General features: G+C 38.3%; 3 protein-coding genes and 2 pseudogenes across 6 annotated transcripts; 2 read left to right on the forward strand and 3 right to left on the reverse strand.

Annotated features, from left to right (window-relative positions):
• Window positions 1-1,213: 1,213 nt before the first annotated feature.
• On the reverse strand, window positions 1,214-2,173 carry LOC114272471 (uncharacterized; annotated as a pseudogene).
• A 7,531-nt stretch (window positions 2,174-9,704) lies between these two features.
• LOC114272310 (ABC transporter C family member 10-like) lies at window positions 9,705-34,605 on the reverse strand (annotated as a pseudogene).
• LOC114319396 (putative aminotransferase TAT2) lies at window positions 26,767-28,933 on the forward strand. The gene is made up of 5 exons (XM_082884585.1): window positions 26,767-26,771; window positions 27,180-27,519; window positions 27,596-27,814; window positions 28,135-28,194; window positions 28,763-28,933. Exons 1-5 carry the CDS (start codon window positions 26,767-26,769, stop codon window positions 28,931-28,933), a joined length of 795 nt encoding a protein of 264 aa, XP_082740711.1.
• LOC145796840 (monosaccharide-sensing protein 2-like) lies at window positions 29,290-31,903 on the forward strand. Of its 4 annotated transcripts, none has more exons than XM_082882179.1 (4): window positions 29,291-29,795; window positions 29,982-30,041; window positions 30,305-30,473; window positions 31,026-31,903. In XM_082882179.1, the coding sequence occupies exons 3-4, from the start codon at window positions 30,395-30,397 to the stop codon at window positions 31,676-31,678; spliced, it is 732 nt and encodes a 243-aa protein (XP_082738305.1). In that variant the 5' UTR covers window positions 29,291-29,795; window positions 29,982-30,041; window positions 30,305-30,394; the 3' UTR covers window positions 31,679-31,903. The 4 variants fall into 4 exon arrangements, with proteins under 4 accessions (XP_082738306.1, XP_082738305.1, XP_082738304.1 ...); XM_082882178.1 differs by having other exon boundaries at window positions 29,291-29,721; XM_082882180.1 differs by lacking the exon at window positions 29,982-30,041 and having other exon boundaries at window positions 29,290-29,721.
• A 10,597-nt stretch (window positions 34,606-45,202) lies between the features above and the next one.
• LOC145797608 (uncharacterized) lies at window positions 45,203-58,811 on the reverse strand. Its single transcript, XM_082884986.1, has 8 exons — window positions 58,736-58,811; window positions 58,342-58,623; window positions 57,969-58,003; window positions 57,796-57,885; window positions 57,281-57,419; window positions 55,768-56,375; window positions 55,258-55,670; window positions 45,203-45,446 (listed from the first exon to the last, which is right to left on the reverse strand). The coding sequence occupies exons 1-8, from the start codon at window positions 58,809-58,811 to the stop codon at window positions 45,203-45,205; spliced, it is 1,887 nt and encodes a 628-aa protein (XP_082741112.1).
• Window positions 58,812-72,089: the final 13,278 nt, after the last annotated feature.

Below are 72,089 nucleotides of genomic sequence, written 5' to 3' on the forward strand. Positions count from 1 at the left end.
CTAGGCTTGACATGACCTAGGCTTGGCATAGCAAGGAAGGAACAAAGCATGCATACAACACTTAGGGAAAACATGATAGCATCAAGACAAGACAAGAACCTTTACCTAGGCAAAACAAGTCCAAGTCTACAAATGCAAGCTTAACAAGACAAAATCATGCAAATGTACATGAACATGACTAAGACATGAATGTGGGTTATTACAAGATTCCTCTGGTTATTTTCTTTCTAATCTCTTGGCTCGTGCTAGCCTTACCGATTGCAAGATTGTCACTACTCCAGTTGATCCTCAGACTCGTTTACACCTCTTGATGGCCCCCTATTGTCAGATGCCACTTTATATCGTCAGCTAGTTGATAGTCTTGTCTATCTCACAGTTACTCGTCCAGATGTTACTTATGCTGTTCACATTGTTAGTCAATTTATGATTGTTCCTCGCTCTCCACACTATGCTGCTCTGGTTCGCATTTTGCGCTATCTCAAAGGAACTTTATGTCAAGGTCTTCACTACTCCCCTTACTCTTCTCTACAGCTATATGCCTTTTCTGATGCCAATTGGGTAGGGGATTCTACTGATTGTCGTTCCACTACTAGGTTCTGCTTCTTCTTGGGCAACTCTCTCATTTCCTGGCGTAGCAAGAAGCAAACCCTTGTTGCTCATTCTAGTACCGAAGCTGAGTATCGTGCTCTTGCTGACACTACTCAGGAGCTTGTGTGGCTTCGTTGGCTTCTTTCTGACATGGGTGTTTCTCATTCCGCTGCCACCAATCTTTATTATGAGAATCAAAGTGCTATTCAGATTCCTATAACGATGTCTTCCATGATCGCACCAAGCATATTGAGATTGATTACCACTTCATACGACAGCATGTTACTAGTGGCCATGTTCGTCTTCTCTTTGTTACTTCTGCTGATTAGACTACCGACCTCTTTACCAAAGTTCATCTTCCAGGCCACTTCTCTAATCTCCTCTCCAAGCTCAAGTTGATATCTGACTTACCACCTTGAACTTGAGGGGGGGTGTTAGCTGTATATTATTATAGATGAATCTTATCTATTTGTATTGTATCTCTCTCTATCTCTATCTCCTTCTAGTCTTATCTCTATCCTTTTCTGTACCTATCTAGGTTTCCTTTCTGCTTATATATATAGACTTCTCCTATTGTATTATTCATTCAATCCAATATACAGTCTCTCTACTTTTCATAACATTTTTAACAATTTAAAATTTCTATTGAACTCTGCCAACCAATTGGAAAAAAAATAGAACAAACTTGCAGTACTTTCCACTTTAGTTTCAACTGGTACCACAAAGGAGGAATACCCAGAATCCCTCGCGCCAATCTTCAATCGAACACATCAAAATGTGCACGTCTCAAAGAATCCAAAAGAACCTAGGCACGCACAGCCGGCAAAAGTACTGGACGAGCTTCCTCAGGCACTGTTCCAGCTAATTCACGAGCTTTCTGGAGATGCGAATTAGCTACAGATGCCATCTCAAAAATAGCATCACACAAACGGTCGCGAGAGTCCACGCAAATCTCCATTTGGTCTCCCTGGTTAACCAACAACCCGTGTTTGGCTGCCACTTTAGCAAGTATGTAAGAAAACTGACGGTTGTGGCTGGCATGGTACGACAACGAATTAAGCAGCAAAAGAAGGCCACTAGCCTTGCCAATATGTGAAGCTGCATGATCTGCAGCAGTAGACTTGATACCACCTGCTTGAAGAATCATGTACAAGATAGTTGAAACAATGTCCTCAGCGTACTGCTCCAACTCTTTAATAGTTTCTGGGATTTCAATAACCTCTCTTTTTGCATCATTCATTCGAGCTTCAATGGATCACGTCAGCCAGCCCTTGTTGATTTTATGCTCATATATTACTGATGACAGGGCCTGAGCTGTTGGGTGCTCAATTAATTTGTTGGCAAATATCTTGTCTATAGCTTCTTGCCACCAGAGGAGGCACATAAGGCCGATTTTGGGATTGGAAGCAATATCCATGGCTCTTGCTGTTTCAACATTGAAAGCACGGAGAGCAAATGCAGCCTTCTGCATGTTTGGGAGAAGTTCAAGAAGGCAGAGATAATGATGGTAGTCATAATTTCGTATTTGCTATACATAGTAGGAGAAAGCCGTCCGTATGCCACCAGAGACTGATGCACCACTCATTAAATCCTAGCTACGGTTTCCCTCCTGCAACTGTATTACTTAAAAAGCAAGGAAACTGTTTATTAGAAGGGCATAAAGGAGGAAATAATATCTATTTAAAACAAAGGGTTACACAAGAAGGAAATCATGAACCTTGCCTAACAAAAATATGCTTTGAACCAAACTATGAAGTTCTGGGACTATCTTAGAGGTTTTGCGGCTGAGAATCAACACCCTTCGCTATGTTTGGGTGATCTCAATGAAGATGGCTTGGTGCAGGAAATGCAAGGACAGACTGAACATTTTCAAAAGCTCTTACTTGCATTGTGCTTTTATGGACTTGTTCAAGGGCCCTCATATACATGGTAAAATATAAAATAAAATAAAATAAAATAATGCGAAGGATAATATTCGGGAATAACTAGATCGTGCTTTTGCTATAGTTGGGTGGAGACAACTTTTTTCCCCATATGCTAGGTATATCATGAGGTATGTCGTGGCTCTAATGACTATCCCCTTCTATTGTTCTGTAGTATACCCCCATGTTACGTTACATGGACCCCTCAAAATAAATTAAATACCCATGTCAGACACTCGACACTTGGATAAAAATGTGGGATATGGTTATGATACTTCTCATTGGACACTCCTTATATATTTATAGATAACACTATTATATATATGTATATATATATGTGCGTGTCATAAAATTGTTATAAAATGAGTAAAATACCTTTTTGTCAATGTATATTACATATAATACTATTTTATTTTACATAATAGATAAAATATAAAAATATGAACTTTTTTTCCAGAGTCTAAGTACCTTTAAATTTGAGGTTTGATGGATTCGACCACTAAATATGTACACTCATACCCAACACCTCTACTTAAGTCTATTCAACATAAGTATTCCCCCTGAAAAAAGTCTCTTGACTAGACTATTTAAATTTGAAAGTATTTAGTCAACTAATTCTGAATGTAGGGATGTTGTTCAATCCAAGTGGCAAGCCATTCAAGCTAGTTTCCTTATATTTAAGCTTTCTCAAAAGCTCAAAAGGTGTCAGAGCAGCCGTAAATGTGGAGTTGAGATGACTTTTGGAAATAACAAGATTAAAGTTGCTAATATAAAATCTCAGTTCGTTGATATTCAGCTTTAACCCCCTATGGAATCTAACCTTCAAGCCCAAGAGATGCTGAAATTTGAAAGGAGACTCTTATGAAAAGGCAAGAAATGTTTTTTCATCAATGCTCTCGGCTCTGATGGCTCAAGTATGACCTTTCTTTCATGCAGTTGTGACCTAGAGATGCCAACAGAATCATTTAATCAGGGTGAATGATAGCAGTGGAGTTTGGTTCAATTTTAATGAAGACATCAATGTGCAAATTCAGGTTTCTTTTCCAATTGCTTCAAAGCTCTGGCCCCAGGAATAAAGAAGAAGCTCTGGTGCAATGGGTTACGTAGAGTGTCTCAACAGTTTCCTACTTGGTGTTTGCTAATTGAGAAAAGTAAGCTTCTTTTTACTTCCCTCCAGAGGTCTTCGTCAAGGAGACCCTTTGTCCCTATACTTTTTCTGCTTGTTGCCAATGTGCCTTCTAAATTGTTTTCAACAACACAATTTCTTGTTCAAAATTAAGAGATGTTGCCCACTCTTCTCCCACATTTTCGTTGCTGATGATGCTAATCTTTTTATTAAAGGAAATGTTCAGGAATGTCGGAATATAAACTACACCAGACTTACAATAACTAGTAATTTAATGCCACGTAATCGCTTCAATCAAACAAGTATAAACCGTTCCACACAATATCCAGTCTACCCAAGATTATCAAAACTATCAGTGGTTCCAACACTTCCCACTTGAAAGCCACCACTACCACCAACCTTTACGGTGACACTCTTACTAGCCCAGACAACCATCCCGAATTGATGGATGTGGAGAGAATTTTTTTGGGTGTATTTAGCACATCCTGAATTGAAAATGCAAGAATTTTTCTTGTTGATCTCATCAATTTTCACCCTTCCCTCTAACTGTGCACTCAGGGACAGAACTTGCACTTCATCTCTGCGAAACAAGACATGCATAATATTTTTTTTACCAATTGATATAAGCTATGAGATTCCAATTCAAGAATGGAAAATAAACTAATGCTAGTTTACTACATAAAAGATAAAACCATTATCTATTCACATTAACAACAAATTAATAAAAGAATTATCATACAACAATTTGCTCTTTGTAAATTTCAACTTAATCATCAATCAAAATGATGGAACTCAATGTTCCTTCCAATCCCAACAGTCTTTGATGATTTACCTTATTCTAAATTTTTCAATAAAATCCACTTCCATTTTGTTGCTAAACTTAGTTTTGACAATATTTATGCTAGGACAGTTTTGCAGTAGAGACTAGAAGAGTAAGTAAATAAAATAAATGTCATATATGTTATGCATTATATACATGTCTAATATTCTTCCAACTAAGAACCAATCAGTATTGCCTAGTAATAGGGTGAATTAGAAATATACCCCCCCAGGCTTACTTAAAATACAGATTGCCCCTTATAATTTGTAATTGGAAAATTACAGATACCCCGTTGTAAGAATTTTTTATTTAGCAGAATTAATTGACAAAATGAAAATTTTAATTGTTCTCATATACAATAATAAAATTAGCTGAATTATAAAATTGAAATATATTTCTGATATCATTAAAAACTGTTAATTGACTTGTTGATTTATTGATAAAAGAGGCCGTTTGTTATGAAATTATAAACTTCACAGGGCGGGATATAATTTCCAAAACTATAAGGGGCAATTCTTATTTCAAACAAATCTCAGGGCTATTCCAGTGAAACAGTTATTTTAGGATATACAAATACTAAGCAGTTTAAGCTAAAATCTATAGCTACACAGGCTATAAGTTTTTAATTATTCCCAAACTCACAAGCTTAAATATGATAACAAACTTGTCCATATTATTGTTGAATGATCAATCAAAACAAGTACAAATATATAATCTAATAGAGTTAAACCCTAATCAAACCCTAACAACCTAAAGGACTATACTATGCTTAATGAAGAATATAAACTACATAATTCACACCCCCTCTCAAACTGAGGATGCGAGCGCAAAAAGCATCGAAAGTTTGCCAAGAAGAAAACGAAAACGAGCAACAGTATGAGTCTTCATAAAAAATTCGGCCAACTGAAGAGATGAGGGAAGAAAAGGGAGAGTAATAGTGCCAGCCTGAAGATACTGTCTGACAAAGTGACAATCTATTTCAACATGCTTGGTTCGCTCATGGAAGACTAAATTATGGGCAATTTGGACAGCACTCTGATTATCACAATACAACAGAGTCGGATCAGAAAGAAAGACACCCATATCAGAAAGAAGCCACCAAAGCCAAACGATCTCGGAAGTAGCATGAGTCATGGCATGATACTCAGCCTCAGCTGTGGAACGAGTAACAACAGCCTGTTTCTTACTCTTCCAAGATATGAGAGAATCGCCAAGGAAAACACAAAGACTAGAAGTAGATTTGCGATTAGAGATGTCACCTGCCCAATCAGCATCAGCATAGGCATGAAGAGTCAAGTCCGAAGAGGCAAATAAAAGAAAACATTGTAGCAAAGTGCCACGAAGGTAGCGCAGAGTACGGAGTAAGGCAACCCAGTGTGTGGAACGAGGAGTAGAAACAAACTGACTGAGAATGTGCACATCATAGGAGATATCCAGACGAGTAACGGTGAGATAAACAAGGCACCCAACCAACTCGCGGTACAAAGTGGGATCCTCAAGAGGAACGCCATCAGAAGCAGAAAACTTAGCATGCAACTCAAGAGGAGTGTCGACAATTTTTTCATCAGCGAGATTGGCACGAGAAAGAATATCATGGGCATACTTAGTCTGAGAGAGAAGATACCCAGTAAGAGAAGTAGCAACCTCAATGCCAAGAAAATATCGAAAAGATCCTAAATCCTTCATCTCGAACTCCTGAAACAACTGATGCTTAACCTCCTCAATAGTACTATAATCAGAGCCAGTGATGATCATATTATCCACATATAAGAGAAGAAGAACAAGGCCAACAGAAGTGTGCCGAACAAAGAGAGCACAATCATGATGACTAGGGTGAAAACCAAGCTGAAGTGCAATAGAGTGAAATCGTGCATACCAAGCATCAGGAGACTGCTTGAGACCATATAGAGCACGACAAAGACGACAAACAACATTAGGAGGGTGAGAGAGACCCGGTGGAGGGCGCATATACACTTCTTCAACAAGATTGAATTATGTTGTTTATATTCTTCATTGAGGATAGTATAGTCCTTTAGGTTGTTAGGGTTTGATTAGGGTTTAACTCTATTAGATTGTATATTTGTACTTGTTTTGATTGATCATTCAACAATAATATAGACAAGTTTGTTATCATGGTATCAGAGCCACGACTCAGATGTTAGCATACCTTCGCAAGTCATCATCGACCATCGCAGCCCCTTTCTTTCTCTTTGCAAGGCCTTCGCTGAAGTTCTCTGTGGTCTCTATTCTCTTCGTTGCACTTGGCTTTTGTTGGTTACTGGTTTTGAGCCCTAGGTTACGTATTCATCCGATTGTGTCGGAGCCCTAGGTCATCATCGACCATCGCAGCCCCTCATTTGGTTCGATCGAAGCCCCTCATCGCAGCCCTCTGTAATTCCTCTGTGTGGCTTGGATTGGTGACCTTTCTCTCTCTCTCTCTTCCTCTAGTTCACACGATCAAATTAAGGTCTGAAATTAGCCTTTCTGTCTGTCTCTGAAATTGACTTCTGATTTTAGGATCGGTCTCACTCTCTCTACTCTGCCTTGGTTCTCTTGATTGATATTTGTGGTGATAAAGGTTATTATAAGTTTGACCCAATTGGTTGGGTAATTATAGCAGTAGCAGCTTTGATTAGTCACTGTGCTTCGGTTTTACTGTGTTGCTTAATTATAGTATTATGGATGATGATAAATTACAAGCTATCACCACTAAGTTAGATGGTACCAATTACTCTTATTGGTCTCATGTAATGAAAAATTTTATAATGGGTAAATGCATGTGGAACTACGTGATTGGTGTGACTATTAGACCTACAAAACCTCAAGAAATTGAGGCTGATGTTGCTAAATGGGATAAGGAAAATGCACAAATTCTTACTTGGTTTTATAATTCAATTCAAACTACCATTGGTATGAATTTTTCAAAGCATTCTACTTCTAAACAAGTTTGGGACTATTTGAAAAGTATGTACCTTGAGTCTAACTTTGCAAAACAGTATGAACTTGAGATGTCTATTCGCTGTGCTAATCAGAAAAACAAGTACAAATATATAATCTAATAGAGTTAAACCATAATCAAACCCTAACAACCTAAGGGACTATACTATCCTTAATGAAGAATATAAACTACATAATTCACAAAATACATGTATAAAAGTCTTGGATTAATACTATAAACCAACTTGAAACTTAAACCAACAATGCCAAACAAGGAAGTCTTCAATTAATATTATTTCAATAAACGATTTCTACAGCATGATTAACACTCTGATTAGCTCAAGTCGCACACATAAACAAACTACCTGTAATGAGATTTGGCAAATCCTTGGTGAATCTATCAACAACGAAGAGCTGCAACGAGATCTGCGGTTGAGTAGTGAGAAAGAGCATGCAAGTGAAAAATAATAGAAGTGCAATAGAGAGGTGAGTGAGAGAGAGACAGGGTCTGCAAGGTATAATTAAAATGAAAAATTAGTAAGAAATTGGTTAATAAGCTGAGGTGAGATGAAAGCACAGTAAGAATTATCACCACCAAGGATGCGATTGTTGCGAGCCCACTGCACGGAATAGGATTATTACGGCTAGACATAGCTAGAGGCTCATTGTCCAAGTTTGATGAAACCAAAAAGGAAACTCTCCAATCCGATAAGCATAAGTGGAAATAGAGTTCATTATCTCACCGGCCGAGTGCATCATTTTGGCAGCATTGGATAGTCTTAATTGCTTCTTATAAATGGCTGTTGTTAGCAATGACCTCACTTTAGATCGACAAGTCTGCTTCGGAAATACCATTGCCTTTGTGCTAAGGACTCAACGCTCTTTGAAAAGGAAAGTAAGATGGCCAACACATATCCCTCATTTTTAAAACTTTCTTTGCCCTCAGCAACCTCAATGAAGGTGTTGAGAATAAATGGACCAGTAGATAGAGTAACGACTGCTAACAGTGTGAACAATCCCGACATCAAAATCTCCTTCCAATTGCATGAAACTATTGTCCACAAAACCGATGGTTGGGATGATGGGTCGAGTTATTTTTTCACATTGAAATTCTCTGTGAATAGTGAGTAGCAAGCTTGTGCTTGATCTTCCTCGCGCAATTTGGGTATATCTTCATCCTCAAGTGTTTTCTCCCTCCCCATTTTCATCAGTGGGCCATTTTATTGAAAAACCTAGCTTTCACAAATGAAGTAATGGTGACAACAGACTCGGTTTTACTACTTCCATTGACCTCACTATTCAAGGAGGTACATAGATTTTCATCAATTTCTTCATATTTGTAACCCTTGTAAGTGCGTAGCAACAATAAACTTGCCCTAAAAAGGGGACAGTACATTCAAAGCTACCTTAATTGACACTTCTTTGATAAAAATGGCGGTGACAAGGGATAAACAAGAAGCAATTGCAGTAAACAAGAAGGCAAGAATTGTCAAAACCCACAATGATGCTTTTGGGAAATGTTTTCCTCTAAGGCTAATCATTAAGCCCATTGGCAACCATGTTAGTCCTTGAAACAAAACTAGCAACCAAAAATGCAGAGGTGAAACAAACTGGGACAACCTTAATTTATCGACTAACATCCAAATACCCAAAATCAAGTATACCAATCCCAAAACTCCATTGAAAATGATAGATATAATTTGCAAACGCATAGCGCCACGAAAGTGCTTTGATGGTTTCTTTAGAATGACATTGAATAAGAACATGACCACGAGCAATACATCAAAACAAATAACCGTGGCGTGGTTGATACACGAAGAAGGTCGTGTGACAAACATGAAATCAATGGTGCAAGGCTAAAGAACATTCGTGAACAAAATTTACAATGATTAAAGATTTTTTACAATACATGCTTTATAAATAATGTACAACCATTTCAAACATGTTAATAGATGCCCTTAGAATAGAGTTAAGAAAATTAAACCAGCAATAATGTTGTTTTGACACTTATTCACAATAACTTCTAATTAATTTTCAAAATCAACCCATAAATTTATATATAATTACACATGCATAGTGTGTGCACCTCATCCTTCTTAAATTTATAGTTGTAAAAGTTCTTGCTCTCAAGATATTTTAATAAAAGCACTCTCGATCATTATTGTCTTTTGAAAAATGGGCACGGGGCGACACATAGCATGGATTAGGTATTTCCAGTCTCTAATCTTCTCCATTTCTATGGGGTTGCTAAATCCCCATTATGAAACATATGACATTACCATAAGCTTCAATGTGACTCTGCAGACTGATATTAAGACCAGTATTCCTTCACAAGTTGCCCAAACAGTGAATTTTCTCGCTTCATCAGCTTCAATGGCTCGGCATACTCTACCAATTTTCCTGGAAAAAATTAATCAAAGCACTTTGCTCCAGAATTTGCAAGAACCACTATTGGGTGAGGAAGAAAGGAACAAAATTTACTAACTAACCATCGCTGATGGCCAGAACCATGGTGCTATCCATGACGATTGGTATTCTATGGGCTACTGTGATCACAGTGCAATCAGCAAATTCGATCCTAATGGTTCTCTGCAAAATTAAGTCTGTTGCGTTGTCAATTGAGGTAGTCACTTCATCAAGCACCAATATCTTGCTTCTCCTCAAAAGGGCACGGCCCAAACAAAACAATTGCCTTTGTCCCATGCTCGAATTTGAACCATCCTGCACAACTGAAATGAGAAAGGGGTATAGAAATGAGGTCATCATCCTACTTATTTGGCATATTAAAATATAAAAAAAAAATTAAATACTTATTTGGTGTATCCCTCACGTATCTTGCCATATCCTTATTGTATCCAAATTTTTTTTTTAAAAAAAAAATTTAAATCGGATACTTATTTGTCATATTCAATATGTATCCCACCGTATCAAACGCGTATCTGTATCCAATACGTATCTGATACTCGTACGACACCTTTTTTGAAGTATTTGTGCTTCATAGTTTACTAGGAAATGTATAACAAACTCAGCATAATGACATAATGCACTCAAACTAATAAAATCGATAGTCAGGACATGGGCAGAGCTGACCTGACCCTCCATGATCTGCTGGTGGGAAAAAAGTTTTGGGATTGGTCTGCCTATTCACCCCAAAAAAAAAAGGGATTGGTCCACCCAAGTGGGACCCATATAATTATTTATTTGGTGGTCGACCGTGGATAGAGTGGCCAAAGGTGGTGGGAGAGGGAGGAATGAGTGAATCGGTCCTAAAAACAAAAGAAAACACCCTCTTTTTTTTCTTTTTTTTTGTTTCCAAAAAATTTAAAAACAAAAGCGCAAAATGAGAAACAGAAAACAAGGCAATAATTCCTGGTAAATGGAGAGTAAAAATCTTTGGCTTCTTACCCATCGAGTCCAAGCCCGCTGCTTTCTCCTGAACAACCTCTCCAAGTTGGCATTTTCCAAGAACCTGTTAAAATAGTAAAAACAATCACATATTTAAGCAAATTGAAAAACTAATTTGAATAAACAAGAGGGATTGATGTATTACTCCCATATTTCCTGATCAGTATGCTGACCTAATGGATCCAAATTATATCTCACAGTCCCATTAAAAAGAGTAGGATCCTGAGGTATAATCCCAAATCGCGACCTCAAATCATGAAGTTCGAGGGTAGAAATATCAATCTCATCTATGACAATCTTGCCCCCTGCAGGCTCCACCAGACGAAACAAAGCACCGATCAGTGTAGACTTCTCACTGCCAGTCCTTCCAACAATACCAATTTTGTGCCCTCCTTCAAATGTGCAAGTTATTCCACAAAGAATGATTGGAGCATCAGGCCTATACCTGATCTGTTTCAATATTAGATTTTCTTAGTTGGGACGTTAAGAATTTGTCGGATTTAATGTTAATGTACACAAAAAAAATTACCTTCAAATCTTGAATCTCGACTTCACCAACTATTGGCCGGTTGGCCGGGGGGCGATTTGCTTCGATCATTTCAGGTGCTTCACTTGGAATGTGCATGTATTGGTTGAGCCTTTCTACAGAGATAATGAGGTTTGCTAGAGTACACTGGTTTTGAATGGAGAAAACAAGGGACATGTTTAATGAGAGACCATCGGACAATGCCATTCCAACAAATCCTGCAAATAAGATGAGGTAATGAGAAAATCCATATAAAAGGAATCATTAGTGGATTATAGTTCCATCACTTCCATCTTATGAAAAGAGCAGCACTGTAAATTTTGAAAAATTATTTACATTTTTTTGGGGGGAAGTGAAATCCGTTGTCAGACGTGTTTATTTAAGTTAACAGTTTTCATTTAGGTTAATAGTTTGCAAATTTTTTGAAAAATTAAAGTATAAAACAGTACCCTAATGTGTTGTTTGGCAACATTTATGCCAAGAGAAGGTTTTCACTAGTAGGAGGTGGTGGCGGTGGCTGGAGGTGGTGGCTAAAGGTGATTTTCATTAAGAGAAGGTGATCAAAGGTGGTTGTTGCCTGTGGGAAGTGGTTGGCAGAGGCTAGAGGTAGTTTCCAGCTGCAGGAGGTGGTGGTTGTCAAAGGGCCTCACTGGTGACGGTGGCTAGAGGTGGGGGTGGCCGGTGGGGGTGATGAGTGATGGGTGGTGGCCGGTGGCAATGAATGCAGAACGAACAAATGAATTTTTTATTTTTTCCTTCTGAACAAGTAAAATTAACTTCTTATTTTAAAACAAGAATTTAGTACATTTTGTGAAGTTTTGAAAACAAAAATAGATGCCAAACTAGTTTTTGTTTCCAATTTTCAATTTTTTTTTTTAAATGTTAAAAAGAAAACCATAAATATAAATGTAACCAAACATACCCTAAATAACTTTTTGTTTTCAAATGAACTCTAATTTGCTTGGGATATAGCAATAATAACTATATATAAAACAAAAATAAAAATAAAAAATTAGAAAAGTACCACCCACCAGAGCTGAAAGTTCCAGGAAGAAGCAAAACCATGCAGAGTGGTGATGAGGAGAGAACAACTGCACTAAGTACTCCAAGCCGTTCGATCAACCACTCATTTGCTGCAAAACAGTGGAAAAATGGGCTGGCATTTATATCAATGAGGTCAAGATTCTTTACGAAGAATCGTTCCTGCTCCCCAAAAGCTCTTATTGTCATCAATCCTGCTATGGATTCAGCAAGATGGTTTGCCACAGAAGACTTTGTTGTGCCATTGATTCGCATCAATTCTTTCGCGGCGCTAAAGTAGTATCTCTATTGTCAATAATCAATGCCAGTTTACCATTTTAATCATATTTAATGCAAACCATCTGATTTATATAAAATAAAAATAAAAAAAAGTTATATGCAACATTAATTTTATTTTTTTCCATGGATCCAACAGGATTCCCCAGAACCTTGTAGTCACAAAATAGTTGAAACTTACATAGTTCCAATTTGATGCATACTTACTTCAAGCAAATATAATGTCAAATATAATGTTAACATATGTATTGGTGAAAAATATCACTATGACAAGCTATGCTTTTACATATTTACCTTTTCTAAAACACATATGCAAGGACTTCCCACCTCAATTACTTACCTAATTTGATTTCACCTATTTCCAAACAATTCCAAAATCTTTGTTTGTCCACGTGTTTTTGCTAAATTTCACTTCATATCTAATTGTCATATATCTCCTAACTCCTAGGGGTAGCTCGGATCTAAAAAACACAAATACGGACACGTGATAGACATTGATATACCAACATGGAAGTTTTCGAAAAATGCAAGACATGACACTTAGGAGACACGTGCAAAATATATAATTTTATATATTTATTATATGTCAAAGATAAATAACTATTATAGGTCAAATATATGAATATTTAAGTCAAATATAATAAATTTAAAAATGAAAAACACATATAAATTTACACTGTTATTGTTTAATCTTTAGATTCCAATTCAAATTTATAATGTGTTTCATGTATATCTAAGTGTTCAGAAGTGTCTAACGAGTGTCGTGTCAGTATCCAATATTGTGTCAGACACGACACGTTACCTTCTTAGAAGTGTCCGTACTTTTTAGGCTTGGAAAATCAATCACCCAAGTTCACAGTCTTAGGTGTTGGCTTCTAGGAAGTCTGAGGTTCAATTTCCTGTCTCGTTTGCCTGGTTCATAGTCTTAGGGGCTAACTTCTAAATCTCGAGTTTACACACCCAGCGTCTATAGCGACCCCGGTCTTCTCCCATTTGATTATTGTATCCGGACTTAGGTTCCGTAGATTCTGTCATTGTATAATTGTTGTTGTTGTCCCTTATTTTCTCATTTGGACCTATAGGATGTGTTGGGCAGGTTTATTTCAGGTTGGTTGGGTTTAGAAACCAAGTGTTGCTGTCCAGAATTTTGGATCTTCACTCGAGCGAGGAGTTTGTCGCTCGAGCGAGCTGTTATTTTTGGTTCTTCGCTCGAGCTGGGGTTTGGTAGCTCGAGCGAGAGGTTGCGTCTGATTTGGACCTGTAGCTGTGCATTCTTGGCTCGAGCGAGCTTTTCTTCGCTCGAGCGAGTTAGTTCGTTCTTCGCTCGAGCGATAGTTCCTTCGCTCGAGCGTGTGTCTGGTTACAGACCTGAGGGTTTGAGTTCTTCGCTCGATCGAGTTTTCTTTCGCTCGAGCGAGCTTTTGGGTTGTTGGCTCGAGCAAGGCTTCCTTGGCTCGAGCGTAGCTTCTCTGTGTCTGGTCGCTCGAGCGACAAAGTCTTCGCTCGAGCGAGCCTGTCCAGTTTATATACACAGCAGCGGGTTTTGATCAGTCTTTTTCATCTTCTTTTGATTCTAAACCCTAGGTCCGACTTCTCTCTCTCCCTACTCACCTTCTTTCTTAGATTTGATCTATTTAGAGGGTGTTTCTACCCTAGTTGCTTTATTAAAAATATAGAGGGAGTCGAGGGCTTTCATTTAATCTGAACATTTGGCGATTTGGAGCACATTGGTATTTGGGCACTCATCTCTGTCTTCACCATTTGGGCTGTTTTCTTCGAGGTAGGGATTTCCTTCTCCATCTTATAATTTTTGTTCTAAGTTTTAGTATTTTGATATGTTGGGGGTACTTTGGTAATTTTGGGAAAAACCCTAGTTGTATTAATTAATTAATTTGTATAATTAATTCATGGAATTGGGAAAAGATGGTTAAATTCATGGAATTGGGGAATTCATTGATTAAATGGCGTAATTGGATAATTTGAATCATTTGTCTATTGAATTATTGACATAGTTATTTTTAGTTTAGAAATAACTGTTTTGAGCTATCGGTGGAGGATAGTCGTGATTGTTGTAGACATTGCATGTGGATTAGGAATAACTGAAACTAATCACATTGGTTAAGTCATTAATTTTGACTATTGCATTGATACAGAAAATACGTGTATTGATTGAGCATTGCATTTGCATACATTGTTTTGTGTGGGAGGAGATAGGAAATGTACTCCACGGTTTAGGGGAAGATAGGGGATGGACCTCTAACCCGGATTTTGTTTGGGAGGAGATAGGGGATGGACTCCATTAGCATCACTTTTATGTGTGCTTATCTATATTGAAGTGTTTTATTGATACAGCACTAAAATGTGTATCAATCTGGAAGTATGAAGTGTTTTGATTTGAGCTTGAGTCTCATTTGTTTGTTAATATTGGAAGGATGTGAATATGATATATGTAATTCACTGTTGTAAGTTTGGCCAGGTTCTGAGCCATGTTGATAAAATTGGAAAGTAAAACGTGTCTTAGACAATAGTGTCATGAGACTGTAAAATGAAGTAATTAATTATCTTGGTTAACCATCTGTTGAATGCTATTGCTTTATTCATTGCTTATATGTGGTTTAGTATATTTCTACTGGGCTGTGGCTCACCCTATATGGGAAGATCATTTTCAGGTTCAGGTGATATGCTACCTCCAAGGACTTAGCTTTGAAGGGACTTGGATTTTGAAGACTATCTTTAGTTAATTGTCTTTATTTATTAGTACATGTAAACATCCAAGCCTAGGGCTTTTCTTGTATTGAGTTAGAACTCATCTTTTTGTATCCAAGTGTTGGCTTGGAAAGATGTAAGCCTGTAGGGCATTTTATTCGATGTTACATGTAAAGCTTTTATTTTGTAATACTCTGATGAATGAATTAATAAATTGTTTTCTTTAAATAATGCATGTCAATGATATATATATATATATATAATGGGTTGATTTTGAGGGCGTTACAACTTGGTATCAGAGCGTACCGGGTTTGAATACTTTGGGTACGTGGGAAGTGATTAGTATCACAATGGGTTCGTCTCGTTTGATAGAGACTTAGTGTAACGTTATATGCTTATGTGATAACATGTTTATGTGATTATGTGGGTATGGAATGTAGTTTCTAGGATGTTGATTGGACCCTTGAGTTTCTAGTAGTCTTGTTGGAAAGGCACTTGATCACTGCTACTTCCAACCGGAACTATAGTAACGCATTGGGACTATCATTATCCGGGAATGAAATTCGTAGGTGCTTATGTGATTATGTGCTTACGTGGAATGTATTATTGTTGTCCAATGCATTAGGACGTGAGTGTTTAGCTTCAGCACATTTATTAATGTGCTAATGTCTTTGTTTCCTTTATTAGGATGTCAGGACGAGGACGAGGACGCGGTAGGCGTGGTAGGCCGGGTAGGCAGGAGGTGCCTGTGCCAGAGGAGATTCCGGCAGTTCAGGAGGGAATTGGCCAGGCCAATGTGGCCGAGCCAGTAGGCCAGCAGGCTATGGGCGCTTTAGCTCGAGAGATAGCATGGGCATTCAGGGAGTCAGTAGGCATTCTCAGAGCTGAGAATCAAGCTCAGGTTGTTGTTGCGGATGCAGGACCCTCCTTTCTGAAGAGGGAGTTCTTCCGGTCTAACCCAGATGAATTTGTGGGTGATCCTAAAGAGCCGCTTAAGGCAGATGAATGGCTCGAACAGACAACGAAGACGTTTGAGATGCTTGGCATCGAAGACGAGGGGTTGAAAGTGACCTTGGCATCTTTCCAGTTGAAGGGGGATGCGGTCAGTGGTGGAAGTTTACTAAGGGTCGTATAGGAGGTACATGAGAGGCTTTTGTGAATGCTTTCCAGGAGAAGTTCTTATCTCCAGCAGTCAGGGAGAAGCTGAGAGACCAGTTTTGTCAGCTTAAGCAGTCGAGTTCTTCAGTGGCCGAGTTTGAGGCTGCATTTACTAGTTTGTCCAGGTTTGCACCTGAGTTGGTGGCGTCTGAGGAACGCCGTTGTATTGAGTTTGAGAAGAAGTTGAGGCGTGGCCTCAAGTTGAGAGTTGGGGGAACTATGATTCGGTATTATGGGCGTATGGTTGATGCTGCAACCCACATGGAAATTATGATGCAGGAGGAGGAGGAAGGACAGAAGGGCTCCAAAAGGAGTCAGGATGGTCAGAGTGATGGTAGGAGACAGAAGGGTTTTAATCCTCAGCAGTCTCAGGGTAGCTTTTCTAGATCGACTTTTCCTGTGCCGAGTGCCAGTTCGGGAAAAGGCAGTCAGGGAGACATTACCTGTTTCAAGTATGGCCAGCTGGGCCACAAGTCTCCAGTTTGTCCTCAGAGGGGAGGAGTGCAGAGAGCAGCATCATCTTCGGCTCGATCTCAGAGCCAGAGTCAGGGTAGAGGCCAGCCACTCTCGTGTTATCAGTGTGGTCAGCCAGGGCATATGAAGAGGTATTGCCCGCAGTTGGGTGGCACATCTGGTGCATCTGGTTTGAGGCAGATTCAGGGTCAGCAGCCAGCTCAGTCGGGTCAGGCCTCGAGGGCCAATCAGGGGGCTTCATCGTCTCAGTCGGTGCAGCAATCTTATGCTCCTAGGGTTGAGCAAGTTGATCAGAGGTCGTCTGGGCGCGTGTATGCTGTTACCGCGCAGGATCTTGTGCCAGCACCATCAGTTGTGAGAGGTACCTTCTTGTTTTGCAACTCGGTTGCTAATGTTTTGATTGATACGGGTGCATCTCATTCCTTTGTGTCTGCTGCATTTGCATCTGTTTTGGAGTTAAAGTTAGCACAGCTAGCATCTCCTATTTGTGTAGTGTCACCTCTTGGGGGTGAATTGATTTTGAAACAAGGTGTTAGGGGTTGTGATATAGAGGTTGATTATCATAGAATTCCATTTTCCTTTGTAGTTATGCCTATGAGGGGTTTCGATGTTATTTTGGGTATGGACTGGTTATCGTCATACCGGGCAATTATTGATTGCTACCGCCAGAGGGTCACTTGTTGTACCGTGAGCGGAGAGTATTTTCATTTTCTGGGGGACCGGGTGGGTAATGTGTTGCCACCGGGGTATGTTCCGCGAGGACGGAGTGAGCTTAGTGGTCTACTTGCTAACCTTTCGATTAGTGAGGATGATGAGTCTCAGATTGTGTTGCCAAGGGTGGTTTGTGAGTACTCGGACGTCTTTCCCGAGGATCTTGTTGGTTTGCCACCGCATCGAGAGATTGAGTTCTCTATTGACCTAGTGCCCGGCACGGCGCCGATTTCTATGGCACCTTATCGTTTTGCCCCAGCCGAGTTAGTTGAGTTGAAGATTCAGCTCCAGGAGTTGCTAGATAAGGGCTTTATACGTCCTAGTGTTTCGCCGTGGGGAGCACCGGCCCTCTTTGTTAAAAAGAAAGGTGGTGCTTTGAGACTTTGTATAGATTATCGGAAGTTAAATCGGGCTACGGTTAAGAATAAGTACCCTATGCCTCGTATAGATGATCTGTTTGACCAGTTGAAGGGTTCCCGTTGTTTCTCTAAGATAGACTTGAGATCGGGTTACCACCAGTTGAGGGTCAGGGAGGAGGATATTCCGAAGATGGCATTCCGTACACGGTATGGCCACTATGAGTTTCTGGTGATGCCATTTGGGCTCACCAATGCACCGGCAGTTTTTATGGATTTGATGAACCGGATCTTCCAGAAATTCTTGGATCGGTTTGTAGTCGTTTTTGTGGATGATATCCTTATCTATTCGCCTTCTGAGGAGGAGCACGAGGAACACTTGAGAGTGGTGCTTGAGTTACTTAGAGCCCATAGGCTGTATGCCAAGTTTGGGAAGTGTGAGTTCTGGCTGAGGGAAGTCAAATTCTTAGGCCACGTGGTATCCGGGGAAGGGGTGTCTGTTGATACATCCAAGGTTGAGGCAGTGCAGGATTGGGCATAGCCTAAGAGTGTGTTTGAGATCCGCAGTTTTCTGGGATTAGCTGGGTATTACCGTCGGTTTGTGAAAGTTTTCTCCAGGTTAGCGTCACCGTTGACTAGACTGACTCGGAAGGGAGTCAAATTTGTATGGGGTGAGACTTGTGAAAAGTCGTTCCAGGAGTTAAAAGTTAGACTGACCACCGCTCCAGTATTGATTATTCCAGAGAGAGGGTTGGGTTATGCAGTCTATTGTGATGCCTCACGAGAGGGTCTGGGTTGTGTGTTAATGCAAGAAGGGAAAGTAGTTGCCTATGGCTCACGTCAGTTGAAAATTCACGAGCAGAATTACCCTACGCATGATCTAGAGTTAGCAGCTGTGATATTTGCCTTGAAGATTTGGAGGCATTATCTTTATGGTGAGAGGTTCGAGGTGTTCTCGGATCATAAGAGTCTGAAATATTTGTTTACACAGAAAGATTTGAACTTGAGGCAGAGGAGGTGGATGGAATTTATAGAGGATTATGACTTTGAGTTGCATTATCATCCGGGAAAGGCCAATGTGGTGGCCGATGCCCTTAGCAGAAAACCTGTTGGTGTCATAGCTAGTATAGCCATCCGGGAATGGGAGATGTTGGGTACACTTGGGGAGTTTGACTTACTTCTGGGCGAATCCGTAGAGGCTGCGGCCCTGTTTTCTGTTGTTGTACAACCTACACTCGTGACTCGAGTGTTAGAGGCTCAGAGGGGTGACCTTGAGGTAGAAACCCTCCGTGAGAAGATTTCTGGTGGGAAGGTTGAGAAGGGTTTGGCAGTGTATCCCGACCTCAGTGTGAGATACCGAGACTGTCTGTTTGTGCCGAAGTCTTGTCGAGAGGAGGTACTTCAAGATTTTCATCATTCACGTCTTGCGGTGCATCCGGGAGGCACTAAGATGTATCGGGACTTGGGTCGCCAGTTCTGGTGGCGGGGTATGAAGAGAGATGTGGCAGCTTTCGTATCTAAGTGCCTTACTTGTCAGCAAGTGAAGGTCGAACATCAGAGGCCAGCGGGTTTGTTGCAACCCTTGCCTATTGCCGAGTGGAAGTGGGAACACGTCACTATGGACTTCGTTATGGGTCTTCCGAGGACTCAGCGGGGTAGTGATGCTATTTGGGTGGTCGTAGACCGGTTGACTAAGTCGGCGCACTTCATTCCTATGCGCGTGAGAGATTCGGTAGATCATCTTGCCGACTTGTACATTCGGGACATAGTGAGGTTACACGGGGTTCCAGTGACGATCGTCTCAGATAGAGATCCTCGTTTTACTGCCAGGTTGTGGCAGAGTTTGCAGAGTGCCTTAGGCACTAAGTTGACCTTTAGCACGGCTTATCATCCTCAGACTGACGGGCAGTCTGAGCGTACTATTCAAATCCTTGAGGATATGCTTCGGGGTTGTGTTCTAGACTTTAGTGGGTCATGGGAGAGGCACTTGCCGTTGGTGGAGTTTGCCTACAACAACAGCTTCCAGTCTAGTATCGGTATGGCACCATTTGAGGCCTTGTATGGCCGACCGTGTAGATCTCCTGTTTGTTGGGCCGAGGTGGATGATGCACCTCTGTTGGATCCGGAGTTGGTGAGGGAAACAACGGAGAAAGTTGAGCTTATCCATAAGAGACTCGTTACAGCACAGAGTCGTCAGAAATCTTATGCCGACCGTAGGAGGAGATCTTTGGTGTTTGAGGTGGGTGATCATGTCTTTCTGAAGATATCACCTAGACGGGGTTTGATGAGATTTGGGAAGAGCGGGAAGTTGTCTCCTCGGTTCATTGGTCCGTTTGAGATCCTTGAGAGGATTGGCGAGGCTGCTTATCGTTTAGCTTTACCACCGCAGTTGTCCGGAGTACATGACGTGTTTCATGTGAGTATGCTTCCGAAGTATGAGCCGGATCCATCACATGTGTTGGATTGGACTGATTTAGTGATTGATGAGGATGTTTCGTATGAGGAGAGACCGGTTCGGGTCTTGGATAGGCGGGATCAAGTTTTGCGAGGCAAAACCATCCCTTTGGTCAAAGTTTTGTGGAAACACCACGGAGTGGAGGAAGCCACTTGGGAACGTGAGTTAGAAGTCCGCCAGAAATATCCGGACATGTTTGTTGATTTGTAATCTTATAATTAGATTATGTTATATTGTTGAACTTAAGAGCTTTATATATGTCTTAAGCTGTAAAACATTGAGTTTGTATTGGTAAATGGGTGTATCTTGAAACTTGCTTCATTATAGAAGTTTAGTGTAATATTGCATCTGTTGAGTACATTGTTGAATGGGTTGTATATATCATGCGATTGAATATGATATGGGAATTGTTAACATTGAAAGGAATAATGCATAATAATGATACAGGTTGAGATATATGTTGTGTTATATGTTTAATGTGAGATGCCTCTTGATAAAGAGATGAAATGACCAGTTTTGGGTCAAGATGTTTACTAATGAATTGTCAAAAAAAAAAAAGAATCTGTTTTCAAAAACTTATGCTTAATTTCGGGGACGAAATTCTTTGAAGGGGGGGAGGTTATAGCGACCCCGGTCTTCTCCCATTTGATTATTGTATCCGGACTTAGGTTCCGTAGATTCTGTCATTGTATAATTGTTGTTGTTGTCCCTTATTTTCTCATTTGGACCTATAGGATGTGTTGGGCAGGTTTATTTCAGGTTGGTTGGGTTTAGAAACCAAGTGTTGCTGTCCAGAATTTTGGATCTTCGCTCGAGCGAGGAGTTTGTCGCTCGAGCGAGCTGTTATTTTTGGTTCTTCGCTCGAGCCGGGGTTTGGTAGCTCAAGCGAGAGGTTGCGTCTGATTTGGACCTGTAGCTGTGCATTCTTGGCTCGAGGGAGCTTTTCTTCGCTCGAGCGAGTTAGTTCGTTCTTCGCTCGAACGATAGTTCCTTCGCTCGAGCCTGTGTCTGGTTACAGACCTGAGGGTTTGAGTTCTTCGCTCGATCGAGTTTTCTTTCGCTCGAGCGAGCTTTTGGGTTGTTGGCTCGAGCAAGGCTTCCATGGCTCGAGCGTAGCTTCTCTGTGTCTGGTCGCTCGAGCGACAAAGTCTTCGCTCGAGCGAGCCTGTCCAGTTTATATACACAGCAGCGGGTTTTGATCAGTCTTTTTCATCTTCTTTTGATTCTAAACCCTAGGTCCGACTTCTCTCTCTCCCTACTCACCTTCTTTCTTAGATTTGATCTATTTAGAGGGTGTTTCTACCCTAGTTGCTTTATTAAAAATATAGAGGGAGTCGAGGGCTTTCATTTAATCTGAACATTTGGCGATTTGGAGCACATTGGTATTTGGGCACTCATCTCTGTCTTCACCATTTGGGTTGTTTTCTTCGAGGTAGGGATTTCCTACTCCATCTTATAAGTTTTGTTCTAAGTTTTAGTATTTTGATATGTTGGGGGTACTTTGGTAATTTTGGGAAAAACCCTAGCTGTATTAATTAATTAATTTGTATAATTAATTCATGGAATTGGGAAAAGATGGTTAAATTCATGGAATTGGGGAATTCATTGATTAAATGGCGTAATTGGATAATTTGAATCATTTGTCTATTGAATTGTTGACATAGTTATTTTCAGTTTAGAAATAACTGTTTTGGGCTATCGGTGGAGGATAGTCGTGATTGTTGTAGACATTGCATGTGGATTAGGAATAACTGAAACTAATCACATTGGTTAAGTCATTAATTTTGACTATTGCATTGATACAGAAAATACATGTATTGATTGAGCATTGCATTTGCATACATTGTTTTGTGTGGGAGGAGATAGGAAATGTACTCCACGGTTTAGGGGAAGATAGGGGATGGACCTCTAACCCGGATTTTGTTTGGGAGGAGATAGGGGATGGACTCCATTAGCATCACTTTTATGTGTGCTTATCTATATTGAAGTGTTTTATTGATACAGCACTAAAATGTGTATCAATCTGGAAGTATGAAGTGTTTTGATTTGAGCTTGAGTCTCATTTGTTTGTTGATATTGGAAGGATGTGAATATGATATATGTAATTCACTGTTGTAAGTTTGGCCAGGTTCTGAGCCATGTTGATAAAATTGGAAAGTAAAACGTGTCTTAGACAATAGTGTCATGAGACTGTAAAATGAAGTAATTAATTATCTTGGTTAACCATCTGTTGAATGCTATTGCTTTATTCATTGCTTATATGTGGTTTAGTATATTTCTACTGGGATGTGGCTCACCCTATATGGGAACATCATTTTCAGGTTCAGGTGATAAGCTACCTCCAAGGACTTAGCTTGGAAGGGACTCTGATTTTGAAGACTATCTTTAGTTAATTGTCTTTATTTATTAGTACATGTAAACATCCAAGCCTAGGACTTTTCTTGTATTGAGTTAGAACTCATCTTTTTGTATCCAAGTGTTGGCTTGGAAAGATGTAACCTGTAGGGCATTTTATTCGATGTTACATGTAAAGCTTTTATTTTGTAATACTCTGATGAATGAATTAATAAATTTTTTTCTTTAAATAATGCATGTCAATGATATATATATATATGTATATAATGGGTTGATTTTGAGGGCGTTACAGCGTCGTTCGTCCAAAGGATCCTGCCTAGGCCAAGTTCTCAATCATCAAAAAAGAAAACAGAAAAAAGAAAAAAAAAGGTATTATATCTCCCAAGATTACCTGCAAGAGAATTGCCAAATAAATCATTGGTATGGAGATGAACAGGACTTGCCAGGTAACAACAGCCAAGACAGCAAGATTAGCATAGGTATTTATGGTAGACGAAAAACTGTAGACAAAGCTAAAGGGAACATCAGGATCAACAATACTCAAATCGGCTGAAACCTACATAAAAAATGAAAAAATAACATAAGAAAACAAAGAAGAGGAAAGGGGGTTTAGTTTCATGAATATCAATGCCAAAAAAAAAAAAACACAATCACAAAAAGTTTAACATTTTGAGATGCTTACCCAACTCAGTATCCTTCCCAAAGGCGTAGAGTCGTAAAATGACATGGGCACACGAAAAAGGGAGTTTAGTAGCTGTGAAAACAAAGATTTTGACGATTGCGTACCAAGAGCAACTATGGAGAGAGATCTAAAATACAAAATTAGTGTCGAAGTAAATCCAATCACCAAGTAAACTACAATTAATCGCAACGTGGTGACATTAGGATTTTCAACATTAGCGGCCATTTAAGAGTTTTGTAGTATTGAACCAATCACGAATGCAAGGTGGCAGATAGAGGCCGTGGAGAAAAGCAAGTAGCCTTTGTTCTGATTTAAGTATTGCATGTAAGGCTTAAGACTGATGCCTCCTACTTCTCTCTCTTCTTGTTTAATCAACTGGTCCCCTTCAGATTTCTCCTCAGTATGAGTTTTTCTGATCTCTTTGGTAGACGTTTCACACTTTTGAGAAGAAGATACCTCTTCAAGCCTTTCAGCGCCACCAGTTTCTTTGTGTGCATTGACAAGGTCTTGAAATTCTCGACTTGAAGCCAGTAACTGATGGTAAGGAGCTGGTTGTAGAATTTCTCCATCCGACATCAACTGTCAACCAAAAAAATTGAAATTATTACCAACTGATTGCTTAATAGTGATGAAACTTAGCAATTTTATAAACAGTTAGTTCCCTTTGGACACAACCTCTAGTAGAAAATAGAATATTCACTTGGCTATACACACTAAATGAATTATGTTCCCTCAAAAAATTTACTTGTGACAGATCCAAAAAAGTTATATGGAAGTATGACTTCATTTTTCAGCAATCAAAACCTACTTCCCAAACTTTCACAATTAGAAAAAAGTGTGAAGGTTTTGAGGTACTTCAATTTTTTTGTACCTGAAACCTTCATATTTCCATATAAGCCTTCATACTTACTAGACTTTCCTAATAAGAAAAAGTAACTTTTCTAGCATTTTCCAAGCACGTTAACTTTTTTAGCAGCAACTTTATCACAAAAAAGATTATTTATTTTTTTTATTAAAAAAACACTACTAAAAAAGCATTGGGCAAACCAGCCATTAAAAGCATTCATCAAATTTATATGGAAGTATGAAGGTTTTGAGGTACTTCAAGAACAGGAAAGTCTTGCGGTCCTAGGATTCATTAAAGATGTAGACAAATATAAGTTTGGAACTGTACTTAAGTAATCCGTTAAAAAGGAGTCAGTCACCATTTCATAGAAATGATCGGTAAGCAAATTGGCTTAAGTTTAAGGCTATGTCATCGTGGTTGGATGGTCGAATTGCAGCAAGAATAAGAAGAAAAAGAAGAAAAAAAAAAAACTAGTTTTACGAAGAACAGTGTGAAAGACAGCACCCACAGAAGTTAAACTGACCAAAACAAAATCAAATGCAGGAAGAAAATCCACTTGGTGGGTGACAAGTAAGACCGTCTTCGTTGAAAGAGCTGCCATAACATATTCCTGCCACAATGAAATGAATTTTCTCCATAAGCTTGTTGTGGCCAACAAGAATAAATTGCACTACACTAAAAAAAAGTAATTACATTACATTAAATAGGCTCGAACAAGTGTGCGCATTAACAGCACTGAATGGGTCATCCAACAGATATATATATCAGCATCCTGATGTAGTGCACGAGCAAGTTGGATCCGCTGCTTCTGACCACCGCTGAGGATAAACCCCTCTTTCGTCTATGTCAGTGAGGTCACCGTAGGGTAGCAAGTCAAGGTCCTTCACCAAGGAACAATTCTCTAATGTTTCTTGGTATCTCTCATTATCCAATCCCAACCCAAATAAAATATTCTCTCTTATTGTTCCGGTCTGGATCCATGCCAATTGAGAAATATAAGCAATAGTCCCGTATACATGAATTTGTAAAATAGAGCAAATGGATCCAAATTGGTCATCGACAACAAAATTTCCCCCAATCTAATTAAAGGGGGAGCGAGTTACACTACAACAAATTGACACATAATGAGGAAACAATTAGTGAAAGAATAAAACTCCACACCTTGCTCAATTTTATTTTTCTAATGGCCTCTTTTAGGGAAAGAACAGTGCAGGATTAGTATAAAAATAGTACAGTGGTTGTGAAGTTCACTACAAGAAATATAGAATTTAACGGCGTTTATTTAGCGACGTTTTTATAAACACCACTGTTTCTAACCTTTAACGACGTTTTATAAACACCACCTTTTATTTTAATTAAAACGGTACCGTTTAAGGAATATGAGTCATTTTTTAACGCCTTCACATGTGTTACAATGTTATTCCTCCCTCTCTCTTAGCTCTGCTATCAGAACCGTTCTCACTGTCTCTCTCTTCAGGCCCTCATTTTGAATCTGGAAACCTTCAGTTCGGTTTCATCTCAGATCTCTCACTCACTCACTCGATCCCTCAAATCTCTCACTCACTCGATCGCTCTCTCTCTCTCTCTAAACCCTTCAGTCTCAGAGATTAAGATTCAACCTTCTTCAGCTCGGTTTCATCTCAGATCCAATCTCAAAGTGATTTCGATTTCAAAGCTCTCTCTCTCTCTCTCTCGATTTTGAAGCTCCACCGCCACCACCATCACCACCGTTGACTAAGGTGAGCACCATCGTCTACAATCTCAATTTCGTATTCTTCTCTCTCTCTCTCAAGCTTTTCCTTCCGGCGATTCTTCTCCTAGGGTTTACATAAGTTTAAGATTTCAGATCTGAGATTTCTCATTCAAAACTTAAGTGTCAAATCTGAGATTTCTCATTCAAAAATATGTTTGGGATTTGAGATTTCTTATTCAAAAACATATGTTTCGGATCTGAGATTTCTCATTCAAAAATATGTTTGAGATCTGGAATGTCTTATTCAAAAACACATGTTTCAGATCTGAGATTTCTCATTTGAAAATATATGTTTATGATTTGAAATTTCTCATTAAAAATTTTCATTCGAAACAATAATTTCTTAATCTAAAATTTTATGCTGGGTTCGGCATTAATTAATGCAAAAATAATTTCATACCAATTATTTGTCCTCTGGTTATTAATTTCATACCAATTATGAATGTATCTATTCCCCTCTCTCTAATACTTGCTGTTGAATTGCTAGACTGGAATTTCTTAATCTAGCCTTGTGATAGAAAGGGAAGGGAAGGTTTCCTCCATATGATAGAAAAGATTAAGGAGGAGAGTAGGGAAAGGAAAGGAGAAAGCTCTTTCCTCCTTCACCCAAAAAAATCAATCTGCTGAAATGTGGTCAGTAAGGAAAGAGACAGAAGATGTTTGAAATTTTGGGCTAGTTCTGTATTACTGTTGGAAAATTTTGTATTGTGACTGAATTTTTTCTTACAATAAACCTTGTTAAGCTTTTCATTTCTGCTCTCTCATGGTGGCTTTCTTCATTAATTATACTTAACATAAGACTCTTCTAAACTCAGACCTTGATATATTCTTCATGCATCATAACATATCTTTCACATAATTCTAGAGTCCTTAGATATTTAGTAAATTTCAATTTACGTTTTTTCTATAGAAGAAGCAGACTTGGGTATTGAAATACATGAAACTAGCTTGCATTCATTAACAAGTTGTTTGGAATGGTGGAATTGGTATTTGAAAATGGGATTTTTTTATGTTCATTTTGTTTGTTTTTTCTTTAAACAGGGCAATTGCCGAATATTTGTCACATGATCTCCCTTACAAGTTATCACCCGACGATGCTTTTGTCACATCTGGTTGCACTCAAGCTATTGATGTGGCATTGTCAATGTTAGCTCGCCCGGGAGTGAATATTTTGCTTCCAAGGCCAGGGTTCCCAATCTACGAACTTTGTGCTGCTTTTAGACATCTTGAAGTTCGACATTTTGATCTTCTTCCCAAAAAGGGTTGGGAAGTTGATCTTGATGCTGTCGAAGCTCTTGCAGACCATAACACTGCTTCAATGGTAATCATAAATCCTGGGAATCCATGTGGCAATGTCTATACTTATCCACATTTGAAGAAGGTATTCTTCACTTCATAATTGGTTTTATGGTTACAATAAGCATTGGGTTTTCTATTAACTGATTTATTGCAATTAGATTGCTGAAACTGCAAAAAGGCTAAAAATTCTTGTAATTGCTGATGAAGTTTATGGCCTCCTTGCTTTTGGGGCTAATCCTTTTGTGCCGATAGGAGTTTTTGGTTCAGTTGTTCCAGTTCCCACGCTTGGCTCTTTATCAAAGCGATGGATAGTCCCCGGTTGGCGACTTGGTTGGTTTGTGATAAATGATCCAAATGACATCTTCAGAAACCCCAAGGTTTGCTCTGTGTACTTTCTCTTCTGATAATGTTGGTTACCATTCTCGGTATTGAATTATGTTGTCGATCAATGTCATGAAAGTAAATGCAAGATGATTTGTTTTAATAATTATCATTCAGACATGGATTTGTTTTCATTGTATTTGGTTTTTTATGGTGTACTCACTTTAAACATTTTTATTTCATGCGGGCACAAATTTATTTTTTTATTAACCAAACATTAAAGTTCTTGTGGATGATGTCATGGCGAAAAAAAAGTTGATTTTTGTCACTAAATTTACTTGCACCAGTGCTAATGGTTTATTTTTCCTTTAAACAGATTGTTGAGCGGCTTAAGAAGTATTTTGATATTCTTGGGGGTCGTTCGACATTTATACAGGTGAGTACCTTATTCCTTGGGTGCTTGTTTTGAAACATTGAAGTCAGGATTTGTTCTGTTTTCTTAAATGAAATAATTTTTTGCATTCGGTTGATGCATTTCCTAGATTGGTCAAGTTAAAAATTATAACTTGCAGCCATTTTCTAACCGTTCCCAAAAGAATGGAAAAGGAAAAGAAAAAATATATATATCCACTTTCCTAAATCAATGTCAATGAGACCATGAATCTGTGTTTGGATCTTGGATTTGTGGAGAGATTTGAATGCTAAGGAAAAGGGAAGGGAGAAGTAGATGAAATAGAAGCTAAGTTATTCATTGACTTTTCCCTTTCCATATACAAATCCCACTTTTGCCTTCCCTTTACAAATCACTTGGCTAAATTTCATTCGCTTTTCCCTTCCCTTTTTCTTTCTCCCCACAAAAGCATGGATGCTTGACCTTAAAATGTCTGAAGTTCTGACTTCATTCGGAAAAGTATGAATTTCACTACCAAATTTTGTTCATTTCAAAAGACCATCGACTTAAATCACTCATTTCTCTTTCTTAACAATATTTTCCGTGGTTCTAGGCAGCAGTCCCACGCATTCTTCAGCAAACTGAAGACGTATTCTTTACAAAGACCATTAATATACTAAAGCAGACTTCTGATATTTGTTGTGAAGGAATAAAGAAGATTCCTTGCATTTCATGCCCATATAAACCAGTGGGATCCATGGCTGTTATGGTAAGGAATTTATAGAATTTTTTAGTTCTCTGCAATGTGGAAGTAAACTGCAGTCCTCGAATTTTTCGGTTCTCTGTTTATTAATTTCATACCAATTTTCATTTTCACTATAATTTAATTTGCAGGTGATGTTATGCACTGATGGTTATGAAATTAATATGAATACAAAATAGAGCCTATTTCTCTTGTTAATTGACTTGATAATATATTTCTAACATCATTAAAAATTATTAATTGACTTGATAATTTATTAATAAAAACTATAATTTATTATGAAATTAAAAATCTCAAAGATGAAATGTAATTTTTAAAATTATAAAAAAAAGATTCGTATTTTAATCGAATCTCAAATTCTATGCGTAATTTACCATATAAAATAGAAAAAGGAGGATCTAACTGGGAGAGAGGACAAGACGGTTCTGGATGAAATTAGACCGGTTGGTAGGTAGTAGTGGGTTGGCATTGTCATCCCTCTCCAATTTTTCCCTTCTCTATTTTATTCTCTTCTCTTCTATTTCATTCATTCTTCATAGTAATCTTTTATTTCATTTCATTTTCTTTTTAGAAAACACAACGCACATACACTCACGTCTACTCTCTATCTAGTTTCTTGGAAACACAGTCTCACAATCTCTGTACACAAACTTCTTAGTTTCTTTTCTTTGATTCTGACGAACCCACAAGAACAGGATTGACATAGTTGCTGGAGCTGAAGTTTGAAGACGATGGTGACGGTGACGATGATGATGATGATGAGTAGTCTTTTTTGAGAGATGTTCTCAAAGAGTTCACTGAACTTTTGAGTGAGTGTTTGACTAATGCTTGAAGGGTTGTTGGGGTTTTCATAAATGGTTGTTGGGTTCTACATCTTTCTTGGGTAGTTTTTTGAATGCTTATTTTATTTTATTTTTAGTTTTGTCTGTGCACTGAATATTCCGTAAAACCAACTCGCCTCTTCGTTCTCATATATTTATGTTGTATGTTCTCTTCAATTATATCATTCAGCAATAGTTTTTAATGGTTTCAGCAACAGTTTTTAACGGTCTCTCTCTCTGTCTCAAAGTCTCCTCATTTTAGGTAGTCGGATTTTCCTACTTACACTGACCTTTCTGGTTCTCAAAAGGTAAGCAATTTTTTCTTTTTTAAGATCTCCCAATTTTCCTCTGTTTTTAGTTTTCTTTTTTATTTTTTTATTTTTGTGGATGTTGATTGGTTTTCTTAGTTCCTTCTTAGTGGGAAATTCTTTAGCTATTAATGGTAATCAGTGAGTATGTGCTCTTAGTGTCATTGAATTCCCATTTTAGTTGTTTCTGTACTATGATCAAAGTTTAATCATTTTACACACTAGACTTGATGATGCAAACTCATGAACTTTAATCTCTGCAGTGATTTGGGTTGCTGATAAGAGTATCGGATCTGGGTTAGAGTTGGAAGAGTGGTTGATTTGTTATCTTAGTTGGAAAATTCGTCGAAAAGATGAAGAGCGCTGCGTTTGTGGCTATTGCTGCTGCAATTGGTAACTTCTTGCAAGGTTGGGATAATGCCACTATTGCAGGTACTTGTCATTTTAATAATCTAATTCTTCATTTTTGAATTCACTCATGGAAATGATGTAGATTTAGTATTTGCTTGAGTTGATTGATATCCTTGTTCCTGAATTCCCTATTTAATGGATCTAATGAAATGGAAATCAAATTAGTAGGATTTTTGTGCAGTCAAATTTGATTTGTGGATTCAACTATAGAAGCTTAATTTTCTATGATCTTTTCTTTGTTTGTTAGTTTGCTTCCCCTCCTTGGAAAGACAGGAGGGAAAGCCCCATTGATAGCTTGATATTGAGTAAATTAGCATTGAGTGCAAACGCATCAATCTAAAGTTTTTGATGATTTGATAAATGAAGAAGATAGGTTGAATTTGATAATTGCTAGAAGTTTTTTTTTTTTTTTTTTTTTTTTTCTGAAGTAGTTAACAATATGGGTATTTTTGGAGAAAAGAAAAAAGTGGTGCAAAGCTTCAAATCCCTTCTGAGTTGTGTGTTTTATATAATAGTGTAGATGTTTCATTACTGGAAAAATAATGATTTATTATTATTTTTTTAACATTACAGGGGCTATAGTGTACATAAAGGAGGACCTGAGTTTGGAAACTACTATAGAAGGGCTTGCTGTGGCCATGTCACTCATTGGAGCCACACTTGTCACAACTTGCTCGGGTCCCATATCAGATTTGATTGGTTGGCGTCCAATGCTAATAATGTCGTCAATGTTCTACTTTGTTAGTGGTTTGGTAATGTTGTGGTCTCCTAACGTCTATGTTCTACTTGTAGCGAGGCTAATAGATGGATTTGGAATTGGTTTGGCTGTTACTCTTGTCCCGGACTATATATTTGAGACTGCTCTGGCAGATATAAGGGGGTTGTTAAATACTTTTCCACAGTTCGCCGGTTCTTTTGCAATGTTTTTGGCTTATTGCATGATTTTTGGAATGTCATTGATGACCTCGCCTAGCTGGTGGGTGATGCTCGGAGTACTTTCTATTCCCTCTCTTGTTTATTTTGCATTGGCAATATTTTACTTACCTGAATCTCTACGGTGGCTTGTGAGTAAAGGAAGGATGCTTGAGGCGAAACAAGTTTTGCAGAGGTTATGGGGCAGGGAAGATGTTTCAGGTGCATTCTCTGATGCCATGTCTAACATGTTGAACCAACATATCAGTATCTTTTCTTGGTTTGATGGATCTACTTTGGTATCCATATTTTGATTTAGATTTTAAATTGTGCGCTACATAATCCCTAATGAATGTGCGTGTTGGAATTTGTACATGACTCAATTTTTCCTTAAGATTCGCTTTCCTTGCGGGAAATTTTTATTATTTGTACTATCTTGAGCTAGAGATGTCCAACATCCCCTAGGACACTACATTTTTGGTTTTTCACTTGACCAATGATATGCAAAATGCAGTTGTTCAATTGTGAGTTATTGAATATATAGTTCTTGAGCAATGATATGATATCAAATTATATTTTTCTCATATCTTGTATTCTATGTGACAAATATCGCTTGAAATTACTTGTCCTAGTATTCCGTAGTTCACGATGTAATAGATGACACTATGTTATGGTCTTTAATAAGAAGATTATCAGTTGTATTTTATTTTGTTTAACCTACTTAATTCAGTTTGTGTTTGGTTAAGGGGGCAGGTGTAGCCAAATGGGTTAAGCAAGCGGATTGTGACATTAAAATTAACACAAATTAAAAATTAAAAAAAAAGAGAGGCTATGGTGGCATATAAAAAACGTCACTATATCCCACCCCAACGGCTAGATTTTTAATTGTATAAATGTTTATGACGGCGTTTTCAAAACGTCGCTAAATGTCATAGTGACGTCATAGTACAACTAGGTAGGACATTTGACGGCGTTTTTAAAAACACCGACTATAGTAATATAACGACATTTTCCAAACGCCATGAAGTTATAGCGACGGCCGCGTCATCGGCGTTTGATATTAAACGTCACAAAAAAGAAATAGCGACGTTTTTAGTACTTTTAGCGGCGTTTTTTAAACGCCGCTAAAAGGGGATTTTCCAGCAGTGGTTGAGGTGTACTTAATAGCTATGAATGAATGAGAGGAAGTGAGCAGCAAGAATTTACAGTTCCCTGGATATTTGGAACCTCTCCCAGGATTGCAGCCAGAAGAGTCGATTTCCCTGAACCGACCTCTCCACATATAGCCACCTTTTCACCATCTCGAACCTCTAAATTAATATTTCTAAGCGTGGGCTTTAACGGACTCTCTTCCCACAAAAAACTAGCAGAATTGATGAAAATGATGTGGCTCTTCATTCCCATGTTGCGTTTTTGCCTGATATTTGTGTTCTCTAGCTCAGGCGCCTCGAGAAATTTCACAATCCTAGCGAATGCAACTTTCGCTTGAATAACAACCCCAATTACATCAGGAATACATCTAACTGGCTCTTGAACATGTCGTAAAGTCGCTACAAATGTGAAAACATTACTAGCATGCAAAGGCACTCTGAGAAAATAACATGCCCCACTTTCATTTCATTGTGGTAGTTGAGACCAACACCGGGGATACCCAGAAGAGAAAGCCATTGTATGCTTTATGCATTTGAACTGCCGATAACCATTTATATTCCACTTTCCTCAAGTTTTCGATGACATTCTTGAAATGACTTTCCCATGCATAGAGTTTCAACACTTTCATGTTCACTAGCGCCTCTGAAGTAGCCTTGAGCCGATCATCTTGGGCCACCATGAGCTTAGACTGGAACTTATGCTGCAATTTTGCAAGCGGGGCATTGCAAAGCATAGTAAGAATTATCACCACCAAGGATGCAATTGTCGCAAGCCCGACTGCGCGGAATAGGATTATTAAGGCAAGACAGAGTTGGAGGCTCGTTGTCCAAGTTTGATGAAACCAAAAAAGAAACTCTCCAATCCGATAAACATCAGTGGAAACATAGTTCATTATCTCACCGGCCAAGTGCATCATTTTCGAAGCATTTGATAGTCTTAATTGCTTCTTATAAATGGCTACTGTTAGCAAAGACCTCACTTTTAGACCAATAAGTCTGCTTCGGAAATACCATTGCCTTTGTGCTAAGGACTCAATGCTCTTAGAAAAGAAAAGTAAGATGGCCAACACATACCCCTCATTTTTGAAACTTTCTCTGCCCTCGGCAACCTCAATGAAGGTGTTGAGAATAAGTGGACCGGTAGATAGAGTAACAACTGTTAGCAGTGCAAACAATCCTGACATAAATATCTCCTTCCAATGGCACGAAACTATTGTCTACAAAACCGATGGTTGGGATGATGGGTTGAGTTGTTTTTGCTCATTGAATTTCTCTGTGAATATCAAGTAACAAGCTTGTGCTTGATCTTCCTCGCGCAATTTGGGTATATCTTCATCCTCAAGTGTTTTCTCCCTCCCCCTTTTCATCAATGGGTTCAGCCACCAAAAGGTCATTTTATTGAAAAACCTAGCTTTCGCAAATGGAGTAATGGTAACAACAGACTCAGTTTTACTACTTCCATTGACCTCACTGTTTAAGGGGGTACATAGATTCTCATCAATTTCTTCGTATTTGTAACCCATGTAAGTGCATAGCAACAACAAACTTGCCCCTAAAAAGGACAGTATATCCAAAGCTACCTTAATTGACACTTCTTTGATAAAAATGGCGGTAACGAGGGATAAACAACAAGCAATTGCAGTAAACAAGAAGGCAAGAATTGACAAAACCCACAATGATGCTTTTGGGAAATGTTTTCCTCTAAGGCTAATCATTAAGCCCATCGGCAACCATGTTAGTCCTTGAAACAAAACTAGCAACCAAAAATGCAGAGGTGAAACAGACTGGGACAACCTTAATTTATCGACTAACATCCAAATACCCAAAATCAAGTATACCAATCCCAAAACCCCATTGAAGATGGCAGATATCATTTTCAAACACGTAACACCACGAAAGTGCTTTGATGGTTTCTTCCAAATGACATTGAATGAGAACACGACAACGAGCAATATATCAAAACAAATAATCATGGCATGGTTGATACACGAAAAAGGACGTGTCACAAACATGAAATCAATGGTGCAAGGCTCTGCCTTACCAGAAGAACAATCGGATTCCCCACAAAACACAGTCCATAGGCCCTCCATTTCTTAGTGTCAAACCCTCTTTGCCCAGCAAGAACTCTGCATTGCATACAAGAATCGGTTTAAAAGCTGCAGTTTTAAATATATTTGACCCTTAGAGGGTTTAAAACAGAGTAAAATGTTTTGTTACTAGTAATTGTAAGAAAAAAGTTTAGGAACACAGAAACTGATCACAGAATTGTTGAATATTGGCTCAGATTCTCCGCGTGATTGGAAGCCCTAGTTGTCAACAATAGTGGCTGCAAACTGAAGAAAAAGAAGCGAGCTACGGATTTTGGAAATGAGTTTTCAACCGAGCTAGATTTTTGTAGTTTGGCCATCGTCAAGCTTGTTGGCAGTGGCCAAACTTGACTTTGGCTCTCCCATTTTGTGTATAAATAGGAGTGCATGTGATGGGTTTAGGAAGTAGCAGCAGAGACGTAGAAGTCTGAGAGAGTTGTGTGTGTGTGACTGTGAGTTAAGTTGAGAGTGTTGTCTTCGCCTCCACTGTTGTATTTGTTGTTTGTTCTTTCTGAAATTAGTAAATCTGTCCGTGGACATAGGCTAATTGTCGAACCACATAAAACTTGTTTAGTTTTTTGTTTATGAGTCCTGATCACAACAAGAATCAAATACAACACTCTCAGATGATAATTAGAGGGTTTAAACAGAGTAAAGAGCAAAAAAACTAGGAATATAGAAGTTGATCATAGTATCAGCACAATCCTTTCACATAAGTGATTGGTTTATAGAGATGAAGAACTCAAACCTCCTTGCTTGTAATGAGAAAGAAGAACCAGAAAAGCCCAACCCTATAAAAACTTTTTGCTTCTCCTCCCCCAAAAACTCTACAACTATTTTGCAGATTCAAGAACAGAAACATATATAGTAAACCACAATAGTATTGCAGATTGGTTTACTATATAGGGTGATGCTATGGTACATTTAGGTGTACCATACATTTAGTTATGAACTTATATGATTTTATATCATAACCTATACCATATTAGTCATAACTATCACCATATTAACTTATAACTTAGTTATATTCAATTATTTACTTATACCATATTACTTCATAACCAGGTCATTAAAAGTGACCTGCTAAACAGGTCACTTTTTATAGTTATGAGCTAAAATCATATTTCTTCATAACTATAATCAAATTGATCATAACTTAGCTATAACTACATCTCATAACCAACACCATTTTGTTCATAACTAATATCACATATTTCATAACCACATCTCATAACCAACACCATTTTAGTCATAACTAACATCACATATTTCATAATCATAATCACATATCTCATAACCAACACTACTTTGATCATAACAAATATCACATATCTCATAACTATTGATCACATATCTCATAACCACATCTCATAACCAATCCCCTTGAGTCATAAGCAACATCACATATCTCATAACCACTAGTCACATATCTCATAACCAACACCTTTTTGTCATAACTAATATCACATATCTCATAACCACTAATCACACATCTCATAACTGCTACCCACATACATCATAACCACATCTCATAACCAATCCCTTTGAGTCATAACCAACATCACATATCTCATAACCACTAGTTACATATCTCGTAACCAACACCTTTTTGTCATGACCAATATCACATATTTCATAACCACTAATCACATCTCTTATAATTAACACCTTTTTGCTCATAACCACATCACTTTGATCATAACCAACATCACATATCTCATAACTACTAGTCACATATCTAATAACCAACATCACATATCTCACAACCACTAGTCACATAACCAATATCTCATAACTCATAACCATTAATACATATAGCATAACCACACCCTTTGACACCACTTTACTCATAACCATTACCCACATATCTCATAACCACTAACATATATAGCATAACCAAATACCCTTTGACACCACTTTGCTCATAACCATTACCCACATATCTCATAACTACTAACACATATAGCATAACCAAATACCCTTTGACACCACTTTGCTCATAACCATTACTCACATATCTCATAACCACTCATAACTATTACCCACATATCTCATAACCACTAACACATGTAGCATAACCAAATACCCTTTGACACCACTTTGCTCATAACCATTACCCACATATCTCATAACCACTCATAACCATTACCCACATATCTCATAACTACTAACACATATAGTATAACCAAACACCCTTTGACACCACTTTACTCATAACCATTACCTACATATCTCATAACCACTCGTAACCATTACCCACATATCTTATAACCACTAACACATATAGCATAACCAAACACCTTTTGACACCACTTTGCTCATAACCATTACCCACATATCTCATAACCACTCATAACCATTATCCACATATCTCATAACCACTAACACATATACCATAACCAAACATCCTTTGGCACCACTTTACTCATAACCATTACCCACATATCTCATAACCACTAACACATATAGCATAACCAAACACCTTTTGACACCACTTTGCTCATAACTATTACCCACATATCTCATAACCACTCATAACCATTACCCACTTATCTCATAACCACTAACACATATAGCATAACCAAACACCTTTTGACACCACTTTGCTCATAACTATTACCCACATATCTCATAACCACTAACACGTATAGCATAACCAAATACCCTTTGACACCACTTTGCTCGTAACCATTAGCCACATATCTCATAACCACTAACACATATAGCATAACCGAACACCATTTGACACCACTTTGCTCATAACCATTACCCACATATCTCATAACCACTAACACATAGCATAACCAAACACCCTTTGACACCACTTTACTCATAACCATTACCCACATATCTCATAACCACTAACACATATAGCATAACCAAACACCCAGATTGTTGATTACGCGTGTGTCCGTGTTATTTGGTGTTGTATTATGTTTTTGGAATAGGTGTTGGTCACCTGCCACAACCCGTGCGTTAGAGGTTTGGAGTATGGCTCGCCACGTGGCATGATCAGGGTGTTTGTTGGGTGCCACAACATTGGTAAGTACACTAAGGCTTGTTGTACTTTTTGCATTGAACTGAAACAACCCATTTAAAATGAATGACCCCAATGTGGCACCACACACACTGATTTAAACACATGAACCTAATAAAAACATTGAATACGAATGTGCCCAACACAGACGAATGACCTCGGTGTGGCACACCATACAATTGAACTAACATATGTACGCAACATAGCTATCCTAACACGCAATCACCAAAAACAAACCATGCCTTCAGAATTCCAAGAATGTCGACAGCGGAATTCCGATTCTCCATCAGTCCGGCACACAAAGCACCTCCCACACACCCCGTCACAACAATCACAAAACCCTAACGTAATGGAGGAAACATCTTCTACTACAATTTTTGACTTGCCAAATATGCACAACTAATCCCACCAAAAACATCCTAATAGAAAAGGAAGGGTATAATTGACCACTAAATGTTACCAAATAAGAGAAATAGGATCAAACGGGAAGATATTTCCCCACTAATAGGACTAAGGAAAATGACTTAGACCCCCAGCTGGGGGTGCTGGGGGTCGTCCCTGATTGGTGCAAAAACATTTTTTTTTTTTTGGATTTCAGCCAACCACACGGTGCCACGTCACTGGGGGTGCCACTGGGGGTCGGAAGCAATGCCCATAGGACTAATTAGAACAACAGATGCAACGTTGGGACCAATTGGTGCAACTGTCTGTTGGATGGGATTTATCGGTAAATATCCCAAAAATTTAATTGAAAAAAATATCCCAACAGTTCTATAACATATGTACAAATTGATAAAATCATAACTACGGCCAAAGGTTTGTATATGTATGACATATTAATGCGAAAGAGCCAGAGTTTTGAGATGAATGTATTTACTAGATAAAGAAATGTCACCAAAATGAATAGTGTTGAAATAGACAAAGAAAATAGTGACGAGTTCAAGGATCTATTGCAGAGACACAAGAGTATAGAGAAGAAGAATCCAGTGAGGAAGAACGATCAACGATGGTCGTTCGATGATTCAGCGAAATAGAGAAGTCTGATTAAGAAATAGAGAGAGCTCAGGCACAACTAGGACAAATCAAGAGAAAGAAAATTGAGTGGAGAAAAAAATGAAGAAAAGTTGGGAAAAAAATTTAGGAGAAAAATTATTTAGTGCAACAAAATAAAATCACGTCATAGATAATTTTTATCAGCATATTTTTAATTAAAATTTAGTTAAATTATATATATATATGTCTATAAGTGTATATAGATATTTTAAAAAGTATATCGTTTGTATATTATTATTTCTATTATCTTTAATGAAGATACCATGACTAAAAATAAATCTAAAATAGAGATAGGTGATCAATTGCAATTGTCACTTCGGGATGACACTTCAAAATTAATTGAGAGAGTTGAGAGTTTAAAGAGAATGAGAGTTTGAGAGACAGATTTGTTTGTGAGAAATAAAATGTGAGAGGGGTGGTATTTATAGGACTTGGGAGGGAGGAGTTAATTTATTTATATATATATATATATATATATATATATATATATATATATATATAATAAAATAAAATAAAATAAAATTGATTGTTGGTGGAATTAACGGTTATATGATTCTTTCAAATTGTTTTGATTTAAATTTTGTACCATTGCACTGACAAAGGGGGTAGGGAACCATTGGGGTCGGGTCGAGCTAGATAGGGAAGAAAATTTCGGGACAAGCTCACGAGATGGGTCACACTCCATAACACACCAGGGTCGGGCCGGGCTCTAGAACACATTTCTTAGGTTGGGTTTAGCCTCGAGCCTAGTTGGGCCTACCTAGGACACGAGTAGACTTGGGGTGTGCCGCGAGCTCGTGGGCCAAATTTACACCCCTATATGTGGGTAGTGGTTATGATATATGTGATATTGATTATGAAACAAAGGGTGCTGGTTATGAGATGTGGTTATAACATATGTGGGTAAAGGTAATGAGATATATGATTAGTGATTATAAGATATGCGATTTTGGTTATGAGCAGAATGGTATAGTTACAAGTCAAAGGGTGTTTGGTTATGAGATATGTGATTAGTAGTTATGATATATGTGATGTTGGTTATGAGATATGTGGGTAATGGTTATGAGTAAAGTGGTGTCAAAGAGTGTTTGATTATGCTATATGTGTTAGTGGTTATGAGATATGTGGGTAATGGTTATAAGCAAAGTGGTGTCAAAAGGTGTTTGATTATGCTATATGTGTTAGTGGTTATGAAATATGTGGGTAATTTATGAGCAAAGTGGTGTCAAAGGGTGTTTAGTTATGCTATATGTGTTAGTGGTTATGAGATATGTGGGTAATGATTATGAGCAAAGTGGTGTCAAAGGATGAGGTTATGCTATATGTATTAATGGTTATGAGTTATAAGATATTGGTTATGTAACTAGTGGTTATGAGATATGTGATGTTGGTTATTAGATATGTAACTAGTAGTTATGAGATATGTGATGTTGGTTATGATCAAAGTGGTGTGGTTATGAGTAAAAATGTGTTAATTATAAGATATGTGATTAGTGGTTATGAGATATGTGATGTTGGTTATGACAAAAAGGTATTGGCTACGAGATATGTGACTAGTGGTTATGAGATATGTGATGTTGGTTATGACTCAAAGGGACTAGTTATGAGATGTGGTTATGATTTATGTGGGTAGTAGTTATGAGATATGTGATCAATGGTTATGCGATGCGTGATATTTGTTATGTTTAAAGTGGTGTTGGTTATGAGATATGTGATTATGATTACGAAATATGTGATATTAGTTATGAACAAAATGGTGTTGGTTATGAGATGTGGTTATAACTAAGTTATGATCAATTTGATTATAGTTATGAAAAAATATGATTTTAACTCATAACTATAAAAAGTGACCTGTTTAGCAGGTAACTTTTAATGATGTGGCTCAATCCTAGCCATTGATTTTTTATGTACCGTACATTTTTTGAACAAAATGTACTATATATATGTGTTTGTGAATTCACAAGCTTTTAATCCACAAAAAAAGGAAGACAAGATTTGAGTTTGTAGGTTTGGTATTATCTCTCTCTCTCTCTCTCTCTCTCTCTCTCTCTCTCTCTATATATATATATATATATATATATATATATCAACACTACAAATTCTGACTTATGAATCAAAATTTACTCAAAAAATTAAAAAAAAAATTAAAAAAATCAGCGTTCAAATTCATTTTACTCATAAACCATGTACTTCATCAATATAATTTCTACCACACAAACACATTCGGAAATCAACTAGGCCATCATGACTTTCTTAACGCCTTAGTCATAAGGAAAGGTCATGATTCAATTTTTCTCAATGGGGAGTTGAATTATAAGGCAAGTACTTAGTGATAGAGAGGTTAACTCTCATTAAGTACAAACACAAACACATTCAAAATGAATTATGAATTAATAAGGTGAGTTCATAACATTTTATCTATATTATTAATAAAAGGAACACCTTAGTTGGTATCTTGAAACTATCCTCCACTTTAGTGCCAAGTGTATCCTCCACTTTAACGTCAAGTGTTCATTTGTCATTTAAAAAAATCATTATTAGACAAATAATAGGCGTAAGACTCGAATTATGGACAAAAAACCATTATTAGACAAATAATGGCTATGAGACTCGAACTATGAACAAATAATATAATGAAAAAAACTTTTATCACTTGAATCAAATATAATATATATTGTAAGTATTTTATTTTATTTTACTTATTGAAATTACATACATATTACATGTGCTAATCACTAATATACATACATTTGTATAGTGACAAACATCATTCAATGCATAACAACCACTTTCATTTCATGTAAAAGGACACTATGCATAACAACCACTTTCATTTCATGTAAAAGGACACTTCTATCTAGTGTAGGAGGCTCTGTTAAAGCTGGAACGGAACAAATGATAAGAATCCGTAACACCTAAACCGAAAGGTGAGACACGAAAAAAATAAAATAAAATAAAATATTACAAATGTGAAAAATCACACGTATAAAATAATGTTATATAAATAAAAAATTCATAAATAATTTTTATCCATAATAATGTGATTTATTGTGAATCTTTTATTTTAAAACAAAATATTATTAAAGATTAATTATTTACAATGGCCCTATTTGGCAAGTCTTTTTTTTTTTTTGCTAAAATAGTCAATAAAGATAAAATAGATTAAATTAGTCAATAAAATAAAATGTTACATTTAATCCATGATCATTTCAGTTTTAGCGAAACAACTACCTTTCCAAATACAATTATTTTAGCAAAATTAAAATAGTCAAAAAACTAAATAGTCAACTAAAATAATCAACTTCCCAAACAAGACCAATAATGATAATGTCATAACATTCTTATTAAATTTTTTTGTATGAATTTTATATATGTGTTACGGAGTGTAAATTTGGCTCGGCCCATCTGGGTCGGCCCATGTCGGGCTTTATAGGCTCTTGCCAAAAAAATCGGGTCGGGCCGGATCAGGAAATTAGGCCCAAACCCAGGGGGTATTTAGGCCTTGGGCTAACCCTTGGGCCTGGGCTTGGGCCTGAGCTCGGACTTGAACAAATTTTTTTTATTTTTTTATCAAAATTTTATTATTTTTTGTTACAAAAAACACTGAGTCTCGGGCGTGCCGGGCCTCAGGTGGAGCCTTGAGTGGGCCTTAAGCGGGTCGAGTTGGGCTTCAAAATGATGGTCCAGGCCATGGCCCAAGGTCTCAGGTTGGGTCGGGCCTAGGACCAAACGGGCCGGGCCCACCCCGAACCGCGAGGGGGACGTGGGCCATTTTTATACTCCTATATGTGTAGAATTTTTCTAAAGAAATATAAGATTTGCACAGTTGACTATAAAATTAAGATTAGCACTGCGGTTTCACTCAAAAGCCACATCATATGTATATAAAATCCATTAAACTAGCATATTAGGCTCCGTTTGAGAATTTAGTTATTTTAATTGGTTATTTAATTTTTTTAATTATTTTAATTTGGTTAAAAAATTGTGTTTGAGATGACAGTTGATTTTTTTAGTTAATTTGATGGTTATAAGAGAGAGTGAAATGATTATAAGTTGGATGTGATATTTTGTTTTATTGGCTATTTTAGTCTATTTTGTATTTATTAACTATTTTAGCCAAAAATCATCTTCTCAAACAAGGCCTTAGAGCATCTCTAATCATTTATCTTTTCTTTTATCAGATTTAAAATTGATAAAAAAAAAATTAAAAATCATTTATAATATTTTTATTAAATAATCATCAAATCAAGAGAGTCATTTTTTAAAAAGATGAAATATTAGAAATGAATTTTTTTTTATCAAATTTGATGAAAATAAAATTTTGGAATAAGATAGAAATTTTTAGAAAGATTTTAACAAAAATTGATGAAAAGTTTGAAGCAGTTAATATTAAAATCAAACTTTTTACTCAATTTTAGAATTAAAAAATAAATAAATAAAATAACCCTTATTTCAAAATACCTAAAATTCGGACCCACAAAGTAATTATAGCTGGGTATTTGTAATTAGTTCAAATTATAAGCAATCTTACAAATCAAAGAAAGCAATGGAAACAATTATCTTAAAACTAACAAGAAGACAAACACACAAAACCCATAACCTTTGACAAACCAAGACAAATTACGAAAAATGTTTTCCAACACACAAGAATTGATGATTAGGTTTTGATATTGACGGAAAGGGTTAAAATTTTCTGAGGTAGCGTAGCAGGTTTATGAGGACAAAACAAAAAGGCTAAAGCTGAGTGACCGACGAGGACAATGAACACGCGAACAAGTCTACGGACCCAAATTTATGATCTTCGAAGATTTTTTGAAAATGTATAATTGAAATTGAATTTGTATATTATGAGATTTACGTATAAAATAAGAGTAATTATTGGATAGTTTAGAAGCCTGATCACATAATATTTTATAGTATTATGATTAGTAGAGAAAGCAGAGTATTATGATTTTGTATTTGGTGATTAAGGAATATAAAGAGACATGGTAAATGATGATCGTTAAAAAAGTATAAATATGTGATATTCTAGAAGTACTTAATAATTTCCCGTAAAATAAATTTAAATCATAAGAAGATAAATCTGAATAATTCTTAAATAGTTCAATATAAATTTATAATATTATTACTATATATATAGACGATTGTTTGACTTTTTTAAAAAAAAAAAAATTTTGGTGGCTTTTCTAACTAAAAAAAAAGTTGATTTTTTTGACTTTTTTTTGTGTAAAAAAATTAAAAAGTAAAAAAAAACTAACTTTTTTGGCACGTTGTCAAAAGATATCCTCATGGCATATCTTTTTTATGGTTTCCTCTCAACCTTTATTATTGTTTATCAAATTTTAATTCTTTTTTTTACGAGAGAGAACAGGAGAGATTTGATTTACTGTTTATCAAATTTTGATTCCTTTTTTTTATGAGAGAGAAGGAGAGAGAGATTTATGGCAGAAATGAAATAGTTGGTGCTTGCTGTAAAAAAATAAAAAAAAAAAAAAAAAAAAAACCTAGAACCCTAGCCTCAATGAAATACATATTGCATGTCTAAAAGTCAGAAAAACCAAAATTAGCAAGGCCGGCCTGGCTGGTATGCATCAGCAGCCAAGTACCGAGCCACATCTCATCACCATAATCTCAACAATCAAACAAGGGACTAAACTTTCTCTATCCTATACATACAGTCAAATGCAAGAAAGGCATCTTAAATAATATTGTCTACACCCAAAAAACGACGGAGCAAAGTGTCAGAACTAACTCACTGGTCCCTTCCAACACTGAGAATCCACTGAGCAAGATGAGTTAAATATGGCTCGGCTTGAGAACTGCTACTCAAAATTGGCCCGAGACTCAAGCTCAGAATTAAATTCCCTCTCAAATTTCCTGCAGATTATTCACAGCATATTAATGAGAGAGAGAGAGAGAGAGAGAGAGTTGCACTAGTGATTTATCCTTACAGATCAGAATCAGTGACTACTGCATTTTCAGTGGCTAATTTCAGTGACTACCGCATTTTCAGTGGCTAGCTTCAGCACCTGGAATGTCAAGGGATTTAATGATGTTCTATATTACCTTAATTATTTTGCTCCACATTAATATGTGCTAAGCATACACTAGCATTCAAATCTCAAAACAGATGAGAAATCCAACACATTTATTATATCTGATCTGACAAATAGTATGTGTTTATTCAGGAACAATTTTTCCTATACAAGGACTATGAACTCCAATCCAATTAAACTCTTGCACAATCAAAAAACACTAAATGACAAGGTTGATCGGACAATTTGCTAATATATGGGAAGTGTTCCCAGAAGAACCAACTTAAAGATTAATAAATTCAGGTGAGAGAAATATAGAACAGAGACCCATGCCTTGAAATGTTAATCCTAGGTTCAGATAAATAAATAAAAAATTCTGATCTCCAATGCGATGTAATGGAGTGTTTTGACACCTTTTCCACTGCCTTGTCTACTGTTGATTCTGATTCTGTTATAAACCTGAATTAATCTGCTGCTACATGGGAGCAGAATTTTTGTCCGCCAATGGAGTTCTTGTGCTGGGCATGAACTCAACTGTCGTCGAAAGAGAGAGTGGTCCAGTCTTTGACAGCATATTTGGTGAAACCTGCTGGCGGGGAAAAAGGTACTCCTTAGAGAAGAATGATGAATACATGGGGGCTCTGTCATTTTCAGCGAAATTGTCACCAAGGTGGGAATGAGAGCAACCCCTCTTCCCTTCAAGCTCTATCACCACGCCCCTGTTGAGATCAATGACCTCCTAACATCTATTTGAACCATTAACATGATCTTCAAAACTAGGTATGTTTTCTTTTTTGTTATCATGAGGTGAATGAGGGTCATTCTCAAGAGGGCGCCTGCTGGCCCTTCCATGCTCTTTCGTCATTGGCCTCTTGCTCTCTCCACCCATTTCATTTTTCAATATCCCTTCTGTTCTTTTCCTTTCTGCCTTCAAACTAGAATTGTAACGCCCTCAAAAAAATAAAATTAAACCCATCAAATAAGACATTCGCTGACATATGAAATAACCACATTCTTTTATTCATCAGAGTTTCATTACATAAGTATTACATGTTAACAACAAAAGCAAAATGCCCTACGGGCTTACAGCTTTCCAAGTTAACACTTGGTTACAACAAGAAGAGTACTAACTCATTTACACATTAAGCCCTTGGCTTGAATTTACATGTAATATATCAAAAACAAAACGACAAAAGTATGTCCGCCTCTAGCCTTCCAAGCTATGTCCTTGGAGGTGGCATGCTACCTGTACTTGAAAATGATATTCCTATATAGGGTGAGCCACAGCCCAGTAGAAATACACTAAACCAACCATGAACAATGACTAAAAGATTAGCAATTGATAGATGGCCAACACTGATACATTCACATAAATCACATATTTATGTCATACGACTTATGAGTCCAAGTTACTTTTCATTTTCCCTTTTTCAACAGATAAGCATGTTAGCTCTATCATTATTTCAACAGATATGTATAAAAACTATATCCCACATTCACAGATAAGCATATAAGCTGTATCCATACTTCACAAAGATAAGCATATGAGCTCTATCTTCACTTCTCTAGACAAGCATATGAGCTGTATCTACGGAGTTCATCCCCTATCTTCTCCCAACACTATCCGGTTTAGAGGTACATCCCCTATCTTCCCCTAAACCGCGGAGTACATCCCCCATCTCCTCCTCTACACATAACATATACAAACACATTGGTTCTATATACAATCACTCAATACATACAGTTAATGTATTCTATCAACCGTCAAGTTCCATGACACATTCCATTGATTAGTTTCCGTTTGCCTAATCATCATGCATTGTCTACAACAATCACGACTATCCTCCACCGATAGCCCAAAGCAATTATTTCTAAACAGAAAATAAATGCACAAATGGATATTCAATCAACATTTCAATTCCTCATTTCTCACAATTAATTATCCCAATTAATCAAACAATGTAATTAGGTCATTTCCATAATTAACAATTCAACCCTTAGGTCCTATTTTCATCAATGATTCAGCATTTATTCCATTTCTCTATGCCAAACATGCATTTAGGTTTATTATGAATAAAACCCCAACTTTTGTAAAATAGCACAAAAGCCCCAAACTTTCACAAAATTACCAAACCAACCCCAACATCTCAAAATACTAAAATTTAAAGACAAAATCCATAGAGAGGAGTAGGATATCCCTACCTCGAAGTTTGAGCCAAAAAGGAGATGAAGACTCGAAGATCAACGTGTTCCAAATCCAAACTTTTTCAGATTAAGTCGAACCTCTCAACGCCCTCTATCTTTTTAACAAGGGCCCTAGGCCAGATTCACACTCTAGGGAGATCAAATCTTAGAGAGAGTGTAAGTTTAGTGAGAGAGAGTCTCGGATCTAGGGTTTGAAAGAAAAAAGGAGTGAAAAACTAAAGTTCAAAAACGCTACTGTCCGCTGATATAAAACACGCTCGCTCGAGCGAAGACTTTGTCGCTCGAGCGACCAGACACAGAAAACTCTCGCTCGAGCCAAGAAGTTCTCACTCGAGCCAAAAACTCAGAAGTGCGCTCGAGCGAAAGAATGCTCGCTCGAGCCAACAACTCAAACCCTCAGGTCTGCCACCAGAAGCACGCTCGAGCGACAGACTTCTCGCTCGAGCGAAGAACAACCAGACCACTCGAGCGAAGAAAGCTCGCTCGAGCCAAGAAATACAACTCTCAGGTCCAGAACCAAATGCAATCGCTCGCTCGAGCGAAGCCACTCTGGCTCGATCCACCAGACACGAACTCAACTCCCGCTCGAGCGACCAACTCCTCGCTCGAGCGAAGGTCCAAAAATCTGGGCAGCAGCACTAGGCTCCCAAACACAACCAACCTGTAACAAACCTGCCCAACACATCCTATAACTCAAATAAGAAGTAAAAAGGATGCAAACAAGATAATAAACAACTACCAACATCCACAGACACATGTCCGGATCACTGTTCAACAAGGGTAAACCCGGGATCGCTATAACCTCCCCCCCTTAAAGAATTTCGTCCCCGAAATTAAGCACAAGTTTTCAAAACAGGTTTTCCTCCATTTTAGATAATGTGACATTTTAACATTCAACAATCCGACCCATTACCGGTCACCCCCTCCCTTTAACAAGAGGCATTTCACAATATGTAAACAACATATGTACTTTCAACATGCATTAACATTACGCATTATCTTTCAATTTCAACAATACATTCAACACATATAGTGTCACATTCAACTTCCATATGAGGCAAGTTCCAAAACATACTTCCAATAAACCAAAACATTTTCAATGTTTCACAACTTAAGACATATATAAAAGCTCTTAAGTTCAACAATAGTTCAAAATTTAAATACAAGATTACATAACAACAAACAAGTCCGGATATTTCTCACGGACTTCCAACTCACGTTCCTAAGTGGCTTCCTCCACTCCGTGATGTTTTCACAAGACTTTCACCAAAGGAATGGTCTTGCCACGCAGGACCTGATCCCGCCTATCCAAGACCCGAACCGGTCTCTCCTCATACGAGGCATCCTCATCTACCTCTAAATCGGTCCAATCCAACACATGTGATGGATCTGGCTCATACTTCCGAAGCATACTCACATGAAACACGACATGCACTCCGGACAACTGCGGCGGTAAAGCTAACCGATAAGCAACCTCGCCCATCCTCTCAAGGATCTCAAAAGGACCAATAAACCGAGAGGATAACTTCCCACTCTTCCCAAACCTCATCAAACCTCGCCTAGGTGATATCTTCAGAAAGACATGATCACCTACCTCAAACGCCAAAGGTCTCCTCCTACGGTCGGCATAACTCTTTTGTCGACTCTGGGCTGTAACAAGCCTCCTACGGATAAGCTCAACTTTCTCCGTCGTCTCCCTAACCAACTCCGGACCCAACAAAGGTGCATCACCCACCTCGGCCCAACAAACTGGAGACCTACACGGTCGGCCATACAAGGCCTCAAACGGTGCCATACCGATACTAGACTGAAAACTGTTGTTGTAGGCAAACTCTACCAATGGCAAGTGCCTCTCCCACGTCCCGCTAAAGTCAAGGACACAACCCCGAAGCATATCCTCAAGGATCTGAATAGTATGCTCGGACTGCCCGTCAGTCTGAGGATGATAGGCCGTACTAAAGGTCAACTTAGTGCCCAAGGCACTCTGCAAACTCTGCCACAACCTGGCGGTAAAACGAGGATCTCTATCCGAGATGATCGTCACTGGGACCCCGTGCAATCTCACTATGTCCCGAATATACAAGTCGGCAAGATGATCTACCGAATCTCTCACGCGCATAGGAATAAAGTGCGCCGACTTAGTCAACCGGTCTACAACCACCCAAATAGCATCACTACCCCGCTGAGTCCTCGGAAGACCTACAACGAAGTCCATAGATACATGCTCCCACTTCCACTCGGCAATAGGCAAGGGTTGCAACAAACCCGCTGGCCTCTGATGCTCGGCCTTCACTTGCTGGCAAGTAAGGCACTTCGATACGAAAACAGCCCCATCTCTCTTCATACCCCGCCACCAAAACTGGCGACCCAAATCCTGATAAATCTTAGTACCTCCCGGATGCACCGCAAGGCGCGAATGATGGAACTCTCGGAGTACCTCCTCTCGGCAAGACTCCGGTACAAACAAACGATCTCGGTATCTCACACTCTGATCGGGATACACCGTCAAACCCTTCTCAACTTTCCCACTGGAGATCTTCTCTCAGAGGGATTCTACCTCAAGGTCACCTCTCTGTGCCTCTAACACTCTAGTCACAAGTGTAGGCTGCGCAACAACAGAAACAAGGCCGCAGCCTCAACAGATTCGCCCAGTAGCAAATCAAACTCTCCAAGTGCTCCCAACATCTCCCATTCTCGGATGGCTATACTAGCTACATCACTAATGGATTTCCTACTAAGGGCATCGGCCACAACATTGGCCTTTCCCGGATGATAATGCAACTCAAAATCATAATCCTCGATGAACTCCATCCATCTCCTCTGCCTCAGATTCAAGTCTCTCTGTGTAAACAGATACTTCAAACTCTTGTGGTCCGAGAATACCTCGAACCTCTCACCATAAAGGTAGTGCCTCCAAATCTTCAAGGCAAAGATCACTGCTGCTAACTCTAGGTCGTGTGTGGGGTAATTCTTCTCGTGTATTTTCAACTGACGTGAGCCATAAGCTACCACTTTCCCCTCTTACATCAACACACAACCCAAACCCTCTCGTGAGGCATCACAATAAACCGCATAACCCAACCCTCTCTCCGGAATAATCAACACCGGAGCGGTGGTCATCTAACTTTCAGCTCTTGGAACGACTTTTCACAAGTCTCACTCCACACAAACTTGACTCCCTTCCGAGTCAGTCTAGTCAACGGTGACGCTAACCTGGAGAAATCCTTCACAAACCGACGGTAATACCCAGCTAATCCCAGAAAACTGCGGGTCTCAAACACACTCTTAGGCTATGCCCAATCCTGCATTGCCTCTACCTTGGATGTATCAACAGACACTCCTTCCCCGGATACCACGTGGCCTAAGAATTTGACTTCCCTCAGCCAGAACTCACACTTCCCAAACTTGGCATACAGCCTATGGGCTCTAAGTAACTCAAGCACCACTCTCAAGTGTTCCTCGTGCTCCTTCTCACAAGGCGAATAGATAAGAATGTCGTCCACGAAGACAACCACAAATCGATCTAAGAACTCCCGGAAGATCCGGTTCATCAAGTCCATAAAGACTGCCGGTGCATTGGTAAGCCCGAATGGCATTACCAGAAACTCGTAATGGCCATACCGCATACAGAATGCCGTCTTAGGAATATCCTCCTCCCTAACCCTCAACTGGTGGTAACCCGATCTCAAGTCTATCTTAGAGAAACAACGGGAACCCTTCAACTGGTCAAACAGGTCATCTATACGGGGCATAGGGTACTTATTCTTGACCGTAGCCCGATTCAACTTCCGGTAGCCAATACACAATCTCAAGGCACCATCTTTCTTTTTAACAAAGAGGGCCGGTGCTCCCCACGGCGAAACACTAGGGCGAACAAAGCCCTTATCGAGCAATTCCTGGAGCTGAACTTTCAACTCAACCAACTCTGCTGGAGCAAAACGGTAAGGTGCCATAGAAATCGGCGCCGTGCCGGGCACTAAATCAATAGAGAACTCTATCTCTCGGTGAGGTGGCAAACTAACAAGATCTTCGGGAAACACATCCGAATACTCACAAACCACCCTCGGCAATACATTCTGGGTCTCACCACTCTCACCACTCTCAAAGCTGGCAAGTAGAACACTAAGCTCACTTCGCCCTCGCGAATCATACCTTGGTGGCAAAACACTACCAACCCGGTCTCCCAAGAAATGGAACCACTCCCCGCTCAATGTACATAACGTGACCCTCTGGCGGTAGCAATCGATAACAGCCCGGTATGACGATAGCCAGTCCATACCCAAAATAACATCAAAACCCTTTATAGGCATGACAACAAACGGAAAAGGAAGCCTATAGTCGGCGACCTCTATATCACAACCTCTAACACCCTGTTTCAAGATCAACTCACCACCCAAAGGCGATACCACACAAATAGGAGATGCTAACTGTGCTAACTCCAATTCCAAAACAGATGCAAATGCAGCAGATACAAAAGAATGAGATACACCCGTGTCTATCAACACACTAGCAACCGAGTTGCAAAATAGAAAAGTACCTCTCACTACGGATGGAGCCGGTACTAAATCCTGTGCGGTAACAACATACACGCGCCCCGTAGGCCCCTGGTCTACCTGCTCACCTCTCGGAGCAAAAGACTGCTGCACAGACTGGGATGACAAAGCTCCCGGATTGGCCCTCGAGGCCTGCACAGACTGAGCTAGCTGAAAACCCTGCGTCTGCCTAGAACCAGACGCTCCCGAAGTGGCACTCAACTGCGGGCAAAACCTCTTCAGGTGCCCAGGCTGTCCACACTGATAACAAGACAAGGGCTGCCCCCTGCCCAAACTCTGACTCTGCGGTCTAGCTGAAGAAGAAGCAGCTCTCTGACTCCCACCCTTCTGCGGGCAAACAGAAACCTTGTGACCCAGCTAGCCACACTTGTAACAAGCAAACTCCCCTTGATTGCCTCTCCCCGAGCCTGCACTCGGCACTGGAAAGGTCGATCTAGAAACTGCTCCCTGAGACTGCTGAGGGTTATAACCCCTCTGTCTCCTGCCATCACCCTGACCATCTTGGCTCCTCTTGGAGCCCCTCTGTTCTTCCTCCTCTTCCTGCATCATAATTTCCATATGAGCAGCGGCATCTACCAGGTGTCTATACTCTCGGATATAAGACCCACCAACTCTCAACTTGAGGCCCCGCCTCAACTTCCGCTCAAACTCATAGCAACGACGTTCCTCAGACGCCACAAGTTCAGGTGCAAACCTGGACAGGCTGGTAAAAGTAGCCTCAAACTCGGCCACTGACAAGCCCTGCTGTTTAAGCCGGCTGAACTGGTCCCTCAGCTTCTCCCTAGCTGCTGCAGACAAAAACCTCTCCTGAAAAGCATTCACAAACGCCTCCCAAGTACCACCAACACGAGCCTTCTCGTACTTCCACCATTGACCCGCATCTCCCTTCAGTTGGAAGGATGCCAAGGTCATTTTCAGTGCTCCGTCCTCGATGCCAAGCATCTCGAACGTCTTACTCATTTGCTCTAGCCAGTCATCAGCCTTCAGTGGCTCCTTCGAATCCCTGATAAACTCATCCGGATTAGACCGGAAAAACTCCCTCTTCAAGAAAGAAGGCCCTACCTCAGCTGCCTGATTCTCAGATCTAAGAATACCCAAAGCTCCTGCTATCTCTCTGACCAAGGCACCCATGGCCTGCTGACCCACTGGCTCGGCCACATTGGCCTGGCCAACTCCCTCCTGCACTGCCGGAATCTCACCCGGTAACGGTACTTCCTGCCTCGCAGGTCTACCACGCCTAGCACCTCTTCCTCGTCCTGACATCCTAATAAAGGTAATACAGAACGTTAGCACATTCATAAATGTGCCGAAACTAAACACTCACGTCCTAATGCATGGACAACTGTAATTCACTCCACGTAAGCACATAAACACATAAGCACTTACGAATTTCATTTCCGGATAATGATAGTCCCGAGGCGTTACTAGAGTTCCGGTTAGAAACAGCATTGATCAAGTGCTTTTCCAACAAGACTCCCAGAAACCCAAGGATCCAATCAACATCCTAGAAATTAAATCCCATACCCACATAGTCACATAAGCATGTTATCAATTAAGCACATAGCATATGATACTACATCTAAGTCTCTATCAAGCGAGACAAACCCATTGTGATCCTAATCACTTCCCACGTACCCAAAGTATTCGAACCCGGTACGCTCTGATACCAAGTTGTAACGCCCTCAAAAAAATAAAATTAAACCCATCAAATAAGACATTCGCTGACATATGAAATAACCACATTCTTTTATTCATCAGAGTTTCATTACATAAGTATTACATGTTAACAACAAAAGCAAAATGCCCTACGGGCTTACAGCTTTCCAAGTTAACACTTGGTTACAACAAGAAGAGTACTAACTCATTTACACATTAAGCCCTTGGCTTGAATTTACATGTAATATATCAAAAACAAAACGACAAAAGTATGTCCGCCTCTAGCCTTCCAAGCTATGTCCTTGGAGGTGGCATGCTACCTGTACTTGAAAATGATATTCCCATATAGGGTGAGCCACAGCCCAGTAGAAATACACTAAACCAACCATGAACAATGACTAAAAGATTAGCAATTGATAGATGGCCAACACTGATACATTCACATAAATCACATATTTATGTCATACGACTTATGAGTCCAAGTTACTTTTCATTTTCCCTTTTTCAACAGATAAGCATGTTAGCTCTATCATTATTTCAACAGATATGTATAAAAACTATATCCCACATTCACAGATAAGCATATAAGCTGTATCCATACTTCACAAAGATAAGCATATGAGCTCTATCTTCACTTCTCTAGACAAGCATATGAGCTGTATCTACGGAGTTCATCCCCTATCTTCTCCCAACACTATCCGGTTTAGAGGTACATCCCCTATCTTCCCCTAAACCGCGGAGTACATCCCCCATCTCCTCCTCTACACATAACGTATACAAACACATTGGTTCTATATACAATCACTCAATACATACAGTTAATGTATTCTATCAACCGTCAAGTTCCATGACACATTCCATTGATTAGTTTCCGTTTGCCTAATCATCATGCATTGTCTACAACAATCACGACTATCCTCCACCGATAGCCCAAAGCAATTATTTCTAAACAGAAAATAAATGCACAAATGGATATTCAATCAACATTTCAATTCCTCATTTCTCACAATTAATTATCCCAATTAATCAAACAATGTAATTAGGTCATTTCCATAATTAACATTTCAACCCTTAGGTCCTATTTTCATCAATGATTCAGCATTTATTCCATTTCTCTATGCCAAACATGCATTTAGGTTTATTATGAATAAAACCCCAACTTTTGTAAAATAACACAAAAGCCCCAAACTTTCACAAAATTACCAAACCAACCCCAACATCTCAAAATACTAAAATTTAAAGACAAAATCCATAGAGAGGAGTAGGATATCCGTACCTCGAAGTTTGAGCCAAAAAGGAGATGAAGACTCGAAGATCAACGTGTTCCAAATCCAAACTTTTTCAGATTAAGTCGAACCTCTCAACGCCCTCTATCTTTTTAACAAAGGCCCTAGGCTAGATTCACACTCTAGGGAGATCAAGTCGAACCTCTCAACGCCCTCTATCTTTTTAACAAAGGCCCTAGGCTAGATTCACACTCTAGGGAGATCAAATCTTAGAGAGAGTGTAAGTTTAGTGAGAGAGAGTCTCGGATCTAGGGTTTGAAAGAAAAAAGGAGTGAAAAACTAAAGTTCAAAAACGCTACTGTCCGCTGATATAAAACACGCTCGCTCGAGCGAAGACTTTGTCGCTCGAGCGACCAGACACAGAAAACTCTCGGTCGAGCCAAAAACTCAGAAGTGCGCTCGAGCGAAAGAATGCTCGCTCGAGCCAACAACTCAAACCCTCAGGTCTGCAACTAGAAGCACGCTCGAGCGACAGACTTCTCGCTCGAGCGAAGAACAACCAGACCGCTCAAGCGAAGAAAGCTCGCTCGAGCCAAGAAATACAACTCTCAGGTCCAAAACCAAACTCAATCGCTCGCTCGAGCGAAGCCACTCTGGCTCGATCCACCAGACACGAACTCAACTCTCGCTCGAGCGACCAACTCCTCGCTCGAGCGAAGGTCCAAAAATCTGGGCAGCAGCACTAGGCTCCCAAACATAACCAACCTGTAACAAACCTGCCCAACACATCCTATAACTCAAATAAGAAGTAAAAAGGATGCAAACAAGATAATAAACAACTACCAACATCCATGGACACATGTCCGGATCACTGTTCAACAAGGGTAAACCCGGGATCGCTATAAGAATGCAGGCCTAGTTTTTTTGAGTTATGTCCCCCATCAATAACTTTACTAGATCTTGAACAATTTTCTTTGCACAATTGAGGAGATGCATCAGTCTGACCTTCTGAAGTTTTCCCTGGTAAATTTCTCGAGGTTGCAGACATGCTGGACATTTTTGGGGAATTTTTATCTAGCTCTTGATTCTGTGTTGCATATCTGCGAATGGCATTCAAAGAAGGATTTATCACTCCATTTTGCACAGAACCAAGCTTTGTATCCCCATTCTCTAGTAAAATTCCAGTAGTCTGAAGTTTATCCGGCCTTTTTCTGTTTGTCACCCCACTGATATTAGGCAAAGCACTCTGCGCTCCAAAATGAAACTGGAAATCCCTACCTACCGTCGACAACATAGCTTTGTCCTGTCAAAGCAGATAAGCTTTACTTGATTGAAATACTGACTTCACAAGGTAATACTCATAACATAGAACTAAACAAATCGGAAGAAAATAAAACTACCTCATCAAAGAACCCAATCCTTGGTGATGGCATTCGGAGACCCGAAGGTTTGAAATTTCTGGTCGATTTTGCAAGATCATTAGCAGTTCCCCTAACTACTTCAAGACATAGATTTGGAAACCTTGTTTGGTGACTTTCTTGACCATCGAAACATTCATCATGTGGGAAACTCTGAAAATTTAATGCTTGGGTGGCATCATTTCCTAAACAAGCTCCTCTGGAAGTACTGGTATGAAAACTAACCTCTAAACAGTTGGAGCTTTGGTGGGCAGTTGATGATGATTCTGAGGACCATCCATCAATGGAGCTAGCAAGTGATTCATAAGAAGAATGGTTTGACATGGACAATGAAGGGGTTGACAAACCAGGATTTTCCAACACAATTTTGTCTCCTAGTGAGCACCTGAGAGGAGTCTTGGAGGTTGAACCAGAGGCAGCAAGTCTACTTTTCCTGGAATCTGCTTTTCTTCTCGAGTTTGAGGAAGATTTCAACGACGAAGCACTACTGGTAGTGGCAGAAACTGAAGAAGATGATTCAAGGGATGTTGTAGAGCTAGTGGAACATGAGTTTCCCAATCCAGATTTCTTGGATAATATAAAATCTTTCCCTGTAACAGTCAATGCATTTTGATGTAAATTCCATTAGAAGTGGAAGAAAGGAACTTTTAAATTATATGAAGGTTCTTACCAAATCCAAGGGTTGCAACTTTATTTCCCATTTTGACATGGTCCGCACCTAAGGAAATCTTTTTTTTTTGTCCTGCTGACGCCATGTTCATCCTGCTTAATATCTTCGGTGACTTATAAGGAAACGAATTAGCTTTCCCATTCTTTTCAGCATCCTGTATTGATCAAATTAATTTGAGTTAGTTAATTCATATCCTAGAGTTAAGTTTCATTTCCTTACACAATCTTGTGTCTACATATCCAACAAGTTAGACTACCAAATGCTGGACAAAATTGTAACTTATAAGTAACAAATAATAATAATCATAACATAGAACTAAACAAATTGGAAGAAAATAAAACTACCTCATCAAAGAACCCAATCTTTGGTGATGGCATTCGGAGACCTGAAGGTTTGAAATTTCTGGTCGATTTTGCAGGATCATTAGAAGAATGGTTTGACATGGACAATGAAGGGGTGGACAAACCAGGATTTTCCAACACAATTTTGTCTCCTAGTAAGCACTTGAGAGAAGTCTTGGAGGTTGAACCAGAGGCAGCAAGGCTACTTTTCCTGGAATCTTCTTTTATTCTCGAGTTTGAGGAAGATTTCAACGACGAAGCACTACCAGATGGAGAACAAGAAGCTGATGAATCATTACTGGTAGTGATAGAAACTGAAGAAGATGATTCAAGGGATGTTGTAGAGCTAGTGGAACAACATGAGTTCCCCAATCCAGATTTCTTAGATACTATGAAATCTTTCCCTGTAACAGTTAATGCATTTTGATGTCAATTCCATTGGAATTAGAAGAAAGGAACTTTTAAATTATATGATTGTTCTTACCAGATCCAAGGGTTGCAACTTTATTTCCCATTTTGACATGGTCCACACCTAAGGAAATCTTTTTTCTTTGTCCTGCTGACGCCATGTTCATCCTGCCTAATATCTTGGGTGACTTAGATTTACCATTCTTTTCAGCATCCTGTATTGATCAAATTAATTTGAGTTAGTTAATTCATATCCTAGAGTTACAATTCCATTTCCTTACACAATCTTGTGTCTACATATCCAACATGTTAGACTGCCAAATGTTGGACAAACTTGTGACTTGTAAGTAATAAATAATAATGCAGCCTTTCAATTTGAGCAATCGAGATGAACACTTATGCATACTAAATACTAAAAGGAACTATATAATCTCATTGTCTTCGATTTATACATGCCTGGACAAACTTGTAACTTGTAAGTTATAAATAATAATGCAGCCTTTCAATTTGAGAAATTGAGATGATGAACACTTATGCATACTAAATACTAAAAGGAACTATATAATCTCATTTTCTTCGATTTATACATGCCTGGACGATTTGTGCACGGACAACCTCCTTAACTCTTTTTGATCCTTGCATATAGACACTTTGCCTTCTAGAAGTTGGTGTGGATTTCACCTGATATTTAGATACAAGAGAACTTAATTTCTCAATAAATGCCAGAACAATTACAATGAAAGACTACAATCAATAGCACATACCCTATTTTGAGAAATGTCATCAAGTTTCTTCAAGGCTGAAAAGAAGCAACCATAGATATTAAGCATAAATTTGTGATAAACAGATGCATAAAAAGGGAGACCATATAACATTTTTTACAAGACACTAAGGCTAGGTACCAACCTCCTAAACACAAGATATTATGCTTACTAAGCCTAAGAGTAAGAAAAGAATTTAGGACAAGTGAGGTTTCAATATTTCCTGCTGCAACAATAGCGGAAGGCCTGATTACCCATTAAATCTCTTTGGGATACCTTAAATGCAATCACATTGCAATTCACATACAAAATGAACAGGCAAAAATTTCTTCTTCCATTCACAATAAGATTTGTTCTGAATTTGCAATATACTTACAGTGGGTTTCCCCTTTGTGGGCTTCTCCAACTCCTGATTTGCAAACTGACTTGCAAATATTGGACATTATATTGGATTTCTCAATGGATGCTCTTATTTCTTCAAACAAATCAACCTCAGTGCTTTGGTTGCTGTCCAAAGAGAAGTCATCACTATCTAATGTAGATTCTCTGTGTGCGTATCTCCACGTACACAGATCTTCTTGAGTTACGGGTAATAGGTCAGCTTCAACCTTCTCAAATCCTTTATTTATAATAAACAACTCTTCTGGATCTAGAAGTCCTGATCATGCATGAAGATTAATGAGTTCGAATTTTAACTTGCTCTAACCATATGAAATGAGTTAACATTGGCAGAAGGCACCAAATATTTCAGATTTCTTGTAAAAGCATACCTGCACTGGTGAAAAAAGCAGTATCCCAATCTAAACTTGCGCAAGTTGCTTGCTCTTCCCAACTCAGTGGATTCATGAAATAAGACCTTTTGCTCCCTTTGCTCGAGTATTTCTACTGCATTTTCAGGTTCACGAGAATCTGTGGTCCCAAACAGCTTGAAACCTTCTTGCTCATCTATTTTCTCTAACACTACTGTGAAAATGAATTCAAGAATAAAATGTTTCAGGCTAAAATTGAAAATGGAAGAATGTATCTGTTCAAGTAACTGCAGAATTGTTCCTAATGTTGATGTAGAAACTAAGATCAGTTGGTGGTTTTTCATGCAGCCTAAGCAAATTAGAGTCCTTTAGATGTTGATGTGTTAGTTATCAGGAATTAGGAGGTCCAAAGATGATGCAGAACTATGAAATATCTCACAAATAAAATGATATCAGAAATTCACACCTACCACAAGGGAACTACTGTAAAATATTAAGGTTCTTAAAATTTTGCTCCCATCCCCGAAAGTAACTGAAGAATTAGAAACACAGGTCTATTCTAATGGATTGATTATTAGTCTTAACACTATGATAAACAATAAGACATGAAAATTAGAATTAGAATATAAACATGCCTACATAGGGCAGAGAAATATCATTCACGTACTATATAACCTACAATTAGATTATTACAGAGTATATCTTCCAATATACTTGTGTTATCTCACATTAAGACATAAGTACTAAGTATTGTATTGGCGGAGATTAGGTGACTAGTTACAATTTATAAAGCAAGGCTAGAGGGATACAAGATAGAGGTATGACACAATATGGATACATCAATACAAATTCTGAAAAAAGTAGGATATGGATTATGTTAAAGGATAAAACCATAAATAAAAATATATATAAATTAAAAAGTAATTGTCATAAATCTTTTAGGATAAACTAGTTTTCTTTAGTTATCTATAATTAGGAAACACTCTAATTTTGGCGAAGCTGAGTCAGACTTTAGATTTCTAAAAAAAGTTGAATAAAAATTGATTAATTTATTCAGATGGTGATAATTAATCAAATCATTTGAGAGTCACATAGTTATTTTATATACACAGTTACATAACCACCATGAAGTATGTAAGCTCTCTACTTCCAGTCCCATGCTCCGCATATAACTCCACTATCATCAAGAGTTTTTAATGCTTCCCTACGATGTATTCAAGCACATCAAGTATGTGTTGACTTTCTAGTCTACCAAATAGTCTTAATTTCAAACTACTAGAAGTCACAGCATGCAAAAAAATTCAAAGTGTAGTATTGGTAGAGATTAAGTGACTAGTTGAATCTATAAAGCATGGAATGGGATACAGGTATGACACAATATGGATACATCGATACAAATTCTGGAAAAGTAAGATATGGATTATGTTAAGGATACGACAATATATAAACATATATAAATTTAAAAAGTAACTTTGTGAAGACTGTTTTTCAAACTACTAGGAGTCATAGCAAGCACAAAGTGTGCATAAATCATTGAAAGACAATAACAATTCTAAATATAAAATTTATGGTATAAATGAAATGTTACCAGAAATGACGCCTTAAATTACTTCAAAAGATTAGCAACCCAGTAAATTTTTTTAAAAAATGGATAAAAAGAAAAATAAAGAAGTAATCAACAAAATATTCAGAGTCCCTGTTAAATTTTATGTTTAGAATATCATCAATTTTTGTGTTTTTTTTTTTCATGGGATAATAATACCATCATCAAATTGAAGTTATTTAATCTCTTTGTAACACATTTGACACAGGAAATTAATAGCAGTGAAAGAAATGAAAATTATAGGCAGATAGATCACTATATCTAGCTAAGCATATAGCGACAATGACTATGAAAAGCTTCATACACAACATTACACACAAAAAAAAAAAAAAATCAAAATAAATTTTATATATATACAATTTATGGTAGATGTATATGTACGTAAAAATGACAAAAAATCTTTTAAGTGATGTCATTTAAATCAAGGTGGTGGTGATAAAATTATTGAGCAAATCCAAGGAGATAATTGAATGTTCTTCTTCTCTATAATATTGGTTTGGAGGAATTGGAAAGTCTATTCCTCTTTGATAGAGCAAATATGTATATTCCTCATATGGTACTTCTGCATACATACCGACCGGGTACACAACACATACCCAAGCTTTTTCTTTTTAATTTTTGGCGTACCCAGATGTACCTAGTATATACCCAAGCCGTACTGTATCTCAGTTGAAATAATATTTTCTTATACTGAAGAGATAAAACTCCTTTCACTAGACTTCTTTTTTATTTTTTATTTTATACTTAGCATGATTTTAAAATTAAACTATGGTTTGTAAGTTATTTAATATATTGACATTTAATTTTGATTTATACCTTTACTTTTGACATTAAATGTTAATTGTAGGTTGAACCTTAACAAATTAAATCATTTAATTAATTTTTGCATTACTCTAAATTAAAAATAAATATTTTTTTACAAGCGTACCAAGCCTTACCCGTACCCTATTTTTTAAAAATTTTACCGTATTGATGTACCCGTATCGTACCAGTACTAGTATTCGTATTCGTACCTATACCCGTGCTTCATAGGCAACAATGACTATGAAAAGCTTCATACACAACACCACACAAAAAAAGTCAAAATAACATTTATATATACATACAATTTATCATAGATGTATATGTATATAAAAATGAAGAAAAGTCTTCTAAGTTGTAAGATACAGACAACGCAACGGGTAAAAGGATTCAAACCATACCTTGCGTAAAAGAATTCGAAATGAAGAACCTCGTTGGTAAATCACGTGCTTGACAACCATGAACTATGAACACCCAGCAATGGAGTGATACTACAGTATGAGTATCACCGACACTAGTCACAGTGCAAAGGCTGGATCGTTCTCTGATGGGAGAGAGCTAGAGAGAGAGTATAGGGAAAAAAAATGTTATGGGTAAAAAACCACATCACGTATCTGATGTTCTATGTATTAAAACATATAATCAGATATATAACCATATATATCCATCTATCCATATCTCCTAAGGATAGGATAGATGTAGATAGATAGAGGGTTATCCTAACAAATAGGATAATCAAGAAATCAAATTCAAATTACATGGGTAATTTGAATGGGCTATGGGTCATGCCACATGAGCACCTAAATTCGGGTCCAATACCCGACCCAATTTCCAACATCTCTCATTTGCACATGAGTTGGCATGATACTGCCACATCTCTATCTCAATCTCCCAAATATTGAACAATCCCATACTAACCAATGAACCATGTGACCGCTGAGAAACACTTGCATGTGAGAGCTCTATACTAGAAACTCAAAATGAGCCAGTATAGGGACATCAACCCAAAAAATAGAAATAGTGTCTCATATACCCCAGACCCATCTAATTACACCGGTCCAAAAACATCTCTAATCTCTCAAAAGGGCATGCTTGACCCTCTCAATTCTTGCAATATATTCACACTCAATCTGCCACTCATACAGAGCGATGTGAGTTGCCGGCAGTGAATACTAGATGATCTTCCCCTTGCCCTTATGCCATTTAGTTTAGGATTGACCGCTTTCCCAGTGATGTCCCTTAAGGCCGAATCATACATGACCGCAAGCAACATACCAAAGTAACAGAACATCAACCCCTTACCTTGTGACATAGTTAAAGGTCACAAAAGGGTACACAAGTGAAAGTCATATCAATAATGACACGTAAGACTCACACAGTGAGGAAACAAGGATCCATTCTCTCACCTCATTACTCGGTCGTCAAGCACATGGAGTATAAATACATGCTACGGTGGAGTAACTCTTCCAAAAGAGTGACGTCATACTCGATACACCGTACAAATCTTAGTCTAGTCTCTTTCTAGCGCCTAACCCGAATTCTCTATTTGCTTGCCTTCCAGGCGCCAAATGAGATCTTGCATCTGGCTAATCATAACAGGCACAACATGGAAAGTGGGTACTAACATCCATGTTTGGTCCTTCACACAATCTCATCTTGGTTGTAACCAAGGCGACATATATAGTGGATAATTTAAGCCTCTCTTGGCTCCAAATAAAAATAAACCACTAATCTCATCCTTGCTCGCTCCCAAGCACAAAGGGTGATTGCTCGTGTGAATGAGCCAATCTTGCCTGCTGACATCATCATCTGCTAATCATTATGACACAAACCATAATAATGTCAACATCTCATCATCTCACAACAAATAAGTGACCGATTTTAAAAAAAACACGACCACAGTCTACGCAATTCTAGATTCCAAGCATAAACCTTATCAGCACCTCTTGCGATAAGCATCTACAACAGAATCTACCATGTGCGCCTCACATGAAATGGTTCAAGATCACTACTTCTTGCGCAATTACCTTTCTAAAGATATTTTGGTGACCAATCTACGTTCATTCAAAATGCGCCCAATTAGCGCATTGAATCTTACAAAGGGCAAATTTATACACTACCAGTAAAGCATTCTATCCACAGTCTAATGAGCAAGGTCAAGGTCTAAAACTACTCAGTTGACCATCTGAAGAGATAGCACTCATTATGCCGAATATGCCCACATAGCGTACTTCAGGCTCCCACAAAAAAAAATCAAGGAATATAAGTCATTTGTTTCTCCCAAAGACAATCCGAGGATTCACTCAATAGCTAAAGCTCTAGTTTTTACCGATAGGTAAGTCAATGGGTTTGCAATTTCGCATCTAGAATCATTCTAGGATATTCCTTATATAAGTCATTAAAGACAAACCGAGAATTCTCCCAGAACAATCTCTAAGGATCTTACATTCGAGCATATAAATAACATCGCCCATGTCCATCATGTCTAAAACAGAGGACTGCCAACCCTAGGTGACGACAACTGTATAAATTCCTGGCTCATAATGACTAAGTAAAGAAAAACTTCTTTTGGACCATTGATCATGCCTCAGTGGTCTTCATCGATCATCGTTGGCCTATCATGGCTCGATGAATCTAAGAATCACTATTTGGGTAACTGTTTTACGCGCCGTAAAAGATTTATTAGAACTAGCAATCCTTTTTGCGCTGCTAACTTTTCACCATAAAAGCAAAAGGTAAATCCCTACGGATCTACCTATCCAATTCTCCAACGAGAAGTTGGGTCACAACGTCCACAAATCAAAATTCCAAACTCATGTCAATCATAGCCTAAGTCAAAGTAACCTTACTCCCCAGGAGAAAATCTTCTCATGGTCTACACCTTCCTTAATGGTGCGACTTTTCGATATCTAGCGAGTCTTATGCCTCAAAAAATGACTATCCCAATCGCGCATAACTTTAGAACAGTTTTGCGTCATAGCGGAAAGTCAACCAAATTATAGAAATGGTTAATTCTCAAAGACTGTCTTAAACTGCGCAACATTGATCCACTTTTCTAAAAGTAGGGGACTAGAGAGCCTTTGGCATTATCCTAGGCTCTTTATCATCTTGCGGAGCAATCATGAATGTTTCCCTCTCAATCACCCAGTGATGACGTGAAAAATTTTCACATTCTCCACCACGCAACTAAGAATGTATTCTTCTCTAATGGAGCAATCTACTAGTAGGCACATCGCTCCCACTGTCCCTAGGATATTGGAAATTTCTTTCCATTCTCAACTAGGCTAGATAAACCGCTATACTTAGAATTCTCTATTTTATAGAGTTCCAAAACTCTAGTCACGTCACCTTTACTAAGAAAACTTTATGTGACTTAGTTACACTCCCACAAAGCTGCTTATCCATAAGCACATGACCAGGAGGGTTTACATGACTGCATACAATAATGCGCCACATGACCCTAAGTTTTTACAAGACAACATACAATAATGCGCCCTAGATCTTTAGGCCTTAACTTCGCAACCTTAAGAGAAATAAAAGATAAGTTGCTTGATGGTTACAGATCGCCCACAAATGGCTCTCTGCTAACCCATTACTTAAATGGAGTGTAAAATCTGATATGGAGGGCACTTAGTTAGGGATATAGGCAACAAACTAGTGCAATTCTCAATTGGAAAACATTTTGCGCCATCATCCACCAAACATAAACAATACTTAATTCCTTATCTCTACTACACCATTGTGCTGCTGCGTGCTAGAAATAATCAATTTTCTAAGCATCCATCTCTCTTTACAGAGTTTTCAAAAAAAACTCAAATAGATACTCACTACCTTGGTCAAAACTAAAAGCACAAAAGCTCTTATCTAATTGATCTCAACCTCATGTGTGCAATGTCAAAAATCATCTCAAAACTTTTGACTTATGAGAGATCAAATAGCCTTGACTAAGATGCGTATCGTAATCTATAAATGTGTCAAGATTGAGGCTAGCTATCATACCCTTACACATATCCAGTCACAAATATCATAGTGGACTAAATGCGCCAATACAAATGCCCTTCTAAAGCTTTCCTACTTACTTGTGCGCAACCATTGCGAACAAAGTTACACATTCACATGAGAGTAAGATGTCACAAGCGAGTGGGCCCGAGAGGGCCTACTCAAACCATCTATGTCATCTTCTCATTAATGCGATTAAGTATAATAAGCCACCAGTTCATGACCAATGTCATAAACTAATTCTAATCATTCTAATGTGTGAATTCTCGAAGACAAATTTTAAAGGTTTTAGGCCCAACTACATAATGAGTCACGACAAATTCATGTTCACTAGATCAGAAAAGGATGTTATGGAGATATCAAATGCACTTAAGTTGCAAATTTAACTAGTAAGTGCTAATCCCCTGCACCTTCAAGTCAATTTTATTCTCCATACACTTTACTGTATCTAGTTGAAAGATGACGATACTCCTCTTGCCATCTCTGTTTCTCACTTCATAGTTACTTGCAATTAATCCTACTATCCACAAGAAGGAGAGAATAAGCTATCAATCTATGACAACTCCCGAAGTAACTTAAGCGCGAATTAGGCTAAAGAGTCTAATTCAACACAACGCTCTCACGAGCCATGCGTCAAATTCTCATAACCTTGTCGGCCTTGACCTTTTCATTACTATGCTACAACGTTTGCTAAGTGGTAAACGTTATTCAAAAGTGTTAGCCTAGCTAAGGAATCATACAAAGAAACACCTCATCATGTCTCACACTCAAGTGTGGAAACAGTAATTGTCCAGACTTAGACAAGTTGGCAATGATTAACTTCAAGTGATACTTTAATGCACACTATTATAGTGCGTGAAATTTTTGCCCCATCCACTCCCAACAGTTGGGTAGAGAGCAAAACACTGTTCATACTGGTTACTCATCTTACACTCAATGACTAATTCATTTAAGCTCACATTTCTTGGATGACGTGACTTTTGAATGTTACTTCATCCAATGATGCAACATTATTACAAGTAAAATTACAAATTCAATCCGCACAGCTCAATAGTCAACATTCTATGAAGCATGGATACTTCAAAAAGGGAGACGTATCCGCATCGGATACTTATCGGGTACCGATACTCCTTGGATACTCGCGGATACGTATCGGATACTTCTTAAAAGTATCGGATACTTCTTAATTAATTTTGAAGTATTGGATACTTAATTTTGAAGTATCAGATACTCGAAGTTACATATTACTTATAATATTTTGTTTAGTTCTTTGATAAGAGGAATATAGTAAGAGTTAAAGTAATAGAATTTGTCAAATTGATTTATCCTTATTGTCTCTCTCACTTTTCTCTCGCTTTCTCACTCTCTCACGTTTCTTGTCTTTGCTCTCATTCTTTTTTTGGTGTTGGCATGTAAGGATGATGTTTAATTTGCATTTGCTTTTGTTTTTAGTTTTGGATGTTTTATGAATGTTTGAAGACTTTTAGGTTAATAGGAATCTCTCTTTATTTATCAATTTACTTTAAGTTTTATTTTCATGCATATTACATTATTAAAATTATAAAAATATATTTTTTTTACGAACGTATTCCCGCCGTACCTGTATCATACTTTTTCAAATTTTGACATATCGCCATATCCGTATCTGTGCTTCCTAGGTTATCATTGATGACTTAAAAAAGTATATTTGCTGAAATTTTTATTTAATAATGGTTTTTTGGCTTTAGCTAAGGTCATGTGATATTCACTGATGAAGGGGAACAAGTTGAAGCTATTGATCTTGAAGACTCTTAGTTTTATAAGAATCTTAGTTTTATAAGAATCTTTCTTCTTTATTAAATTGTCTTTTGTTATAGGTTTTATTTTTATGCATACTACAATACTAAAAATTGTAAAAATAATATTTTTACGATTGTATCCCTACCGTACCCATATCCTAGTTTTTCAAATTTTTTCGTACCGTCGTATCCGTATCGTATCATATCCGTATCCCGTATCTGTATCCATGCTTCCTAGAACATATATACAGATCTATTGAGGACTTACTAATTTCACAAATCCAAAACTCACCAATCAAAACTACGTAGCATGCCGCTGACCATAGCGCACACATTAGTTTTTATTGTGCCACACATTAGTTTTTATTGTGCCAAACAAAGCAACAAAACCACGGCGACTTTGAGTCATGTTTCCTTACTTTGGCTCAATTAAACTCTGACCTAAAGTCTCCAAGACTTTTTGCTCATCTAAAGAATAGGATTACATTGCTCACATTTGAACATCTCTACTAAGTTTAGGTCAACCAAATTAACTTCCATAAGCTCAGTCAATTTAGAGAGAAATTCGCATTGAGATTAATTTGATTAGCATAATAAAATTTTGCTGCAAAAATCTAAATTAAATAGTGACAATATTACACAAGTCGCAAAATCGAAAATCCGCTATGCTCGTAATCATCTCTTGCGCCACAGGTGACAATTATCCAAAAATTTAATTTAATTCGTGTGCAAAATATTAGTTTTCGGGAGTAAATCTACAAAGATTTCTCTCAACTGAACAACCACCTACTAACTATGGCATTTCTAAAGCATGATAAAATATTCTAATTCCATACAATAGCATCTTAATTTAGATTCACAATCAACTCACGCTATGTTACATTTAATAATGGAATTTAAATAAAAAACAATTAATCATGTTATTCTAATCACAACATATTAGAAACTCTCTAGGCAAAAAATAACAATATGCTATGTTTAATATTCAAATTATGCCATAACAGAAAATATATCACTTCTGAAATTTTTCTAGAATTTTTTGGTATTTTCTGGAATTTCAAATATATAATAAATACACAAAATCATAAATAAATATTCCAGAATCTGGGAAAAAGAAAAAACCATGCCAGTAAATAGTCTACAGAAAAAATTTCAGCCCCAAAACTTAGTCATGCAACACCAGAAGCATTTTAAAGCAGAAATAATGAATTATTATTTCAGGGAAAATATTTTTATTTTCATAAAATTTTGAAAATTTTACAGTAGATTAAAAATTTGATTCGAAGTCTAACAGTACCAACCACACTTAAAACAAAGCTATAACGAATTACTTATGATCATTTAAAGCAATTCTAGATTTTAAAAACCAACAAACAGCGCCTTACACCCAACTGCCAAACCAGACAAGCCAGCGCTGAAAACAGCACGGCTCGGCTGGGCGTGCGACGCGCATGGACAACGTGGCTGACACGCGTGCGATGGCGCGTGGAAGCGCGTGGGAAGCGCTCCTAGCACGTGATAGTGCGTGGTCGCCGCTGACGGCGTCAGTTGGTGCGTGAGGGACACGCGTTTCCTTCCGGTGTGTTTTCTGATCCAATTTTGGTACTGCCGGACTCCATTTTCCAAAATAAAAATAATGGTGGTATCAAAAATGACATTTAACAAATACAAATAATGGAGTGTAACACACACTCTCTCTAACGAGAGTGGAAGTGTAGAAACTCTACACTTCATCTTCTTCCTTAAGCCACCAAAAACACAAAACGAACCCAAATTAGGGTTTATTTTTTCTCATCAACCGTAAGTCGAAATCAGGCCCATAATATACCATTTCGAAGGTATTGAAACAAGGATTCCAAATATATAATTTTCATAACATAAAAACAAAGGGTGTGTTTGATAACGTTTACGTTTTCAGTTTATATTTACAAAAATTTTATAAACTGGTTTTTGTTTATTTTTAGAAAAACATAAACTACAAACGTTTTTGGCAATTGACAATGTTTAAAAAAAATAAAAAAATATAAAAAAAGTGAGAAATGGCAATGGTGGCAAGTGGCAGTGAAAGACGGTAGCGGAAAGTGGTGACGGTGGGTGGTGAGTAGCTGGTGGCGGGTGAGTGGGTGGTGGTGGGTGGGTGGGTGACGGTGGCGGGTGGTAGCAAGTGGGTGGTGGTGGTGGTGGTGACGGGTGGTGGGTGGTGGCGGGTGGCGGGTGGTGGGTGGTGGTGGTAGGTGGGTGGCGGATGGCGGATGGTGGTGGGTGGTAGCAGGTAGGTGACGGGTGGTGGTGGTGCGTGGGTGGGTGACGGTGTCGAGTGGTCGGTGGTAGCGAGTGCGTGGTGGTGGTGGCAGGTGGTGGGTGGTGGTGGTAGGTGGGTGGTGGCGGGTGGGTGATGGGTGACGGTGGCGGGTAGGTGGGTGACGGTGGTGAGTGGTAGCGAGTGAGTGATGGTGGTAGTGGTAGTAGCGTGTGATGGATGGTGGTGGCAGGTGGGTGGTGGACGGCGGATGGTGGTGGGTGGTGGCGGGTAAGTGGCGGGTGGTGGTGGTGGTAGGTGGGTGGGTGACGATGGCGAGTGGTAGGTGGTAGCGAGTGGGTAGTGGTGGTGGTAGGTGGTGGGTGGTGGTAGCAGGTGGATGGTGGGTGGGTGGCGGGTGATGGTGGTGGTGGGTGGTTGGTGGTGGCAGGTGGTGGATGGTGGTGGCAGGTGGATGGTGAGTGGTGGCGGCAAGTAGGTGGCGGGTGGTGGCAGCGGCGGCAGCAAGGGTGGGTGGTGGTGGCGAGTGGGTGGTAGGTAGGTGGTGGGTGGTGGCAGGTGGTGGGTGGTGGTGGCAGGTGGGTGGTGAGTGGTGGTGACAGGTGGTGGTGGCAGAAGACGGTAGTGGAAAATGGTGGCGGGTTGTGGCTAGTGTTGGGTGGTAAAAAAAAAAAAAAAACTGATAACTCAAAATGGAAACACATTTTTTGTGTTTTCATTTTTTGGTCAAATTTATAAACTGAGACCACTGACTTATAAATCAAAAATTTTACCAAACAAGTTTTTATTTGAGTTATTAAAATTTTTGTAAATATAAACAGAAAACTGAAAACGTAAGTGTTACCAAACGACACCAAAGCGTTTAAAACCAGCATGCAGTAAAAGTTACGAAAAATTAAATATGAATCTCCATTTTTCTCAAAATCCGACCGTTGGATTTTCATGAAACATTGCAGATATATTCTCCATGAAATATACTAAAACATATGTAAATTTCAAGTTGATCAGTGAAAGTTCGAAAAAATATTAATTTTTCATGCATATATCACGTGTATATATATAATTATATACATATTTTAATGCACAAAAAACAAGCACGAAAATACCCATTTATGGCTCTGATACCAATGTAAGATACAGATAATGCGGCAGGTAAAAGGATTCAAACCATACCTTGTGTAAAAGAATCCGAAACAAAGAACCTTGTTGGTAAATCACGTGCTGACAACCATGAACTATGAACACCCAGCAATGGAGTGATACTACAGTATGAGTATCACCCACACTAGTCACGGTGCAAAGGCTGGATCGTTCTCTGATGAGAGAGAGTTAGAGAGAGCGTATAGGGAAAAAATGTTATGGATAAAAAACCACATCACGTATCTGATGTTCTATTTATTAAAATATATAATCAGATATATAACCATATATATCCATCTACTATATCTCCTAAGGATAGGATAGATGTAGATAGATAGAGGATTATCCTAACAAATAGGATAATCAGAAAATCAAATTCAAATTACATGGGTAATTTGAATGGGCCATGGGTCATGCCACATGGGCGCCCAAATTCGGATCCAATACCCGGCCCAATTTCCAACATAAGTGACGTCATTTAAACCAAGGTGGTGGTGATAGTATAAAATTACTGAGCAAATCCAAAGAAATAATTGAATGTTCTTCTTGTCTATGCTATCGGTTTGGAGGAATTGGAAAGTCTATTCCTCATTGATAGAGCAAATATATATATATATATATATATATAATACACACAGAGATGATGTACTTTGCAACTCTGTTTTTTCCACTTCAACAAGAAACTGAATGACAATCATTATTTAATCAAAGACCCAACCCACCTTGAGGCCTTTAAGCAAAAATGTTATCCTTCAAGTTGCAACACTAGTAGAAGCAAGAAAACACTTGATCTATAATAGCACTTGCACCACAGACATCCTCCAATTCATATAGGAAACCATTTGATTTGAAAGAGAAAGTTGGCAAGTGAAAAGCAGTTTCGGAAGAAGTTGTCCGGATGTGAATTTGTGGGAAGTTGATTTTAATGTTTCTAAGTGGAAAGGAGTTTGTGAGAATTTTGATTATTGCCCCATAACTTGATAGAAGGAAAATAATACACAACTTCAGTTCATGATCAACACCAAAATGAGCCCCTTTATATATTAATATTGATAATATATTCATGTAAGATATATTGAGGGTTCATTATGTCCACTCAAACTTGGACCAAATTTGACATGCTTTATTCTCAATGTTTCCCAATTCTTCTTACCTGGAAACTACTCTTATAGCGATCCCGGTTGTCCCTTCACTGTTCTGTTGTGTTCCGGACTCGGTTCCGTGAAGTTGGTAGTGGTATCTATCTTGTTGTCGTCCTTTAATTCCACTTGATTGAGTTTTAGGATGTTTTGAGTGGGGTTGTTATAGGTTGGCTAGGCCTTGGTTTCAATTCCTTGTTGCCCAGTTTTTAGGCGATCCGCTCGAGCGGGGATTGCACACCTCCAGCATTTCGTGTCCCTGCAAAACTTCTGCAGATGTGATTTTTACGCTCGAGCAGGTTTGTTTACTCTCAAGCGGGTTTGTTGGCGCTCGAGCGGGTAGTACCTTTTCGGTGTAGGTTCTGGGAGGGGGAAATCTACGCTCGAGCGGACTGGTTTTCGCGCTCGAGCGGAAGTGCTTTATTCTTGTGTCTTGGCGCTCGAGCGGGCCTTATTGCGCTCGAGCGTGTCCAGAATTTGTTCTTGGCGCTCGAGCGTTGTGTTCTCCGCTCGAGCGGGCCATGCGTATATGAGTTATCCGCTGGGTGATTCTAAATCACTTTTTATCATTCTTTCTCTCTCTTACTTTTTCAAAAACACCATTGTTGAGCTTCTCACTCTAGAGCTCTACCTTCTCTCTAGATTTTGATCTAGC

This window comes from Camellia sinensis, chromosome 8, assembly GCF_055761805.1.
Source record: "Camellia sinensis isolate YWXY chromosome 8, ASM5576180v1, whole genome shotgun sequence".
Lineage (NCBI taxonomy): Eukaryota > Viridiplantae > Streptophyta > Magnoliopsida > Ericales > Theaceae > Camellia > Camellia sinensis.

What these genes read in the sequence shown, in the direction of transcription:
- LOC145797608 (XM_082884986.1), bottom strand. Translation starts at nt 58,811, where the DNA reads ATGAATCCACTGAGTTGGGAAGAGCAAGCAACTTGCGCAAGTTTAGAT. An exon ending in ATGACATTTCTCAAAATAGG is followed by an intron (nt 57,886 to 57,968) that starts GTATGTGCTATT and finishes TCTAAATATCAG; the next exon opens with GTGAAATCCACACCAACTTC. An exon ending in AGTTGCAACCCTTGGATCTG is followed by an intron (nt 56,376 to 57,280) that starts GTAAGAACAATC and finishes TGACTGTTACAG; the next exon opens with GGAAAGATTTTATATTATCC.
- LOC145796840 (XM_082882180.1), top strand. Translation starts at nt 30,395, where the DNA reads ATGAAGAGCGCTGCGTTTGTGGCTATTGCTGCTGCAATTGGTAACTTC. An exon ending in GGATAATGCCACTATTGCAG is followed by an intron (nt 30,474 to 31,025) that starts GTACTTGTCATT and finishes TTAACATTACAG; the next exon opens with GGGCTATAGTGTACATAAAG.
- LOC114319396 (XM_082884585.1), top strand. An exon ending in ACATCTTCAGAAACCCCAAG is followed by an intron (nt 27,815 to 28,134) that starts GTTTGCTCTGTG and finishes TCCTTTAAACAG; the next exon opens with ATTGTTGAGCGGCTTAAGAA. An exon ending in GTCGTTCGACATTTATACAG is followed by an intron (nt 28,195 to 28,762) that starts GTGAGTACCTTA and finishes CCGTGGTTCTAG; the next exon opens with GCAGCAGTCCCACGCATTCT.